Below are 60517 nucleotides of genomic sequence, written 5' to 3'. Positions count from 1 at the left end.
CTATGGGAACACTGTCTGCCACCAGACACCACGTTTGTCTTTCTACTTAGGGAGGAGTGGTAAAGTATAGAAGGAAAAAGCTTTCTAGGAATGGATAGACTCACACAGTATGCAGGGGCTAATCACATAAGTGAACATATTTTATATATATATGTATATATATGTATATATATACACCTTCTGAAATAGATATTATCTGCACAAAAGATAAAAGCTATGCTATATTACTTCAAATCCTTTAAGCCAACAATAGCTATTAAATATATATGTGCATGTGTGTCTGAGAATCAGTATGAAAACTCTCTAACATGCCACTTATGTTTCTGATGTATTCATAATCTATGTTGTATAAAGATAAGTTGTTTAAAAATCTGCATTACTTCATTATTAATGAATGGGAATAAGGCATCTTTTGATAAACAATCTACAGTTACAAGTCATTCACTGACTTCAGGGGTGGGGGAAGCAAGAGCAAGCATGTCCTTCCTTTGGTCAACATGGGCTGAGAATATGAATATAGTATTTGAAATCTGTCTTCAGTTGTCAATGTGCAGCAGCCAATACCTGGAACTGAGGAATTTTATTTCTGATATTTAGGAACTTAAACCACATAGCATGACACTATGAATTCCAAAATTAAAATTCAAGGCTACACTTGAGCTACTAAAGTTTTACCTGGAATTCATACCTAAAATTCACATAGGGTCACCTTCTCCCCGCTGAAGCTCAGAAAAGTCAGAGAAGCTGCAATCCAAATGGGAAAGAACAGAGGGGTGTGATTCAGGGGCAAATGGCTGTTTCACATGGATGGGCAGCTGCGTTTGCTCCCCAGGACTCCAATGCAAAAGAAAACCCATCGTGGAAATGAAAGGGTTTTCTTTTTTTGGACTTTTCCTACCGTAATACGTATAGTGTGTGAGGAATTCCAGACTAGATAATGGTTACACAGCTCAGAGTTTCCCTTAGAAGACAAGTCTGTGAGACACTCCCCACGTGGTTGCTATCCTACAACAGGTGTGGAACCGCCTTGTCCGTGAGACACTCCGCACATGGTTGCTATCTTACAACAGGTGTGGAACCGCCTTGTGTGCCGTCTTTGCTCTCCTTGCTCATCTGGGAGACCAGCACCGGCAGCATTACCTGGGAAATCCTTAGAAATGCTAACTCTTGAGTCCTGGCCTGAAGTTACACTGGAGGCTCTGACTTTAGGGGCCCTTGGCCCTCTGCTGTCCTTCATCTCAGTGCTCGCTTTTTCGTTCTCAGTGTCCCGTGATATCTCAGTGCTCGCTCTTTCGTTCTCAGCGTCCCATGATATCTCAGTGCTCGCTCTTTCGTTCTCAGTGTCCCGTGATCCCAGAGACATGGCCATTGCCCGACAGTCTGTCAGGGCAGGGGCGTCTCAGACCCCACCTCAGCATTATTGAATTAGAATCTGCATTTTAGGAAGAGCGCCAGATGTGCATGCACAGGAAACTTTGAGAAGCATCGCGTACATGATGAGGTAGAAGGAAAGACAAGAACCCACAAGCAAGAAAGCCAAGCCATTAGCTGATTAGAATAAACGGGGCAGGTAGTCAACATCAGCAGGCCCAAGACAGTTATCCTTGCGGAGTGGGTGAGGTACATTCAAAACCATCTCTCGTCACCTGTAAGGTATCGACCTCTCCCCTCTTTATGGACAACTGACTTTTTGAGGACTTTGTACCTCAGCAAGATCATATGCTGCAAGGGACGCAGAAACATGCAAAGTACTCACATTTTAATAAGGGGCATTTTCATTGCCACTTAATACATTGTTTTTTCCCACCCAAGATTAAGGAATCACACTTAACAAAATTCTGCAAGTTTTGATCAGGCCTATCAAAACAATTTATACAGTTTCATCTAATCACAAAGTCCAACAGCCCTGATGTTCGGCACGGCACTGCCAGGGGCGCTTTCATGAGCAGGTGCCTTGCTGCAGTCCCTTTAGTACACTTTGTCACTGTGCACGCTCTTAAAGTTTTATTTTGTTGGATGTGGCTGATTAAGAATATCAGAGGTGTGACTAAGACACTGTCAAAACCAGTCTTTTGTGTCAAGTAATCACATTTTGTCAAGGTAGCTCTTATTATTATTATTGTTGTTGTTGTTTGGAAAACCATGCAGAAACATACCAAGACGAACAAGGTCTAGGAAGATGACTCAGTCAGTAAAAGTACCTTCTGTGCAAGCCTGAAAACCTGAGTTCAAATCCCCAGGCCCCATCTAAAAGTGGGATGCCTACACTCCTACAACATAGGTGAAAGATAGAGAAAGGAGAACTCCCTCAAATCAATGTGAGACCTATCTCATGTAAGGTAGAAAGTGAGGGACGAAATCTGAGATTGTCTTCTGATCTCCACTTGTGAGTCCCTGCATTAATGCACAGTAATGTGTATGCACACATTTACACACACACACACACACACACACACACACACAAGCGCGCGCGCAGACATATATACTTGTACATACTCACACACATGTACTCACACACATATACACATATTCTCACACACTCACATAGTCTTGCACATCCACACACTACATATATTCACACAACTCATATCATATGGATATTCACTCATATACACACATACACTCACACATACATTCTCTCTCTCTCTCTCTCTCTCTCTCTCACACACACACACACACACACACACACACGCACACACGCTTACATACTCAAATACCACACACACACATATGTATACAGACAAGTCTTTAATAGTTAATCTAAACATTTAGGAGCAGTGAGAACTCAATGGATAAAGGAACCTGTGTTTAAGTCTCACAACTAAATGCAGTCCCTGGGGCCCGCATAGCAGAAGGAAAGAATGACTGACTCCTCCAAGCTGTCCTCTGACCTCCATCCATGATCCTTTGCTGTGCACACACATGTGACAAAGCATATGAAAAATTAGCAGTCTGATGCATTGTTAATAAATTTAATACTGTTTAAAATGTTGTATGCATGACATAACCATACTACTTAATATAAATGATAATTATTAAAATATAATGCAATTATTAATATTACATGTTAAGTTTACTTTTTGTGTTTTGGTGTAGTTATATCCAAAGTTGAACAATAAGAAGAGACTTGTCACTGGTCAGCACATGCCTGCTGCTATTCACCACAGTTGTGGCAGTGATTCCAGGGTATCAAGCATCTATCTCCTAATATCTGTTTCTGAGTCTAATTTTACTGAGTGGCTATGTGCCTAGCTGAGACACCATAATTCACCAACCTCCTAAACTAAATGTGATATTGTCTTAAATTCTGACCAATGAGAAGTGAAAATATTATGCATGAGGCTTGTGGATAGGAGTCTAAAGAGAATTAGTTCTCCTGAAAGGAACATTTTTTCTACCCCCTTTACTATAGTTAATATGTGATAAAATGCCTGGTACTCAGGAAGCCATTTGGTGTACATCAGATCAGAGACTATGTATCAAGAGTGGCAGAAGTAAGGACCAAGAAATACTGAAGCAAAGAACAGTAGCGTGTGCTTTTAATTCCATCAGTCAGGAGGCAGGAGGGTCTTCAGTCAGGGATGAACCATGCTACAAAAGGAGAACCTGTTTGTAAATAAATAAATAATGGAAGGAAGACAGACAAATGGAAGGATGGACAAATAGATGATAGAGATAAATAGATAGACGATAGGTAGGTGATAGACGATAGATAGGTGGATAGATGATAGGTAGATAGAGAGATAGATAGAGAGATAGATCCATGTTAGATAGATAGGTAGGTAGGTAGATAGATAGATAGATAGATAGTTAGATAGATTGATAGATAAACAGATAGAATGAATGAATAAAGGCTCCCTTGGTAGCTTGGTGGCACCTTGGCCATGCTGCTAAGTATGTTAATGAATTTCTGTATATTACAGACATAAAATCTTAGTTTTTTTGCTATGACCCAGCTGATCCAAAGCTGCTACAGATAACAAAGATGGGTTCCAATTTATTTTTTACCTAAATTATGATTCAACAAAGTTAAATTTATAGGCTCCCCTTTTCCTCTTCCTTTGCCTCCCTCAATTCTGTCTTTGTGCCAGGGTCTCATGCAGCCCAGGCTGGCCTGGAGCTTTCTGTGTAAACAGATGACCTTGACCTTGAGGTTCTCCTTCCTTGGTCTTTGTGGTGATAAGGTTGGAGAAGTGAGCATCATGTTGGCCAATAACTCATTTTCTTTTCATGTATAGTTCAAATCAAGGAGACCTGGTGATATTTTAGAGTTCTTCCAACCAATCCCAAATCAAAGTGCAGGGAAGAATTAGTCACTTACTGGGAATAAGACCAGGATCATAATACTCAGCTAGAAGGTACTGTCTTCCTGCCCTACTAAACCCAGAAGTATGAATTTAAAGGATTTAGGAGACCTGAAGTTTTGTAATAAGCTGCTGTGTGATTCTGTCAGATCATTGAACTTCATCACTTTGACCCTTGACTTTAAGAATTATCTTGCTCTCGAATTCAAGGACCTGTGTTTTCCTTGCTGTAAGGTTGTCCCTTACAACTGGGCTCAGCAAGGTTTTGCTTTTGTTTTTACCTTTTGCTGGGCACAGAATCGATCTCATGCATGCTAGCCACAGCTCTGCCCCAGAGCTCTATCCCAGGCCTGAGGTTTTTGTTTTTAAATTGTTGATCTACATGGTATTGAATATTTAATTGTTGTATTAAGTGAATCCTCTAAATGAGAACAACTTCTGTCAGTGTACACTGTTTAAAATGCAGCATATTATATTTGCAGTGGTTTATTTTCTGCTCTTGTGAACACTCCAGTTGAATGGTGTGGTATTGCTCTAGCTGCCTCCAGTCTTAACAGACTCAATACTCACTTGCAATTTCATAGCCCGAGGCAGGATTTCACTTTTCAGTTCATCAAAGTTCTGTCTCTTTCTTTCTATTACAATCCCAAACCATTTTTTGTGCTTCCTTGAATAGACTTCAGCCTTAGAGTCAGTAAAGGTGAGCTTGACAGGGATGATGGCAGTTTCAGTCTGTGACAAGACAATTTTATGGTTTTGCTGTATGACCGATGCCTATTACAGCTTCCAGTGAACCGCATTGGAATTCTGTTGTTCTGTGTTATAGACTATATAAAACATCTTATTTATTGAATGACATGGCTAGGCCTTGTATTAGTCTGTAATGACAGGTGGACAGTGGCTTAAACAAAGTAAAGTTAATTTTTCTCTAGTGCAAAGCAAGGCAAATGCTGGGCTCATACAGAGTCAACTTAATCAGTGTTCTTGAAATCATTCTTTTTGTTTACTTTTTTTTTTATACAAATTGCTTCAGAAACACAAGATGATCAATGTGACTTCAGCTATCACATCTGTCTCTAAAGTGATGGTCAGGACAGACTACCAATCTATAAGACTACAATTGTCTGACTATATAAAGACTGGGAGATTTGAGACAGGAAATAGATTTACAAATCCAATCATTACAGTTCTTTTGTTGGCTGTAATGAAAGAAGTAGAAAAACAAAACAAAACAAAACAACATAAAACGTCAGACAGAAGAGTCAGGGTCTTTTTCCTCTTTGGAAAAGTGAGGCATGGCTCAAACAAGGCAGGGGATAACATTTTGTTGATAAAGACCAGAGCCAAGAAAAAGCAGAAACAATAAAAAACAACTGTAGAAACAACCAACCAAGAAGCAAAAGGGCCTCAAAGAGCAGCTAGGAAAGCGATGTTAAGAGAATAAGTGGGAGATGGTGGTGAGCTGGGAGACCAGGTAAGATGGTCATACAAGCCATAAAGAGTCCAGCACCTGCATGATCCAGGAGCTTGGCAAGAGGCCCAGGAGAGATGAGAGGCTGAATTCCATGACTCCAGTTTCTTGACCAAGTGGGAAGATGACAAAGTCAACAGCTTCACCGAGGAAAACAGCAGAGCTAATCTTATTTTGGAGTGACAATGGCTTTTGATTAGATATTTTGAACATGAGATATTTATTGGGGTTTCAGGCAAATCTTTCCTGTCTCTAACTTAGTCATGAAAGATGTACTAAATGTGCCATTTTGCTACTATTCAGTATCTGTGTAATCTATTTACAAGGGTTAGAAATGCATTCAGGACTGGGGGCACTTTTTATACAGCTATAAAAGTGACTACAGTGGTGTGATATATTTCACTCTGTGTTTTTATTCTCAAGGGCATGCCAAGAATTTTGCTCCTTGTCTATTTCTTCCCACTCCTCTAAGTTTTTCTATCCTGATTCTAGGTGCTAGAATTCTGTTGGGAAAGTCAAGCTAATATGTTAATCATCATTATCATCATCATCAACATCATCATCTTTACATGTAGCTGGTCTTAGACTTTACATGTAGCTGAGGATAGCATTGAACTTCTGATCTTTCTGCCTCCACCTATCTGAGTGCTGGGATTATAGACATGCACCACAATGGATCTTTGAAGTGGGAGAGAGGAGGCAGAATTTTTCCAGCAATGACCTTGAGCAGGACCGAGTAGAATGATGGCACAAAAAGAGAGCCTGACTTTAGTCATGAGTGGGGTGGTGCTTACAAGGAATGGAAGAAGAGACCATACATCTGGCCCAGGTGCCCAGGGGTGATTAAGCAGAGAGAAGCTTCTAAAAGTTCTCTATAATTTCCAAGTGCTCTGTGAAACAGAAAGCAGGTCAGTAATGGGACAGGCAGGTGTTCTGAAGTTGGAATAGAGGAGAGGTATACAAAGATTTCTCACAAAAAGATGGTTCTCATGACTTCAAACTAGATAATAGTGGCAACACACAGAAGGAAGAGGGTCTGGAGACCGTGCCCATCAACAATTACTGTTTCCACTTTCATCTTTTCCATTATGCCACTGAATGTCCTCTAGGCACAGCGACAGCTGCTTCTTTCTTCTGTCTGTCATCTGCTCCATCACACACTCTGAAACCCCGTTGTTGAGGGCCTCTTCATCCACACATACTTGAAGATTAAAATCTTTACATTTTATTAACAAAATTTCAAAGAACAATTTTCCTTCAGCATGTGGAAACTGGTCATACAGATTACCAGTTAAGGTTATTTATATAATATAAGCTGTAGTTGAACTGATTATTCATCAAGAAAGTTAATATTTTAAATATTAGAAATACATAAATAAAATCATTTAAAAATACATTACTGGATTCTTCCAGCCTATCAATTCTATTAATCAGTTTTCTTCATTCTGTGTTGTTTTTATTGTTTTAGGATTATTTATCCATTCATCTGCTTAGAATTTCAGTAAGACTTTTTTGACTTATTATGGGGTTATAATATTCCTAAGAGGTCTTAACAAATTGTAGAGTCTCAGATAGGTAGTGATTATAGAATCTATCTACTGAACAATTTCTTGCTGGGCACAGAATTTAGTGGCTCCCTCTGCGTGGTTGGTTAGCCTTTCAGGCATGCATCATCAAGATTACTGCCTTCTATTACATTTTTCCAGTAAATAAAATGTTTTATGCCCAATCTTTTCATATGGATATTTACTATTTGTGATTTGAAATGTTCTTTGCATGCCTCACTTAAAACATTACAATTTCCTGGTTTGGTTGACCTACCTAATTTGAAGCTTGAATTCTTATTTGCTTCTGCTATAACTACAGGCCACCTAGTATTTTCATCTTTTGCTAGTAGATTATGACAAATTGAATCTGGTCCACCTTGAAGACATGTGGTCTCTTTATCATTTGGAATATTCTGTTGAACATCTGGACTATAGGATTATGTGTGACAAGACACATATATGTACTACCAGTGATGATGTCCTATGTATATATACCACCAAGACTTCTGCTCCTCTCACTGGATTGATGTTGACATCTTCTCTACTCACTTGGCTTATTAGTAGTTCATTTCATTATTATTTCTCATTACAGGATAGAAACAAGTCTATACTACTAACAAAAGGACATATAATAAAAAGTAATATACTATTCAATTTTCCTGTAAAACAATTTTCCTATGAAATACTCCTCTTAAAAACACAGTATAAAATATTCATTTCTGTTTCTCTTTGTTAGCTCTTCTCTTGCCCCTATCTTGCACACCTGTGTTTCTCAAACTCATGTTTTACTTCCACGAGGAGTTTGTTTAGAGTGTCTTTTTTCCCATAAAAACGTGTTATTGTTGTAAACTGTTTGTTTGCTTACATTTACATTTAATTCAGAAATATTCTATTTCAGCTGTTCAACTGGATTCTGTTTTTAAGAACCATTCATGATGCCATATGGAGCCTGGTGTTTCTAACTTGGGACAGGGATCAATGGGAGGTATCATAAACTGTGATTTATCTATTTGCTTTCTGAAGATGGTGGTGCAGATTGTTCCTAACTTCCTCATAACAAACGACCTTTTTATAGAAAGCAATGAGAATCTCTTGTAATTGTGCAATAAGAGAATGATTGCTCAATCAAAAGGATATGAGGGCATTGTCGATTACTCTGCTCAGCATTCTTTTAAATTTGTAATTCTATCAGGGTTCTCAAATTATTCATAACTTATCAGCTTTTACAATTACTTGGCCAAAGGATAACTTAATATTTTAGGAACTATTCTCTGATTTCTTGACACACACACCGGTAGCCTTTGAGATTCCTCTGTTTTAATATGCTTGGCCCTTTACTTGTTCGTCTGTCTTTTGAAGCTCTGTTACCTTCTTGCACATGTGTTGAAGTCCCCAGTCTATCTAGATGTTGTTTGTTTGTGTCACAAAACTTGTCATCGAAGAACTGCTATGGTGTCTTTTATTAAGCAGAAATCTTGAACTTAAATGGATTCAAAGTTCTTCAAGATTTCTTTTTCTAGAAAGGAGAGCAAAGAAATGGGTTGTGGTAGCCAGCAGAAGAAATGCAGTAGAGAGAGGTGGAGATTTCTTTTGACTTCCCACATGTGTTATTGAGAGGACTGAGATGGGTTTAGTGAATGATGTAGAAGAGAAGGGGCAGAATTGACCTTGAGCAGGTGGGGGCAGATGGGATGATAGCATAAGAGGAGAGGATGAGCTTAACTGTGAAAAAGGTGATGCTTCCATGGGCCAGATGTGGATTTATTTTGAAAATCTCTTTCTACCTCTTGAGACACAATTGTTTATTCTGTGCTGTCTTCCACTAACTGTGGATCTGCAGCCACTGCACAGATTGGCCACTCTAGAAGCTTTGCATGTGGGGTTGAGTAAGGGCCCAGTTTTATTTTTATCTAACCATGAGTCTGTTCTCTCAATCCCATCACTCATGATTTCTTCTTTTCTTCATGGCAACTGTATCAGGTAAGAACCTCCAGAACTAACAGAATGCATCTATATTACCAAAGAACCGAATTTATTGGATCATTTACATTCTTGGATAGTCCCACAATGGTTGTCTGCATGCCTGAGAAGTCAATGATCCTATCACCAGTCAGTCTATGGGGCTGGATACCTCAGTTGTCCTAATCTGACACTGAGGGATGGCAGCTCTTGGAGAGTTACTGGTCTTCAGTTCACATTGCAAGGTCAAAGAAGCTAGAATCTGAAATATAAGGGGTAGGGCGGCAGCACAGAGAGCAGATGCCCTCACCAGCAAGAGGCAAAGGAACCTGCACTGTCCCCTAAGGGTTCTTGTCACCTGGGGGAGGATCATCTCCTTTATTATGGAATTTCTGTCAGGTGACAATCGAGATTAGCCATTGTAAGGTCTCCTGTTTCCTTTATTTATTTTTAAGATACCAAATTCTTATTACACACTCATCGTTCTTAACTTATAAATTAAAATCAACCACTATACTTGTCTACTCTTTTACAGAAATGGCGGTCATTCTCTGTCGGCTCCTCTTTATCGATTAAACAGGTTCAGTATGTTTGATGTGTATTAGGAATTCCTGCCCTAGTAAATGTGACCCATGAAATCAATCTAATATATCAATATAGATGGAGAGTAGAAAAAGGAAAGAATTACTTGTCAAAAATCTGTCCAAATGTGCTGTGTGTTTGTCAACCTTCCATTTGCTCATTCGCCCATTCATTCCACAAATACTTGACTGCTAACTGTTTGGGAAGTGTGCTAGTGTGGGAGACATAAGGGCGAACCCAAACACAAAAAGGTCTTTAAATGTAATCTTTGGTGAGAAAGAAATATTAATTAAAAATTGGTTAATTTATTAACGAAGTTATCATGATAATTGTGACAAGTGTTCTGAACTAGTTTAGTGAAGAGGGTTTTACCTAGTTAGGGGATAAATGAAAGCCGACATTTGTAGAGTAGACAGGAGTTAACCCTCCCAGGGGCACAGGAGGAGTCTTCAAGCAGAAGAAACAACACACCATATCACTTATAGCAACAGAAACCTATGAGTGCAAAGTACTGAAAAACACAGGTGTGTGTGTGTGTGTGTGTGTGTGTGTGTGTGTGTGTATGTATGTGTGCGCGCGTATGTACTTGTGTGTGTGTGTGTGTGTGTGTGTGTGTGTGTGTGCGCGCGCGTGAGCATCAATACTTAGAGTGCAGCAATACTCCTAAGTCAGATAAGGCACAAGGGGCAGTCTCTATACAATCAGAAGAGAATACACAGGCACAGCCACTAAGAAAGGAGAAACCCAGGACAGACAATCTTGGCTTGTTTGATCTGGGATTTAAACTCAAACACACTCTTTGTAATGGCTCCCGTGTATACATTCCACGTCACAGACATTAATTTTGAAAAGCAAACTTGAAGTATGTGGAACAGTAGGAAGTAAACAGTTTATTTAACAGAAATTCAAAAATGCATTCCTTGTATTACAAAAGAATTCATTTTTTAAAATTGGTGCAATTTCAAGAAGTACACAAACCTCCTACAGTCTCAGTCTAGTTTCACATAGTTAAGCCGTAGACACCAGTGGAAGGAAGACTTTGTGTGCTGTTGAGAAGGGGCTGAAGGATCAGAAGTGATGGGTGAATCAGCACTAGAACTAAGTTCTAGACCAAATGGAGAGTCTCCTTCCAAAGTAGAAAAGCAGGCAACAGTCACAAGAATGAGATGGAATATGTTAAAAGGGGGGGCAGAGATGGGGTAGTACAGTGTGGAGAAGAGGGGTGCCCATAATAACAGACACTGGAGGACTTAAGGAACATTTTGAGCATTTATTCCAAGTGCATCCTATACCGTATCATTTAATCGGTAGGACAAGTCTGGGCAGTGAGGATTTGTGCCCTTGTTGCTATTGTTGGGTTGACTCTTTATTCCACCTCTGAGATCTGAGCAGTGCATTTCCATCTTGCTTTCTTTTCCACCTTTTATTTGTGTCAGACTTGCTCCCTTGTCAATGTTGTGTTAGGGACACACCTCAGATAGACAGAGTCCTCCCGAAAGCCACATTCATCCACGAGTTTCTCTTTCACGGGCTCTGGCAATTATGGGAGATGGAGGTGGGGATCTACCACGAATTAACCTGCTCAGTGACAGGTGTCTTTGTGGATACATCTGTGTAAGTGGGTATTTTGTTTGCTTGCTTGTTTACTTCAGCATATTTAGTTTCTGGCCTCTGCAAGTAGAATTCTGTGTAACTATTGGGTAGGGTTGGCCCCTGGAATCTGAGTTGTACATTGTTCCTCTCTTTAGGGGACCTTTGCTTCTGACTTTCTGTGATATCTATACAATCAACCTCTGTATATCTGTCTCTTGCTAAGACTCTCATGATCAGTTCAGCAGTTTAGTTTTAGGTAGAAGAGGTGCCATAGGATTATTTTTCTTATCAAATGTGAGTGCTGATGCCTGAGATGTTCTCAAAGCAGGGCAAGATGGGCAGGAAGCTGATCCTGACTTTTGATTCTGTTAGAGTAACAGAGAGCTGGCATATGTGTGCAGTTAGTGTTCACAGCCAAATGACATTCTTAAAAAGAGTCACATATTTCTATACTTCTCACACTTTCATGGTAGGATGTTTCAAAACTGGTTTAAGGAGGAATTTACAAGGTTCAGCTAGTCTAATCTACTGAAACATTTACTTAGAATATGTAAATTTTATCTAATTCCTTGAGTAAATTTTCACGAAGAAACACAAAAATTGCCATTTTATAAGCTTCAGTTACCTGATATCTCTGAGATGAATTGTCAAATTGCTCTCTCACCCCTTTCTGGAATGAGAAAGAGCATGAGCCATCCCAAAGGCATTGGAGGCTGAAGGTAGGCAAGAGTTTGGCAATGTCCTATTGTCAAGAGCTGTGATGCCGAAACCAGTTGGCTTCTGTGCTTTCTGGAAAGCTTGGAGCTGGACACTGTGATGTCATCACCAATGAGTTGATTGGCATTTGTGAAATCATCACTGGGCAAACATGAATGAGGGTTAAGAAGTAAGAAAACAAAAGCATGACACTCATGACCCAGGCTTATTTTACTAGCAATCGCTGATAATTTTATGGCTATGGAGACAACAGAACACCCACTTGTGTAGCATTCATTAATAGAAAACAACAGACATTTACCATTAGACATCAATGTTCAACTTAACATGTGACTGCTATTAGCACCATTCTGGGTCTGCTCATAACAGGAAAACATTTTCAGTAATTGAAATGGCATTGAGTGCTGTGGTCATCTCTTCAAACTTGTTTTCTGCAGCTACCCTTAAGCCAGGTGTCAGGGAAGGGACACGCTTGTCTTCCTGGTGAAACTTCCCTGGTGTCTTTGGAAAGAGGCGCAGAAGGGTGAGTCAGAAAGCCCATTCTGAGGAGTGCAAAGCACACAGCTCTCAAGCTTCATCTTCCTGGTTAAGTGCTGCTGTAATTCATAGGCTTAAGTACCTGTCAAGTCAGAAAGCAAATTCTCCTGTTCTTCTTCACTTTTCACCACGAACTCTAATCCTGATGACAGCACAGAGAAAAATAATTGGTACCAGGATGCCGGGGACTCCCATGAGGGAGATGCTCAGGAGAAAACCACAAGAAAACATGTTCATGTATGACCAGGTTCTTAGAGAAAATCAGTAGCACGCATTTAGCTGATGGCTGGGCCTCAGTTGATGTGTTTTCTGTAGTAACTTTGTTTTTGTTATTTCCCTTTTCCTTCCTTTCCTTCCTTTCCTTCCTTCCTTCCTTCCTTCCTTCCTTCCTTCCTTCCTTCCTTCCTTCCTTCCTTCCTTCCTTCCTTCCTTCCCTCCCTCCCTCCCTCCCTCCCTCCCTCCCTCCCTCCCTCCCTCCCTCTTTGTCTCCCTCCCTGCCTCCCTCCCTGCCTCCCTCCCTGCCTCCCTCCCTCCCTCCCTCCCTCCCCACTTTCCTTTCTTTTCTTTTCTCCCTAAATTATCGAACCCGTGTCACTGGCAAACTACGCAATTTCTGAATCTTGAGACCCTCTAGGAGGCAACTCCTGTTGGAACCATATATACACGTCTGTCTGTCCGATTTTGATTTACATAATAGGATCTCCCTTGAGTCCACCTCTTATCAGGCTGGCCTCAGGCAGCTGTGAGTAACTCAGCCAGTTGATTCAGGGCAGTTGTGGGCCTGGGAGTTACCCCCAGGGCAGGGACCTCCACCTGCAATGGGCAGTGCGCGGGGCGGAGCCAGGGCCAGAGCTCTGCGGTGAGTATTAGTACAGTCAGGGCTTCTGCTGGGCAGGGCCAGCTGCTAATCCTGCCAGACGGCCACCGGGGCGGGGTGGGTGGTGGGGGTGACAAGGGACATATAGGTGGCGTCTGCTGGTGAGAAGCACCTAGTCCAGGTGAAAGGGTGGCGGTGAGAGGGAGTTCCCACCGGTTGAGTTCTTAAAGCCATGAAGACACAAGAAAAATAAGAGTAGCCTATTGGAGTCTTTTGGACTTGCCTGGAGCTCCACCCTCGACCAGAGGAAAAGCCCCTTGGGATCAAGGCGGGAGCATCAGACAAGCGCAAGAAAAGCGCCTGTGCGCGCTCCACCTCTGCGCAGCGGTGCGGGGCGGCGACCTGTCCTTTGGGTTGGCCATGGCGGCTGCAGGACGTGCGCGCTCCGGGAGCCCAGCCCGTGGCCTTCCGCACCTACTGACCCTAGCGGTGAGCTCCGGGGACCATCCCGGGGACGGGGAGAGGGACATCGGGGCGGGGCGGCTGGCCCAGGTGGGGGTCACCGGGCCTCGCGACCTCTTAAACTGCAGTTGTTGGAGGTGAGGGAGGGCGGCAGGAAGCTGAGCGACCCGGGCGCCGAGGTCCCGCAGGGGAGGGAGTGTGGCTGCGAGCTGAAATAGGCACGCGCGGTTGGAGACGGGGGCGGATCGCGAACGCCCAGCCAAAACCCTGGCCTCGGGGTTCCCTGGGCAGAGCGGGGTGCGCCCGGGCTGTGCCAGGTTGGGAGCACGGTCCCTGGAGCCCTGGGTGCCGGCCATCCTGACTGAGGGTAGCTCCCCAGGGGACGACACCGAAAGCCAGCGTGGTGTCCTTGGGGTCAAAAAAAGGACTCGTTGCTCTTGAGAGTCCTGTGCTAGAGTTGGGATTCCAGAGAGAAACGAGAGTTGGAGTGAAGGAGAGAGTGAGAGAGTCTGGAGTTGCTCCCCAAATTGGGAGATGGGCGAACAGAGATGACCACTGATCCCATAAAACTCTGGGAAGTGAACTTCCTGGCCCTGAGATTTGTCCCGGGAGGAGTCTCAACTCTGCTCAGATTCATTCTCCTTTAAGAAGGAAAACAGCCAGGACCTTAAGCCCTCTCTGAGTGGGAGCCAAAAATGTGACTTTATTAGGGACCTGACTGGATCTCCCTAGGGAGCCAGAAGACTCCAGAATTCACCTCGGGGAGTAGGCCTTCTGGGAGTCAGGGATAAGAATGCCCTAACGTGTAGTTTTATGTGGACCCCTTGGACAAGGAAAAAGCTCATTGTGCTAGGTGACCAACTTTATATGGTGTCCTTTCGCCCTTAGCCTGCAGCAGTAAACTCAAGCTGTCCCTGAAGGAAGCCTGGAGGAACCCAGGAAACCAAGTGTGTGTAGTGTGTGTGTGTGTGTGTGTGTGTGTGTGTGTGTGTGGTCTGAAAGGTTAAGGTGTCTCCCATTTCTCCTGGACTCTCTTTTCACAAGGGATTCCTATGTTTTTAGTTATTGAAAATCTGGTTGGTTACTGGACTTGGAATGTCAGTTCCAAGGAATGAACGGACTTTAAACTTTTAATCACAATTCCCAGGGGCTATTCATAAGCACAGGTAGGGACAGGTATCTCGCAGTCAAGATTTTATGGCTGAAGAAACAGCCTAGGGCAAACAATGGTCACAAAATATGTTGCTGATGACAAAGAACGAACTTTGGTTGGTATCTAGTGAGGGAAGTTGCCACTTCCTTTTATACCGCAGGGCCTTATTCTTGGAAAGAAAAAGCATGCTTAGTCTTCGTGATATAGCATTGCCCAGTGCAAACCTGCACTCCTAAATACACATGCCTTAGATCACTTTAAGAGAAGTGAATGCTACGAGAGAATCAGCTGAAGTAGAACCCTCACTCCTAGGTCTCTCTTAGTTTCAGAGTCTAGGGACAGGCACTGGGAAGGGGGCGGGGCGTTCTGGTTGCTGGCATTTTGCTTTCAAGCAGCAAAGTGTAGTGCGAGTCCCCTCAGGTTGTTCTAAACGCCAATGTGGTGTATGTGAACAGAGCTTTGCCAGCCTCAGAAGGGCGTGAGAAGTGCGAGGTCTACTGAAGAAGAATAACTTTTTGGGGTGCGGCTCCCTTCGCATCTCCTATTTCTCATATACTCAGGTAATCCCTTGACATTCCACAAGTCAGCTTCTCTTCACTTCCTAGTACTGCCCCACCCCATAGTGTCTTAACCACTGGAGCTTGCTTTCTTCCTGAATGCCCCAATGGTGCTTTGTTCTCTGCAGCCTTCCAAGATCTTCTTTGACAAGCTCAAGTGATGTGCTCTATTCTTCACATAATTCTACCTTGTGACTGAGTCATTATTCTGGACATTAACACCTTAGAAAAAACTCTCTGACCCTCAGAATCTGACTCCTTACTCAGTTTCTTGGTCCCCCCATCCTCCCTTTTTCTGTGTATGATTTAAAGGCGTAACATGAGACCTTCCCTTTTGACAGGATTTAAGCATACAGTAACAGAAAATTAGCTACCAGCACAATGCTGTGCAACAGCTGTCTGGAAGCCTGTGTCTTACACAACATAAACTATGTAGCTGTTAGGCAGTGGACCCTCCTCTTCCTGTGCCGCATGACCTGGCCACCGCCTTCTGTTTATTACTTTTGTCTGGCCACTGTTTTCCCCACTTGCAAATGCTGATTTTCTGTGGAGCTTTGTTCTAAGTCTTGTTTCGTGGAGTGTGTGTGTGTGTGTGTGTGTGTGTGTGTGTGTGTGTGTATAATATGCATTTTTTTTCTGGAGGTAATTTCATCTACGTTATGTTTTAAAATATCACATTATCCTAAATTAATATTGCTGTTTCAGACATCACCTTTAAACAACAAGCCTTTATATTTCTACAGATATACTCTGTAGCATACCATTTTTCCATTTTTTTTATGTTCTCAAATAATGTTCTTTTTTTTTTGGTATCTGAGATTTCAATATATAGAATGTCTGTGTACCTTACTCTTCATGGGAAAGTCTAGAAGCTTCTTTTTCCTCATTACTCCTCTTAATCTTTTATTGTCAAAATAACTTCATCTTCAAAGATACTGCACGGGTCTGTTTACTGGTATCAGTTCTGCTGCTGGCTTTTGCTGTTGTTAATAATGTCTCAGTGGATAAATCTGGCTATCTGCCGGTCATATATGAGCAGGCATATTTATGGATAGGAGCGCCAGAGTTATAGGGGACGAACACAAAGCCAATGACTGTGATTTTGGGAGCTGTTGTCCTCTTTGAACAGGTTTTATACGGCTAGACAGAAAGCTATTTAATAGTTAAAGTCATGTTATATCAGTGGTTCTCAACCTGTGGGTCAAGACCCCTGAGACAATTGGGAAACACATATTTTACATTATGATTCACCACAGTAGCAAAATTACAGTTATGAAGTAGCAATGAAAATAATTTTATATTGGGGTGGGGTCACCACAACATGAACTGTATTAAAGGGTCGCAGCATTAGGAAGGTTGAGACCCACTGTGTCACATCTTTAAGGATAGCATCAATATAAGAATTATTGAGATTGACTTTGAGGCTACTTGAACTAGGCAGATGTTTTGCAAAAGTTAAAATTGAACCCATACTTTATGCAGAACACCACAGGAAACTCCAAGTAGATGAACTAAAATGCAGGATGACACCATACGGATTACAGGAGAAACATGATGAATCCTATACATTTTCAGTTAAGAAAGCCTGTCTGTGACTCAGACTTCAACTTTTTCAAGTTGAGAAAAGCAATGATATAAAAACAATCAGAATTCCCATTGTAAAAACACAAAAATAAAACCAAGCCAAACCAAGCAACAGCATAAGCTGTGTTAAAAGGTAAATATATTTGCTTTTTTTTTTTTTAACACAAATATGTTTTAAAGCCCAGTGTAATACATTAAAAAGTTCTGATACATAGTCTTGTTTTACTTAGTAGGACTTTGTATGCTTCTTTAACGGCTACATAACCCTTCGTCGCTCTTCTTTTTCATATTTTTTCCTATGACCTTTTGATCCAGCTTGTTTAGCTCCAGGAAATACTGTGTTGAGATTTTATGGGGATCATAAAGTTGTCGTTTAATTGAGGATTAATGTATGTATGTTGCTGATTTCTCTTAGGCAGACTGGATCCACTTTTCTTTTTGTGTAAATGCAGAAATGTGTTTAGGTTTGTTTGAAAGAGTCGAGTTTTTCATGGGGACATCATGGCAGAGGAGAGCAAGGCGTTTGGTACCCACAGTCAGGAAGCAGACAGCATAGTGCTGCTGCCACTCAGCCTTGTAGGCTTCTTCCTGAATTTCCTCCCTGGCATTTCCACACATTTGATCGATTTAGAAAACAACTTTTATACTGTGTGACTGGTTTCATTCATGGACAGGAAGAGTAGTGATAACTGTGTTTTAGCAGTTGCTTCCCTCAATGGGAATTAATTGGTTTGCTTGAGTTTTGTAGCTAATGTCAAAGCAGATGCAAATAGAGCTATTTCCTCCTCTTTGCAAGCCCTACCTAGCTCTTTTGTCTAAGATGTCTTCAATGTGACATGAAGCATCTACGGTGACCTTGGAAAACCTGTTATGGTTCTGGGTTTAGTGATGAGATCATCTACTTTTCTTGTTGCTGTGAACAAATACCTGACTAGAAGCAATTAAAAAGGGAAGCATTTATTTTGGCTCTCGGAGGTTACAGTCTCCTTTGGTGGGAAAGCTGTGGCAGAATAAGAGTGAGGCATCTGGTCCCACTGTATGGGGACCAGTCAGGAAGTAGCAAGCATGGGTGCTGGCACTCAGCGTGTTTCCTCCTTATTACTCAGTCCTGCACCCCTGCCCTTGGGATGGTGTCACCCACGTTCAGGATGGGTCTTCTCTCTTCATTTAAACCTCCCGGAAATATCTTCATAGGCATACAAGAGGTTTGTTCCCACTAAATCCACTAAGAGGAACCATCACAGTGGGGCTGCTTCCAAAGCTTTCCCTGTGGCACTGCGCTTATAATATACAAGAGCTTTTTGTTTTTTTAACTCAAAACATGGATCTGAATGAATCCCAAACCAATGCAAAGCCAGTTTAACTGTGGCAGTATCTCATATTGAAGGTGTAATGGAGCCTGGCTTCCTGTACATTGTAGATGTGTCCTGTGTTCCATTTCCCTCCATCTCTATTGAGGCTCATCTAAACCAGAGCCAATCTTGGCAGGTCAGAAGTTATGTCTGTAACTTAGTCAAGGTTTCAACTTTATCTGCAGACCATCGCCTTCAATTCTTTGCTATTTTTGTTCATTCTTTGATGCTGTAGGATGTTTCAAAATCATGTTATTCAGCATTGCTAGTTAATTTTTTCATACATTCTCCTAGTTTTCTTACATGTCTTCATTCAATGAAAGTTCATTCCCCTGATTTATTTCTCCACAATAGTCAGACTTACCATACTCCAATATAAACCTGCTTAGGTGATTCATTTACTGGAGAGAAATCTTTGCTTTTTTGTTGGTCAGTTTTTTTCAGTGCTCTGAGAAATACCTGAGAAAAAGGCGTTAAAGGAGAAAAGATACATTCCAGCTCAGAATTTTAAAAGTTTTAGTCCAGCTCAGAATTTTAAAAGTTTTAGTCCATGGTTAACTGATGCCATTGCTTTTAGGCTCAGGCATGGCAGATACATCATGGATGAAGGTCATGGTCGAGGAAAGCTACTTATCTCATGGTAAATATTAAGCAAAAAGGAGTACCAGGAAAGAGGCCGTGCAGGAGCCATCATTCACGGTCTCACCTTCAGTGACTTCCTTGCGTGAATCGGGAGCCAACACAAACTCCCACCACCTTCTAACAATGCCATCCAGTGAAACATTCCCTTACAGCCATTGAATGAGTCAAGCCCACACCATCCAGTTGCTTTCCAGTGATGGGATGTAGCACCCAGAATTCATGCCTTTGGGGTCCCAACTTATTTGTAAACCATAGCAGCTCCTTATAGTGTGTAGAAGAAAATGCACATAGGTTGTTGACACGATTCAGAAACTGCTCCAAACTTGTTCTTCAAAACCACTTTAATTTTTTTTCTCTTTGTGCTGTACACGTCAGTCACTGTAGCCGTGGTTCTCACACGTGCTGATGCTGTGACCCTTTATTACAGTTCCTCAGGTGGTGACCACCAACTGTAAAATTATTTTCAGTGCTACTTCCTAACTGTAATTTTGCTACTGTGGTGAATTGTAATGTAATTCATATCTGTGTTTTCTGATGATCTTAGGTGACCACTATGAAAGGGTTGTTCAACCCCTGAAGGGGTCACGACCCATGGTTTGAGAACCACTGTACGATAGCTGTCTATTTAGGTGTCTGTCATCTGTCTTTCGGTACCTTTATAGTGTAAACGTTCCCTTCTCCTATCATGACTGACTCATGGCCACGCCTCAGTTGACCTCATCTGGTTCCTAGGTGAGGCTGGCTCTCCCTCCTCTCCCTTACCAACCTGTACTTCCCTACCGCGGCATTTCCGTACCCTATTGAGCTTACAAATACGTCTTATCATCCTGGGGTTGAATGTTCATGCAGATCATGTCTGTCTACTATATAGTAGACATTCAATGAAATTTCTTGAATGTATGAATGAATGGATGTCAGGGACACTGTTTCCAAAAGCAGTTGTCTTAACTGGGCCATTCAACTCCTCTACCGCTGAGACCTCAGTGCAAGTACCATGGCCCTACCTTAGGACACTGCTCCGCCGTTGCAGTTCCTCTCCTGGCTCCTGTTCCCACATGTCTGAGGTCTTGTTGCCGTGAGGCCAGTTGATTGGCTGTTTGTGAACCCCAGATAAGGCCACTCTGCAGCTCCATGCATTGTTGCTCTCTGAACAAAACCTGCACTTCTCACCATGACATGACAGATCCTCAGCAACATGTTCCAGACTGTTCTTTAAGTATGGAACTGGTTTTCCCCTCAGTTCATCTGGACTCCAACCCTCTCTCCATTCTCCACTTTATTTCCCCCGTAACTGCTATCTGTCTTAGTGGGCTGTGGCATTTGTGCACTTGTCTGTTTGTTTACTGCTGCGTTGCACCGTGATCTGTAGAGGGCAAGGTCTTTGCTGTGCTGGCTGCTGGAGCCTGTGACTCAGCTTAGCACCTCCTTATCACCGAGTGTTGGTTGAATGGATAAGTGTTGGCTAAGTGAATGAGATATTCTTTGTCAGGCTCCTTGAGCCACAGTCCTTAAAACACCTGGCTGTGCCCCTTCTCCCTTGGCTAGGCAGCCTGTGAAAATTCCCTTCTTCCCCTGTAAGCACCATCCACAGGCCCCTGTCCCTTAAGAAGTCTTGAATTCTTGTTCTAGTCCTAAGGGTTTACTTACTGTCCATACATTAGATGGGGGGTGGGGGGGATAGCTAATGCAAATTCTAGCTACAGTGGGAACTCCAGGCTTCTTGGGGTTTGAGTGAGAATGCTTGAGAAGTGGTTCCGGGTGGTCAGTCTCAGCCAGAGTTAAACTTTTTAATTTATTTTTCCGTGTATATCTGAAGCATGGACATGCAGAGTTCAGATGAAGGCATCAGATCCCCTAGATGTGGGTGCTTGTAACTGAACCAGGGTCCTGTTACACTGAGCTACCTCCCCAACCCCAGCATCAACTTTTTATTCCAATGTTAAAAAGTCAATTTTTAAAATCCTAATTAATGGTTAGTTGGCAATTTGGGGTTGCCACATTAACTTTGTAAAGACCAATAAAGTCTTACTCTCTTGGCAAAAAGGAAAGAGAGAGAGAAGAAAGAGAGAGAGAGAGAGAGAGAGAGAGAGAGAGAGAGAGAGAGAGAGAGAGAGAGAGAGAATTCCTGTCTTTTACTTTCAATTTAAAAGTCTTGTTTGGGGAGAGGTATTTGAATTTTGCAATTAAAATGTAATCTCTGCCTTATTGGATCATTCCTGTATAGTTGAAATTGAATAATTATAGATGCTTTAAGATAGATTGGAAATGAAAATGTTCATCCAAATCCGGCTGATTTTAGTTTATGTTAAAGGACTTCATACATAGATGCTGGCTGGTTTTCTTGCTTTTGGCCTATCATTTTGGCGAACTGAAGAAAATGGAGCACACTTCTTTCAGAAGTATCCACAGAAAAAGTTCACAACATAATAAAATTTCTGTTTTCAAATGCACGATCAGTTGAAATTGGTTCACGGTAGATTACTAAATAGTTTAAAATATTTGAAGTCAAGTGTTTTCTAGCTGTCAGTGAGAAGATGTGTCTTCAGAATAAGGTCCCATGCTCACATAGACTCATACTCATATTGCCCACCCCTCCCATGGCAGCCACAATGCTTTTCAATGATGACACCCAGGTTTGGTTCAGAAGACTGTTGCTTTGGCTCTGTAGCTCCTGGAATATTGAACATTTATGGAAACAGTGTGATGGGATGGTGAATTTATTTTTTTCTCTTTCCTGTGTGTATTTGGTACAGTCTGACACGTGTTGCTGTTGGATCCTCACTCTGCTGTCCCAGTCAGTGAAGATACTAGCAAATTCATTTTACAAAATAAAATAGAAACATTCCTAAGAAAGAATGTGGTTCCCCCAGTATTAAGTCCACTGTAAAGAAGGGAGCCATGGGGACTTGTTACCATTTGGTCCATGTCCTTCATATATTTCAGGTTTCTTACTCTAGTATATATTTCTTTTTTTATTTTGTTAAATAAAATAATAAATAATTTTAAATTATAAAGTTAAAAAAATAATTTTAAATAAAATTTTGTGTAGCTATACATATACTTAAGTATTTACTGTTTCTTTTATGTGATTAAGAGGATATTACTATGTAATTGAGACGTAAGTAAACTCCATATTCATTAGAAAGATCTTGTGAGTGTATGACACTAATCTGTTTGTTCTAGATCCTTGCACTTGCCTGTGATGCTTGTAAAGAAGTGATCCTTCAGGTCCCCTCTGAACTACCTGCTGAGAAATTTGTTGGCAGAGGTAAAGAGCAGCTGTAGTCTGTAATAAGTCCTAATGTGGTGTGCTTTGTTAAAAGTTACTGTAATGTTTAGGACCATGAGCAATTCATGATTAATAGTTAAAAGTGAATAGTGCATTCATTTTTAACACAAGTTATAACATATTTTTAGTGAAAAATATGATTACCCAAAGAAGATAAAAAGATTTAAGTTCAAATAGTGACATAATTTTTGACATTTGTACTGCATGGATGATATTGTGTATGTTTCTAAGCATTTGAGAAATGATATTGGAATTATTTCTTGAGTTTGAAGGTGTTGTTCTTGGATTTTCATCATTAAATGTTTTGACTTCTTACTGCATTTTACTTCCACCATTTTTTAGGTGTGCTGGGCATCAAGCCCGTTTGTACGGCCTTGCACCGGCCACTGTACATGCTGAGCAAACCGTCTACCCTGAGCTGTAGCTTTAGCCCTGTGTACTTCTTTTCATCAGTCCTTTGTTTTTATTTAACTTACTAATAAGTGTGTGTGAGTCTGCATGTGTGTGTGCATGCACATGTGTGCACACACACAAGCACATACATACAGGACCAGAGCTTTACCCCTTGATACCTTACTGGCCTGTCAATTCTTTATGGGACTTAGTTGTATAAGGAAAAGTAAACCAACCCAATGTGTCCATAATATGTTCACTATTTTACATTTGGTGTAGACTTCAGTAGTATATCAATTTAATAACTTTAACTCAGATAGTATGTAGTCTTTAACAGCTAATTTTAGTTATGAAAAAAACCCTAATTTTTAATGTTGTGTCAAATATTCAAATACTGGAGTTCACATTCCTTTGTTTCAGGAGAAATATCTCTCCAAATGGGTGTAGAGCAAGCACTAGAAACAGTATGTGTGTTTAGAGAGGATCTTAACCATATAATTTCATATATGATTTAAAAACACTAGATATTCCAGTGTGAACATGATTTAAGTGTTTCACTCCCCTTGCACACACATACTGTATATACTTCTTTCTGAACTCTATGCTGCTAAAGTGACTGCTGTATGTATTTCCTCAGTGAACCTGAAGGACTGCCTTAAATCGGCAAATGTAATTCATCTGAGTGATCCTGATTTCCAAGTCTTAGAAGATGGCTCTGTGTACACAACTAATTCTGTTGTCCTGTCCTCGGGCCAAAGAAGCTTTACTATATGGCTTTTCAACGCGGAGAGCCAAGAAGAAAGAGAGCTGTCTGTCCATTTAGAAGTTCCAGCAGAAGTAAATGAGAAGGTATGCGGGAAGCGTAATGGCGTTGCCTCCTTAGGGTCAACTGACACCACCAAGGAGGATGTGGAACCAGAGAAGACTTGGGGTGGCAAATGAAAGCTGTGGGTCAACAGTGTTTAGTGAAGGAGGATTGGCTGTGCAACACGTCATTACAATTCGTCATCCCTCTCATTTGCGATAAGCTGCACCGAGAACTTGAGATAGGACCCCAAGTGACACTTTTTGATTTTTTGGAGTGGATTTCCAAAAACAAATTTGGAAACTACCCCCTCTTGATTAAAATTTTCTCTCCTCATGCGTACTAGTGTTAAAAGGGTTTCTGGTTCTTGTCTTCTTGAAGACAAGACTTCAGTCAAAAGACAGAGAGTTTGAGCAGATGTTTATTTAGCCAACCCACGGAAAGCAAACAAACACTACAGAGAGAGATTGGGTGGCGCAAGGCAGTCATCAGCCCTGCGAATCCTGTGTTGTGGCTCTTAAAGAAGTTTTATTAATATTCATGAGACGGGTGGCATATTCTGGGGGAGAGATGATCCTTTTGTGGTGTCAAGTTATGATGGACCACATGTATTTTTAGGGGTTTTCTTTCCTGTCATCCTCTAGAAAAGCCCACAAAAGGAGTATGTGTATGGGTGGGTCAGGCTACAATGCAAGAGAGAAAATGGTGACGCCAGGCCTTGGAGGATGCAGCCCCTTTGCTAGGGCGCACATGTGGGAGAATACCCTTGTGCTTTAGTTTCTAACATAGCAGAAACAATCCAACTGCGGCTTCAGGGTGTTGAACCTCAATGGGCTTTCGACTATCAGGAGGCTCAGCCTCGGGGACACAGCTACAGCTTTCATACTTTGCCTCACATCTTGCCTACCCTGTGTCATTAGCATAGTTTGTAGTCTTAGATGTCAGGTAACAAGGGAGAAGGTTGGGACCACGTCCGTGCCTATCGATTGTGACACCGAAGGTCAAAACAACCTTTCCCCGGTAGTCCCTGGCCATTCTTCACTGACGCAGTCGGAGCGCTGTCACGATATCTCTCTCTTCGTCTGACAGGTGACTGTTGGTCCCCTGGCTCTGGCTAGTTGCTGGTGAGTGGAATCTGCTTATGCTAACTGTGGGAGTCAAGCCATCCCAGTCATTCTCATCCCATCTCCTTCCTCTTGTGTCCTTGCATGGCAATGTGGCAGCAAGAATTTGCTTTTCAGTGTTGCATCTATTCTTCCAGCCCATCTCTCTTTCTTCCATATTTCCACCAAGGTATTTTCTCCAGAGAATGGTTGGCATAACAACAACCACAGTCTTATTCTTTGCCATTCTTGTTATTGTTTCTGCAGTATTGAAGATTAGTTTGGTTTTGAAGCACCGTCATAGGTTTACACTTCCCTAGCCAATCTTCGTAAGAGGAGACCAATGTATCAGCTCTAATGTCTGGGGATGGAGTCGTCATTGACTTTAGCAATGAAGGTTTATCTTTCTTGTCTTCTAAATCAAGGTACTAAATAAAAGACTGCACGCAGAGAAAGTTCTCAGCCGTACCAAGAGAAGATGGGCGCCGATCCCTTGTTCCATGCTAGAGAACTCCTTGGGTCCTTTCCCACTTTTCCTCCAACAGGTATAGTTTCCTTCCATTTTCAAAAAATAATTAATATTGATTTAAAAATAATTGCATGAGGGCTGGAAATGTATCTCAGAATGCTTGCCTGCCATGTTCAAGGCCTTGGTTGAATCTTCACTAATTAAAAATATGTAAAATAGTTGCATGTGAATATCTGAATGGAAGGTTTAAAGTATCATGTTTCAACATATATGTGTAAGTATTTCTTAACAGTTATGTACACATTTTTCAGCTTTAGTCATGAAAAAACAGTCTATAAGAACTGTAAAGCTCATCCAGCATTCTAAAGCATGTTTCTTTAATTTTTTTTCCCAGTCAACAAGGGTATCACAGAGGCTGGGCACAGCTTATAAAATCCAAAAATGCATGCCTCAATAAAGATTAGAATTGCAGAGCTGAAAGAGAAAGACACAGGCTTTCTAGTCATTATGCCCAAGTCTGTTTCTTCCCTTCCTCCTAGTGTTCTAAGTTAAGTTGTAAATTAGTGCACACAATAGTGGGTTCACTATTACATCTTCGCTTATTTCTATCATTACGCTTTGCTCATATTCATCCCTCTACTATCTTGCTGCTCCATTTCCATCTTCCCTACCAGTTTCCATCTACCAAGTCAATTTCTTTTTAAAAAAATGACTTGTTTTATGTGTCTGTGTGTGCATTCACATGAATTTATGTGCATCACATGCATATAGTCCTGTGGGGGCCAGAAAAAGGAAATCAGATCCCCTGAAACTCAAGTTATGGATGCTTGTAGGAGCTGGGAACCAAACTTAGGTCTTCTGCAGGAGCAGGGAGCTTCTCCCACCCCCAATCTGAGGCAAGATTTCATCATGTAGCTCAGTTGGTATTCATTTTGTTCACTGTTAAGCTTCACAAAGATAGATCCTTTCAAGCATATCATGTATTTTTACCATAGTCACTCCTAACCACTCACTTCTCTCTGTTGCCACACCCCCATCCCCTTCCTTCAGTCCCCCTTCTGCTTTCATGTCATATTTAAATTGTTACACACACACACACACACACACACACACACACACACACACACATATATATGTATATATGTATACATATATATGGGGGTTAGGGTGTATATATATATATACACACACATATATACATAAACACACATAAATATTTATATATATACACATATACACACACAAATATATATATATATGTATGTATATACAAACACAAGCGCACACACACACACACACACACACACACACACACACACACGTATAGTCCAGATTCATAAATGAGAGAAAACGTGATGTTTGTCTTTCAGAATTTGTCTTATCCACTTGGACAGGTCTTGTTCTGTAGACTCAGGCTGGCCTTATCTCCTAGTTCCCCTGTCTCTACTTTCTCCATGCTGGGACTACAGGCATATGCCACCATACCTGGTGAAAACCACTTTCTAAAATGCTTTGCCAAGTGCAGTTTCATCTCAGGACTTAAATAGACTGGTGAGAGATAATCATTCACTCTCGTATTGTTATAGTTTCTAACACAGAGAAGTCCCAAGTGTTTGGTTCATGTATATAATGTTCAGTCTTCGAAATATTCCTTGATTTGGAAATTAAGATTCTGCTGTGGGATTTTGCAAATATCTTGTTTTGAATCATAATTCTTTATTCTATTGCTGTATTTTTCTAATACTGAATAAGACAGGGGACTGTTGTTTATTCTAGTAACTGGCAGTGTAATAGCATAAACATACCCCTGAAAATTCTGCTGAAATAAAAATATGTCTCATGCTTATAATATCTACTCTCTAGATCCAATCTGATACGGCTCAAAACTACACCATATACTATTCCATCAGAGGTCCAGGAGTTGATAGAGATCCTTTGAACTTATTTTATGTGGAAAGAGATACTGGAAACCTGTATTGCACTGGTCCCGTAGATCGTGAGCAGTATGAATCCTTTCAGGTAAGGTCTAAAGATCATGTGTTATATTAGCAGTTGTCTTGGTTTTGGTTTCTATTGCTGTGATGAAACACAGTTTCCAAACAAGCTGGGGAGGAAAGGGTTCATTTGGCTTATGCTTCCACACTGTAGTCCATCACTGAAGGAAGTCAGTACAGGAACTCAAACAGGACAAAAATCTGGAGGCAAGAGCTGATGCAGAGGGTGTGGAGGAGTGATGCTTGCTCATCATGGCTTGCTCAGCTTGCTTTCTTATAGAACCCAGGACACCATCCCACCAGGATTGTTCCACCTACAATGGGCTGGGCCCTCCCCCATCAATCACTAATTAAGAAAATGTCCTACAGGCTTGCCCACAGCACAATCTTATGGAGGCGTTTTCTCAACTGGTGATCTCTCCTTTCAGAGGCCTCTAGCCTGTGTTAAGCTGACATAAAATTAGCCAGCACAGTAGTTATTAACCTCAGCCACTGTGTCTTTCAATCTCAATTTACCTACTTCTCTTTTTTCCCTGGGGTTTTCATTGGCGTTCTGGCTACAATCAATAGCAGAATTGGCTTGAAACAAACAAATTAAATGGAATAAATAAAAATTCATTTCTGTTAGGTTATTTCTGGTTTTATGGGGTTTCTTTTCCTGTTTTAATTTTCCAAGGGAGCAAACACTTTGGCAGCCCATTTGTTTGTTAGAGAAGCTTTCTATGGAGTGGGTCTGTCTGCCACAGGAGCTAAGGGAGGCTCAGCAGTTAGCTGAACCTCAGCCCTTTGCAGTGGGAGAGTTGATCACAGCGAGACCAAGAGGGTGGGCAGCCCTTAACAAAGCTCATTCAGTCTTTCAGATGTTTCATGGGATTTCCCCTATGGGAATATGCTGGCTTGATTTCCCAGCAGAACCTGCTTATCTCACTTATTTTTCATTATTTTACGCAGTTTTGGATGAGTTCATTCTTTATTCACGAGGAAACCAAACTAACCGTATAGACATGCAAGCTGTGAGTTCTGTGTTTAAGTTTAGGATTGTTGCAGTGTGGTTTTCTAAGTATCTGTATTGTTCTGCTGTTTCTATGATAGTTATTATAAAACTGGTTTGGTTTGGAATGTGCAGCATAAAATTAAAAGGAATAAAATTTAAGGGAGGGTGGCACTCCAGAGTCCATACAGGACACAGCCATACACCATATTCTCAGCACAAAGGAGATTTATTACCCCGAGGGGCAAGCATGGGGGGGTGGGAGTGGCTGCCTCTGGATGGGGCAGAAGCAGACAGTAAGCAGCAGCAGCAGCAGCAGCAGCAGCAGCAAACAGCAAGCGTGTCTTTTTTGTTGTTGTTTTTCAGGAGTGAGTTTTTAAGGAAAAGAAAGGGAGCCTGTGCTAGGGTGAGCTGTTAAATCCTGATTGGACATATTAGCCAAATCATGCAATATGATTGTTGGACCCTGGTGTTCTGTCTCAGGAATGAGTCAGTGATCAAATAAGGGAATGGACTTTGGGACTAGCTTTGGGGACGTAACCTAACGGTTTTTAGCAAAGGAGAGGGAAAGAACGAGACCTGTCGGTACCGTGTTCCCCATGTTCAGATCTGTGCTTGCTCTGCTCCGGCTTGCTAGAGCCCCGCATAAATTATATCCCCCACAAAATCTGTAGCCACTCATTTGTTTTCTTGTTTGTGTTGCTTTCTAACTCCTGCTTTTCAAATAAAGACATTCTTAGGAAATGTTATATGTTAATATAACCACGGTGGTACCTAAAATACTAACAGAAAATAAAATAATACCCGAGTTAATTGCGCCCAGAATTTGTAGTGTAAATTAAGAAATATCCAAAAGATGTACTTAAAATCTATGTGTCTAAAACTCTCAGAAAGAAAAAAATCAATATTTTTAGTAAATAATAATAATAATAAATATTTTACTTATGGATGACATACAGCAATAGTGAGGAAGTTAAAATTATGCACACTAGTATAGTAGATCACTATAAACATATTCTGCTTCCACAGGAAGTCTGGTGTCTCTTTCCACATCACAGTCATGTCTGCATCCTGAAGCAATAGCAGCGGAAGGCGAGCGCTTCAAGCCTGAGTAGTCTCCAAATGAGGGCCAAAGCGATCTGGAGCCATGCTTTATTTTCAAGTGTCACTTGAGGGGTTGCTGAGGGTGTAGCTCAATGGAGAGAGCATGCTGGACCTGTGCGAGGCCCTAAAACCCATTCCCAGCACCACAAAAGCAAAACTTGGTTATTTTCTGTAGATGGATTTTTCTTTGGGTTGACAGCTCACAAAAAAACGACATGGAGACTTACTATTAATTATGAAAGCTTGGCCTTAGCTTAGGTTTGTTTCTAACTAGCGCTTATAACTTAAATTATTCATCTAAATTCTGCCATAAGACTAGTGGCTTTTACCTCTCACCCTGCTTCCTCTGCATCCGGCTGACAACCACCCTTTTTTCTTCCCTAAGACCTCTCTGTCTCCAGAAGTCCCGCCTAACTTCTTCCAGCCTAGCTACTGGCCATTCAGCTCCTTATTAAACCAGTCAGAAGGCATCTTGGCAAAGATACTTCTTCACAGTGTACAATAAAGACTATTCTACAACAATTTTCACTTTTTCCTGATTTTACTCTATTCACAGCTGACCGCCTTTGCAACAACTCCAGATGGGTATACGCCAGAGTACCCACTGACTCTCCTCATTAAAATAGAGGATGAGAATGATAACCACCCAATTTTTACAAAGACAGTATACAGTTTCACAGTTTTGGAAAACAGTGCCGTTGGTAAGTAGCTACACCAATGATACAGGGCAGCTTGGATGGGCTTTGGTTCATAAACTGAACCTCTCTGTGGCCACAGGAAAGCAGCCCACTGTGGTCCCAAGAAAATGGGTCCTGGGAGGCATTTTCTTCTGTCCTTTCCTCGTGTGAAAAGCTGCAATTTCTTATCCAGTAAATGGGTTATCTGTAGATTATCAAACAGACTACATGCATCCTGGTGCCTCAAGAAAGAAATTACTTTACATTTCTATGAGAGGCAAATGACATACTTCTAAAGGGAAGAGTCTATCTATAAGTGAAGTCATTCAGCACTTGGAGACTTGTCTGCTGAACTCCTAATGACTAAATGGGTGGTAGTATTCTGGGCATGATCAAAAGTCACTGAGAACAATACACAGATTTTCTCAGTCTTGTTATCTTCAGACTCAAATTGGTTGGATGTCAGACTGCAATTTTGAGGGCTTCCCTTGGGAAGACCTGGCTGAACCAATAGAAATTTTAGAGAGAACTGCCTCAAATGGTTAAGCACAGGCCTGCAAATAGAAAAAGAGCTTAAAAATAACTAGGAAATCTCGGTAGAAGTTCAGAGTTCACAGAGGGACAGCATAATCGTTTATAGGAGCCCACACGAAAATACAGTAAAAATAGGTGCTGGGGTCAGAAGAGCCCCAAAATATTAGAATGTGAGCATGTTTAAAAGGAAGTGTTATTTTATGTCGGTATCAATTAACTTATAAAAACCATGATCCTGATCTGTGATAAAGTGCTCCGGCAGGCTTCTGAAGTAGGCAGAAAAGAGCGAAATACGAGACATAGAGCGCATGTTTGGAAGTTCAACGGCAGCTTTTCCTCCGCAGGCTCTGTCGTGGGGGAGGTCTGTGCCACCGACAACGATGAGCCAGGAACGTTGCACACTGAGCTGAGGTACTCCATCCTGGAGCAGTCGCCCTCCCCACCCACTCTGTTTACTATGCATCCCACTACTGGCGTGATCACGACCACATCGTCTCAGCTGGACAGAGAGGTAACAAATGTCAGCCGAAACAGCTAGATCAGAGCGTGGCTTTTAAGAGCACTCGGTCTCAGTTGGACAGAGTGGTGACAAGTGTTAGCGGATAAATGTGGCGATTTAAGAATACAGATACACTGTCTCTAATCCGAAGTATCTCAAGGCAGAAAAGCTCTGAAATATGAACGTTTTTGATCACTGATTTGATGTCACAGATAGACAATTCAACACCTAACATCATGGACAGGTTGCAGCCAAAACATAGACCTGCTAAAAACATGGTATAAGATTACCTTTGAGCTTTGTGTGTCAGGCATGAGTGGAACACACAACAATTTTGTGTCTAAATGTGGACCTGACACTGAGATATCCTGTGATGTTGATTCAAGTATTCTAAAATCTATAAACATCTGAAACGCTTCTGGTCTCCAGACCCCTTAGATGAGGGATGCTTATGCCTGCCTATCTGAGCATCACCTGTGTGAGCATTTTGGGAAAGTAAGATTAGTTTCCAACTTTAGGAAATGTATTGTTTTAATGATGCAGATGAAGGTCACTAAGTAGTTACTTAATGGCATGCTAATTTAGAATATCGAGGTTATTCTCTCCTGACTTTTATCTTTTGTGAAATCAAATTTTTCATGGAAGTATACTTGTAGTATTAAACAAGGAAGTGTCAAATAAAAAGAGTGAACCTTCTCAAGATGGGCAGAAATGTGTCATCTATTGAGAAAGAACTATTTTAACGTGTGTCTCTGCAGATGTCTTGTTTCTATTCTTCGCCTTACATGGAGAGAAATACCTTCCCACATGTAGTCCTCACTTCCCATCTCAGCTAGCTGCTCAAATCCTTACCTGCCTGGACTTCTGAAAAGCACCTCAGATGCAGTGTTTATAAAATTTTACTTGTCAACAAGCTCTCTTTCCCATCCCTCTATTGATGATTTTTCTAGTATCACCTTGGAGTCATGATCTCAAACCATGTTAGATGTCTCCTCTCATCTTTTACTTAAAACTTTTGTAAGCATGTTGACATTCCCTGTGGGAATATTTTACATATATTCTGTACTTGTGACTACCCTATTAGCCATTTACTTAGTTCCTTATCCAATTATTACATTCCCCCAGCAAGTACTATTCACCTGAATTCTTACAGCATTTTGCCAGGCTGATTTATTGTCTATCAGATATCTTTAATCTTGTAGTAGTACTTGACTATTGGGCGTTACTTTGAATCTCAAAATTTCCAACAGGGGCTGGAGAGATGGCTCATTAGTTAGATCTTGCAGCACTTTTAGGAACCTGGATTCAGTTCCCAGCACCACACTGGGCAGCTCACAACTGCTTATAACTCCAGTTCCAGGGCACCTGACACCTCCTGACGGCATGACCTCTGTGACATGTGCAACACATACATGTACTCAGGCACATGGCGTATATGCATACCTATTTATTAAAATAAATAAGACAAAAATCTTTTTTAAAAAACCTTCCTATTAGCTACATTTTCTGACTTTTTGTTTTGTTTTGTTTTGTTTTTGAGACAGGGTTTCTCTGTGTAGCTTTGCGCCTTTCCTGGAACTCGCTCTGTAGACCAGGCTGGCCTCAAACTCACAGAGATCCGCCTGGCTCTGCCTCCCCAGTGCTGGGATTAAAGGCGTGCTCCACCACCGCCCAGCTACATTTCCTGACTTAATGCAAATTTCCAGATATTGACGAATGATTAAAAAATATCAAGGCATCATGCTTTCACTTCCCTTTATACCTTAATGGTTGATACAAGTTATACAAAGGTATCGTTGACAACAAATAAATAGTTGCTTTTATTGATGTGATTAAACAAAATGTTTTCTAAATGCTTTCCTCTGGACAACTACAGGCTTTTTTTCATATATAAATACTGTCCTTCGGAATAGAAACAACAAACAAACAATGAAAAAGTCTAAATGGCTTCTTAAGTTTCCAAACCAAAGCCTGTAAATGAACTTTTACAGGACTGCAAGATGGTTCTGCTGTTAAGGGTACATACTTGTACCTGTTGTGCGGGGAACCTTAACCTTATCAATTGCTTGTCCCACTAGCCCCAGGGGATCGATACTCTCTTTGGGACTCTCTGATCACGCGCCCCCCACAACACACACATATACACACAGTGACAAATAATGAAAATAAGTCCCAAAAGTAAATGAATGCTGATGACAGAAACGGTTACACACCTTGGACGCATGAAGTTTACTAAATAGTGCTTAGCAGGAATTTTTTGATCTCAGGATTCTAGTTTTTGCCTGTTCAGCCTTTTTGAATATTGGAGTTTCTCTTTCATCTGCAGCTAATACAAACTGGCATCTTAGGGTAATAAAAACCTTTCTTTGGTTTCTCATTAACTGACTGTTTTTGATAAATCTCAATGCTCCTTGATGCAAAGGAAACGTGCCTACCTCCTGACAGACATCAGCATGAGGTTTGTAAAGATAATCAGGTGGTCAGGCATCATTCAAGCTGCGTAGGTAAGAGGTTGTGGGAGAGAGGTGGACTGGGAAAGGTGCATGTAGTATCATAAACATCAACACTCTGGTTTTCCTTTAGTTAGTGGGTGAAGACAGGAAAGGTTAACGGGGACTGAAATTATGGAATGAAGGTGTTTGAAAAGGAGAAGAGCAGTCATTATAGTTATAATACTTTTGATTATAAAAATATACTTTGGATGGGACATAAAACATTTTCCGCATTGCTATGCAATATTAAATGTACTCATGACCACAGAGTTTCTCTTCCTTTTGAAAGTCGGTAAAGCTAACTGATTATATATTCCTTGAGTAGATAGCATGTTCCATTTGAGAAACGACTCAGTTTTTATATACTGATTGCACATTACTAGAGCAAGGCATTCTTTCTAGATGTAAATGCTGTTAAACATAACAATGGTCCCCTAAATTATCGGTGCAAGAAGAACTACCAAGTGGAAGTCAAGATTCTACTTGTAAAGATGCTGTGTTTGCCTAACAGCTACGTTTTCTTTGTTTTCAGCTAATTGAGAAATACCAGTTGAAAATAAAAGTACAGGATATGCGTGGCCAGTATTTTGGCTTACAGACAACAGCAACCTGCATCATTACTGTCGGGGACGTGAATGACAACATGCCAACATTCACTCGCTCAGTTGTAAGTGTGTGCTGTTTATTAGAGAGAAACGCGTGACTCGGTGTGGGTTCGAAAGTGTGGGCATCTTTTTGTGCTCCATGGTTTGGCATGAAATGCTCTCAATGACATGGAAGAAGCTGGGGCCTAGAGTTTTAAACATGAGAACATGGTGCTTTGGAATTTGTAAGAAGGAGGCTTGCTTCACAAGATGATCTTGTTTTGCGAAGGATAATTAATGAAGCTTTATTCTTTTTTCTTTTTCTTTTTTTAGTATGTGACCTCAGTGGAGGAAAATACAGTTGATGTGGAAATCTTACGTCTTACTATTCAGGATAAAGATTTAGTTAACTCTCCTAATTGGAGAGCTAATTACACCATATTAAAGGGCAATGAAAATGGAAATTTTAAAATTGTGACAGATCCCAAAACCAATGAAGGCATTCTGTGTGTGGTTAAGGTAAGAATTAATTAGTAAATTAGATGTTTGTAATTTATAATACAGAATAGCAGGCAAAGATTTAATGGGAAGAAAGATATTCTGATAAATGGAGGCATCTAGTATATAACATGGGTAATTATAAATACTATTTTATTCATAAGCATTAAATGGAATGAACAGGTCACTTTGAGTAACAAGGTTTTTTGATTTTTTGCTTGCACTTCCATGTTATACATAGTCCATCACCAGAGGAAGTCAGGACAGGAACTCAAGGCAGGAACCTGGAGGCAGGAACTGGAACAGAGACCATGAAAGGACACTGCTTACTCATTTGCTCTCTCTGCTTGATTAGTTTGTTTTCTGAGATACATCAAGAATACCTTGTCAGGGTGGCACCACCCACAATGTCCTGGGCCCTCCCACATCAATCATCAATCAAAAAAATGCCCCACAGGCTTGCCTACAGACAACCGAGGTTCTTTCTTCTCAGCTGATTCTAGCTTGTAGGAAGTTGAAAAAAACTAACCAACAATGTCACCATTGACAAAGACATGGTTTTAAAACATGTTTATTTGTGTTTTATTCATGTGGCATAGTCTCCATTTTCTAACATAGATTTTAGCAGCTTAATAAGCTAGCATAGCTTTGATACCAGTGGACAGAGCCAATCTTTTACAGACTAGTCTTTCTGTTTCTGGGTCAAGGAGTTACCACTTACTGAATTTCTTAAATGAGTCATACCTGGTCAGACCCACAGGGCGACTATCAGTGGGTCTATTTGTCTGTATCTTGTATATGGTGCAGTCTTATCATCCAGGGTCATAGCATGCAACTCAAGCAGTCAGTGACATCCCCACTTCCAAGACCTCTTTCTGATACTATTTTGCACATAAGAATTAGACCTGGTACATGAAACAATCCAAGCTGCTTCGATCTTAGATGCTTATATGACATCATAGGTTCATTTGTATGACATCGTTAAATAGAACATGATTCCATCCTGGGTCTAGAGCAATGGTTCTCAAGTTGTGGGTCATGACCTCCTTGGTGGGTCACAGTGGTGGCATATCAGATATCCTGCATATCAGATATTTACATTACAATTCATAACAGTAGCAAAATGACAGTTATGAAGTAGCATTGAAATGATTTTATGGTTGTGGGTCACCACAACATGAGGAACTGTATTAAAGGGTCACAGCATTAGGAAGGTTGAGAACCACTGGTCTAGAGAGTTTTCCTTTTACACATTCTCAAAGACAGTGGATCAAAGATAATAAATCCATTTTCCTCACAATAATACTAATTAACTTCAGTTTCTGGGTTAATTTCTGTTTAAAAACAACAAAGGAAAGCCCTTTAAATCCCGTCTTTTACTTGACCTGACTGCTGCCCCAACCCTAATACCAGACTTTATCTCTGGATCATTTCCATCAGCTGTTCCCATCACCTCACTAACCAGGCAGAATAAAGCATGCTTTCCATTGACCTCGGTGGAAGAGATCTCAAAAAGGAGCAAATAATGTCTCTAAGCTTTCTATACTCTTGTCCCTCCACTGTTGTGGTGTTCAAGTCTATTGGGAAGACCAGAGAGTTAGACTCAATTCAGACTTGTGTTCAGTGAATTTCTTGTTACTGCTATCAGAAGGATGGCAACCTTAGAGTCAAACAGCATGCCATGCCAAAGGGGCTAAAGGAAGGGTTTATGAAGGTGGATACCAAAGGTGTGCATTACAATTATCTGTGGAATCCACAGCTGGGCAAGAGAATTGTTTCACTCCTCTCGGTTGTTTCTCTTTCCATTACATAGTAATAAAAGGACCACTTCATCCCAGTCCTACAATGATAAGCAAGTTTACAGAGGCAAAAAAAAAAAGTGATTAATATTCACACCTGGAACACCATTGTCTTATTATTATCCCACCTTAATATGGTACCATATTGAACTTCTTCAGCCACCACAGGGGAGTTCTGTGTAAATTATGACACAGGTCTAAGCACTCTGGGAGAAGTGTCACTAATGACGAGGATTGAGCAATTTATTTCTGAGCAGGCAATAACACAGTACTATCAAGTTAGGGCTGGCTGTCACCTCCCCACACCACTCATAAACATTTTATAGGGCTGGGGCTATAGTAGCATGCTGGTCTAGCATACACAAGGTTCTGGATTCAAATCCTAGACCAACATAAAGTGGGCATGGCGGCACACATGTATAAGCCTACCATCTGGGAGGGGGAAGAAGCTGAGAAGTTTCGTCATTCTTGGCCCCATGAGTGATTTCAAGGCCAGTCTTGGATACAGAAGATAAACAACAAAACAACAACATAAACCTCTTTAAAAATTTGACCTAGTTTCTCACTCCCAAATCCAATGCAAGTCGCTGTCCTTCTGAAGACTCTAAGTTATTCTACGTAACTAGTGTAAAATGACTGTTACAATCCGTACCCCAAACTGGAACTTATGCTAAGCATCTAAGTGGTTGTCTTATCCAGCTCCATGATACCTTTCACTTTAAATTTAAATTTAGAATTTTCAACTCTTTCAACTCTCAAGGGAAAGTTGTTTGTTTGTTGCCAGCTCCATTCAAATTCTGATTTATTTGAAAGCCCCCCCCCTCCCCACCCCCCACCCCCACCCCCCCACCCCCCCACCCCCCGCCGTCCCCAATCCACCCATGCACATGATTTGGGCCTGTGTTTAATATTCTCATGATTGTTCCCAGTCTGGTACTTACCTGTTTCCAACTCAGCAAGTCCTATGTGGAGAACTTTACCAGCTCTTCAAGGGTTTGATCTGATTTCCCCCACATTTCCTGCAGCCTCTGGATTATGAAGTCCAGCAACAGGTGACTCTGCAAATCGGTGTAGTTAATGAAGCCCCGTACACTAGAGAGGCTAGTTCGAGATCCCCCACAAGCACAGCCACAGTGACTGTCACCGTGAAAAATCTGGATGAGGGCCCCGAGTGTATCCCTCCAGCACAAACCGTGCGGATTCGAGAAAACGTACCAGCTGGTACTAGAAACGATGGGTATAAGGCGTACGACCCCGAAACCAAAAGCAGCAGTGGCATAAGGTATTTGTGTGTTCTTGTTCTTTTCACATTTACAACACAAGAGAAGCCCGTGACTTGTTATTGGCATTACGGTTTGGCTCATGATATTTCTTGCTGTTTTACTTCACCATGCTTCATAGGTACAGGAAGTTAAGTGACCCAAGAGGGTGGGTCAATGTTAATGAAGACTCAGGATCAATCACCATTTCCCGAACCCTGGATCGAGAGGCTGAGACCATCAGAAATGGAATCTATAATATTACAGTCCTTGCATTAGATGCAGGTAAGAAATCTGTTTTTAAGACAGCTACTGCATCTTCAATTGTATACTTCCTCAGTTTTAAAGTCAATGACTTACTGTTTTAATCTCATGGTGCAAAGGATCAAACCCAGGTCTTCCAGATGCCAGGCAAAGCACTCTATTACCAAGCCCTACCCCAAGCCCAACAGCATTCCTAATCTTTAAGACCCTGTCTCACTGTGTAGCCTTGGCAAGCCTGGACCCCTCTATGGAGACTTTACTGGCTTTGAACTTATAGAGATACATCTGCCCCTCCTTCCAAGCGCTGAGATTAAAGGTGTTTGTGATCATGCCTGGCCTACCAAACAAAGTTTTAAAACTGGCTCTATAGATTCTCAGTTTATTTTCCCCCAGTATAACACGCAGAGTGATTAGTTAATAAATTAAGTTTGCTGTCATTTACTAAATCTTGTCAGCTAATAGTATCTTTATAAGATAATGTGGTTTAAGATGGGGCCAGTGAGATGTCTCTGCTGTTTTAAGGTCCTTGCTACTGATGACCTGAGTTTGATCCCCAGGTGAAAGGAGAGAATGGACTTCTGAAAGTTGTCTTTTGACCTACAGTGACTCTTAATAATTAAACAAATGCAATAAAAATTAAAAGAAAAATTAATTTGATCTAAGAAGCATCAAAACCTGAGAAAACTATTTCAGAAAAATGTATTCATTTATCTTGAAACATTCAGGAGAGTCCATAAGAGGGAGAAGGTATTTAGTCACATAGTATACTTCTGGAAAACAGAACATTTTACAGAACGCTAACAGTACACTTAGGGGTTAGAATCCCAACCAAGCACATTATACAAAATTAAATCAGTCACAATTAATAGTGTGTTAGTGAATGAGAGGGTCAAAGTATTCCGCTTTTGTTTCTGTTGCTAAGATGAAATGACCAGATAAAAAGCATCTTGGAGGAGAAGGGATTCATTTTAACTCACGATTCCAGGTTACAGTCCATCATTTCAGGCAGGTCAAGGCAAGAAGCAGGTAGTCATAGCCACGGTCAAGAGCAGAGAGAATGAAAGCATGTATGCTTAGTGCTCAGTAGCTCTCTCCACCCCTGTACAGCCCAGGGCTCAAAACCGAGGGTTGGTGCCACCACTTGATTGCTGGGTCTACCCACCTCCACTAAGGTAGTCAAGACAGCCCCCCCCCCATAGACATGCCCACAGGTCAGTGTGATTCTACATCATGACAAGCTGACAATTAGAACTAACCCCACACCATATAAGAACATAAAATATAATACTATGCTTTGTGCATCCTGGAAAAAAATCAGAGAAAAATGAGTATAGTGATTGTGTATATAAGACCCACTCAGTGTGTGAAACGTAATTTTGTTATGATATCTTTGTTTGGGCATGGTATATATTGACAATCCCAGTACTTGGGTATGGAGGCAATGGAATCAATTCAAGGCCAGCCTCAATTACATAGTAAGTTTGAGGCCAGCTTGAGCCAAGGACACTGTCTCCAATTGAACTTGGTGCATTTGTAAAATAAATATACAATTAAATAAGCATAACTCATCAGGCTCTAACTTGCAAAATTAAGTTGTATTGTGATTTTAGAAGATGATTTAGGTATTACAGCTCTCTCTGAATTAACTCAAATATTCTTAGCAGTGACTCTCTTTAAATATTGTTTCTTTGTTGTTCCTTCCTCTTCTCAAATATGTATTAGATGAATTTTGCTGTTTGATTTCTACAGGGATTTGAACTGTGATTTCATTTCTGTTTAATAAATTCCCTTCTTCTTGTCCTTGAAGATCTTAAGCGTCCTTGTTTCAAAGCTCTCATGGAGAGTGACTTCATCTTCCTACTGGTGATTTTGTTGTTTACCTTAATGTTCCTCATGTGGGGCCTGTCCTGGCACTGATGGGGGCATGTGCTCTGCTCTGCCTTTGGCTTCCCCCCTCCGGCTTCACTCCATCCTAACTGGCAGGCAGTTTTGTAGTGACATGAACATCCGTCTCTGCGTCTGCTGTTCAGAACTGGTTCTTAACCTGGTGGCATGGCACGCCTAGCCTGTGAGCCTGTGATGGCTCTAGAGCTGTTGAGATCCAGCCATCGTGCCACAGGGCCTTGGCTAAGGCTCTGCTTGCCAGGCAACCTTGGTTTCCACTTCCTTAGGTTGGCAGCTGTGTGAGAGACGTGACCCCAGGCACTGGGTGGTTCAGTTTTTCCTCTTCCTCCATCTCTAGTATCAAAATCTTCCTTAGTGAGTAGAAAGAACAGAAGGTTTAGAGATAGGAATCCTAGTTTCATCTTTGGCTTTAGACTTCATAAACTCCCTGGGCCCTTGATTGCTTCATCTTTGTGTGTCCCAGACTTCCCAATGCCTTGTATAGAGTTATCAGGAAGATTTCTCTATATATGAATGACAGGTTAATTACAGAAGTTACACCCTTAGTCCTAAGTTCCGTTTATTTAATAAATAGATGACATGCTACTTATGAAACTACACCCATAGCGATAATTTCTACATTTGGAAATGTCCCTCCACCCTTCAAACACCTCCGTGAACCATTTTCTGTTTAAATTTTCTAAATACATATCTTCTACTATTCAGCATGCCTGCTCTAAAACCTTAAGCATTCTCTTTGTGTATGCCCACCTCCAAGTTCTCTACGCTAGCTTTCAAAGGTCCTTAGCTCTTGTCTGTGTCAACTCCCATCTGCCTTCCATTTTCTTCACATCACAGGTATAGGTGACATGCTGTCCACACCCTTGATTTACCTGCACTTTAAGCATACTATGTACCCCTACCCTACTCTCTTTTTGTCTCTTCAAATCAACTGAAATTTCTCTGTCTAGAACTTTCCATGCCTAATGTAATGACGTAGTGAATGGATGAAAATGTCCAGGTACCAGTGATTATATGTATGGTCCACTTGGAAGCAGTAAGATTTCCCTGTGTCATTGCTCATGGCTGTACTTGTTGCTGTAACTTATGCATTGTAAGTGATTATTAATATATTATAATATAATTAATATAGAGATTAATTTCCATTGTGTGATTTTCTAGCAAAAAATAAAGGCATTAAAAATGTGTTCTTATTGTTCTATGTCTAGATGGGAAAAGCTGTACTGGAACTCTGGGAATTATTCTGGAAGATGTGAATGACAATGGCCCATTCATACCCAAGCAGACGGTGGTAATATGTAAGCCCACCATGTCCTCTGCTGAAATTGTGGCAGTTGATCCCGATGAGCCAGTGAATGGCCCGCCCTTTGATTTTAGTTTGGAGAGTTCTGATTCAGAAGTACGGCGGATGTGGAGGCTGACGAGAATCAATGGTGTGTGATTTCAAATACTGCCTTTTCCTTTTCGACATCAGGCCGCTCTCTCTCTCTCTCTCTCTCTCTCTCTCTCTCTCTCTCTCTGTCTCTTTCCTCCCTCTCCCCCTCTCTCTCCCTCTTCCCCCTCCTCTGGAAATAAGAGAAAAATTCATTGACTGAGAACCACTCAGGAAGAAGACGTGAGTCCCGGCATAATAGGCAGTGACCCTCTCCAGTGTTAGTTGTTGATGATATCAGGTATTCCGTAGACTCCCATTCACATCCAAGCACTCACCTGCATGGATGTTTTGCAACTGCTGGCCTGGCAGCAGCTGGGACAGTGAGCCCCTCCTTGTAGAGGTATCTGTTCTCTGACAGTGTCCACCCCGCACTGCTTCTCTCTGAGGCCATGCTGACATCTCACTGTTTTGTGTCTAGTGTGTTCTTTTTGGAAATCTTCCTCGCTTTGGTTCTCAGTGGACCGTAGCCCAGAAGGGACCTATGGTGCAAAAATGGCTGAGGTTAAAGCGACTTTTCTCCACTGCCACACTGCATCCCACCTACACCAGAACTTAATTCTTGTCTCCTAGACGTGCTGCCATGGACTGTGAGGTCATGGCCTCATAGCTTTCTTAACTCAAGAACCTCAGTCACCTTTTGGGTGACCTGAAACTTGGAAACTCCAAATTATTTCAACCCCAGCTCTCAGTGGTCATGTCTCAGATTTCTGATAGGACAGAGTAAAAGAAAAGTTAAAAAACAAAACCAAGAAAACAATGCAGGCAGAACCAAGGATGGGGAAAGAAAACCATGGGCATAGCCAAGCAAGCCGAGGCACCCTGTCTTGAACCATGATGATCTGTAGACTGACAAGACATGCACATTTTAAAACAATGTTATCTTGTATGTCTTGGGAAGAGGAGAGAGATTTTTATTTGTTCTTTTTTATTTGTTTGGTTTTGGTTTTGGTTTTTTGAAACAGGGTTTCTCTGTCTAGTTTTGGTGCCTGTCCTGGATCTCGCTCTGTAGACCAGGCTGGCCTCAAACTCACAGAGATCCACTTGGATCTGCCTCCCAAGTGCTGGGATTAAAGGTGTGTGCCACCACCGCCCGGCTATTTGTTCTTTCTTAAGAAAGAATAACTTTGTTCTTGGATTTTGTCCATCCTACTTAATTGAGGCCAGAGTGTTTTAGTTTAAATGGCATTAAGAGAAAATGAGGGATTTTAAAATTTTCTGCTCAGCCAGTTAACATTTTTGGCAACAATGTTCTAGTCAGAACCCTTGTATCACTTTGCCTCTGTGGCAGCAGAACTGAGCCCAGGGTCCTCGGGTGTCATTTTGTCTCTGTGGCACCAGAACTGAGCCCAGGGTCTTGCACATACTGATCATGTGTTCTTCCACTGAGCTGTAACCCAGCTCCAGAGCTTTGTTATTTTAAAAATACCAGTTCTTGAACATGCATGAAAGCTTGGGAAATTCCAGGGTGAGGAGAATGTACCCAACAGAGGTCACATGGGCTTCATGTCAAACCCTGGATCCACAAGTTGTTACATAAATCTGACCACGGTATTTATTCTCTGGGAGCATCAGTGTACTCATGTGTAAAATTGGATTATTTCTAAAAGTCAACAAGATAATGAACGGAATAGAGCATGACTCACTCTCTGTTCTGTGTGTTGGCTTGTGATTATGTCTTACACAATGCACTGAATCGATAACTGTGGTTTCTGTTGAAATCCTAGTTCTGTGATTTCTTGTCCTAGGAAGCCAAATTCATATTAGGAACTTCAAACACTATAGAGAAAACGAGCAGGCCACACTGGGAAGTCAAGTAACACTGATTGTTCTGTGGCTTGTGGCAATCTACAGTGAGAATCATATTACATCTTTGGCTCTGAGCCTGAGATCCTACCGGCATTTGATCTGGATATTTACTGCTTTTGTTCTAAAATAAAATAAAATCCATCAAAAACAAAACAGCAACAAAAAAATTCAGTTGGTCCCAGTGTCCTATCAGCATAAGTGTGTTTGTGTTCCTGTGGTGCGCTCATGTGCTGCCCATGAAGTAAATGTGTTCCAAGCTGTCAGAACCAGTTCCGGTTGATAAACCACAAGTATTCATGTCCATTTGGCACAGTTTATGAAAACAAATGTGAGACACCAAAATTTCAGATCTCTAACTCCCCGATGAGTCACACATGAATGGAAATCTAATATAATGGGTTTAATTGAATATATTGAAAATAGGACAGAAACTAACCTCTACCACGTCTGTTAGTTATGGTAGGAAGGATTTGTTTATGAACAGATAAAGCACTTTGTTCCAAGAGCAGAAGGACTGCAACAGAGGTGGTGTATTAGTTTCTTCCCTCAGTGCTGCGACACAGTAACAAGGAAGGAAGCTTGCAGAAGGAAAGGTTTCCTCTGCCTCGTGGTTTGAGGGCGCAGCCCACCATGGTGGGAAGGCATGGCTGCAGGAGCTTGAGGCCGCTGGTCACATTCCATCCACAGTCAGGAAGCAGAGAGGGATGAATGCTGGTCTACTGCTCTTTTCCTCCTTTTTTTTTTTCAAGTCCAGCCCACAGGATAGCTCCATGTGCGTTCAGTGTGGTTATTCCCTCATCACTTAAACCTCTCTGGAAAGGCCCTCAGAGGCGTGCCTAGAAGTGTGTCTCCTAGGTGACTTTAAAATCCTGCCACATTGGCAGTGGAAATTAGCTATTGCAGGCAGCATTAGACTAACTGAAATTACAGTGTGCTTGCAGTGGCCATGGGTCAGAGGCAGTGTGCTTGCCGTGACTGTGGGTCAGAGGCAGTGTGTTTGCAGTGGCCGTGGGTCAGAGGCAGTGTGCTTGCCGTGACTGTGGGTCAGAGGCAGTGTGCTTGCAGTGGCCGTGGGTCAGAGGCAGTGTGTTTGCAGTGGATGAGAGTCAGAAGCAGTGTGTTTGCAGTGGCTGTGGGTCACAGGCAGTGTGCTTGCAGTGGCCGTGGGTCAGAGGCAGTGTGCTTGCAGTGGCTGTGGGTCACAGGCAGTGTGCTTGCAGTGGCCGTGGGTCAGAGGCAGTGTGCTTGCAGTGGCTGTGGGTCAGAGGCAGTGTGTTTGCAGTGGCCGTGGGTCAGAGGCAGTGTGCTTGCAGTGGATGAGAGAGGCAGTGTGTTTGCAGTGGCTGTGTGTCAGGGGCAGTGTGCTTACAGTGGCCATGGGTCAGGGACAGTGTGCTTGCAGTGGCCGTGGGTCAGAGGCAGTGTGTTTGCAGTGGCCATGGATCAGAGGCAGTGTGTTTGCAGTGGCTAGGGTCAGAGGTAGTGTGCTTGCAGTGGCCGTGGGTCAGAGGCAGTGTGCTTGCAGTGGCCGTGGGTCAGAGGCAGTGTGTTTGCAGTGGCCATGGGTCAGGGACAAGGCAGTGTGCTTGCAGTGGCCATGGGTCAGGGACAGTGTGCTTGCAGTGACTGTGGGTCAGGGGCAGTGTGCTTGCAGTGGCCATGGGTCAGAGGCAGTGTGATTGCAGTGGCCGTGGGTCAGAGGCAGTGTGATTGCAGTGGCTGTGGGTCAGAAGCAGTGTGTTTGCAGTGGCCGTGGGTCAGGGGCAGTGTGTTTGCAGTAGCTGAGGGTCAGAGGCAGTGTGTTTGCAGTGGCCGTGGGTCAGAGGCAGTGTGCTTGCAGTGGCTGTGGGTCAGAGGCAGTGTGTTTGCAGTGGCTGTGGTCAGAGGCAGTGTGTTGCAGTGGCTGTGGGTCAGAGGCAGTGTGCTTGCAGTGGCTGTGGGTCAGAGGCAGTGTGCTTGCAGTGGCTGTGGGTCAGAGGCAGTGTGTTTGCAGTGGCTGTGGGTCAGAGGCAGTGTGCTTGCAGTGGCCTTGGATCAGAGGCAGTGTGCTTACAGTGGCTGTGGGTCAGAGGCAGTGTGCTTGCAGTGACTGTGGGTCAGAGGCAGTGTGCTTGCAGTGGCTGTGGGTCAGAGCAGTGTGCTTGCAGTGGCTGTGGGTCAGAGGCAGTGTGCTTGCAGTGGCCGTGGGTCAGAGGCAGTGTGCTTGCAGTGGCCGTGGGTCAGAGGCAGTGTGCTTGCAGTGGCCGTGGGTCAGAGGCAGTGTGTTTGCAGTGGCCGTGGGTCAGGGGCAGTGTGCTTGCAGTGGCCGTGGGTCAGGGGCAGTATGCTTGCAGTGGCCGTAGGTCAGGGGCAGTGTGTTTGCAGTGGCCGTGGGTCAGGGGCAGTGTGCTTGCAGTGGCCATAGGTCAGGGGCAGTGTGCTTGCAGTGGCCGTGGGTCAGGGGCAGTGTGCTTGCAGTGGCCGTGGGTCAGGGGCAGTGTGCTTGCAGTGGCCGTAGGTCAGGGACATTCAGTTCAACCACAGCTTCAGGGTCATAGCATTTATGATAATCCACAAGTGTCCATTTGTAGGAAAATGGATATCTGTTTGATAACTGGCCATTTTTCCTGAAAAGATGTTGGTGGCTTTGTAACACCTGGTTTTATTTGTTTATTCAGATACAGCAGCTCGTCTGTCCTATCAGAATGACCCTTCATTTGGATCCTACATAGTTCCTGTCCGAGTTACAGACAGGCTCGGTCTGTCCTCAGTCACTTCACTGAACGTCATTGTTTGTGACTGCATTACTGAAAGTGACTGTACAACCCGCTCAGGAGAAAGGGCTGGCTATGCTGACGTGAGACTCGGACCCTGGGCTATTCTGGCTATACTGTTGGGCATAGCCTTGCTGTTTTGTAAGTCCTTTAAAACAATTTTAAGACGTATTCTCAGAATGAATGTTAATGCTTATAGGTTGTAGTTTGGACATAGATATATTTCTATTAACAATATATTTAACGTATGTATTTCAGATTTTTTACATATATCGATCTTATTTTGGTGAGAATATGCCCTGTGTGACAGTCAGAGAACAATTTTCAGGAGTCTGTGGGACTCTGGGAGGGAACATAGGTCATCCATTTTGGTGGCATGCACTTTTTCCTACTGAGCCACCTCATCAGTTCATGTATTTAATACATATGTTTAAATGTGCTTGTGTGTATTCTCAGCAGAAGACACAGTTCACTGTAGAAATATATCATGTGGTCTGTGTTTGTAGCATATCTGTTAGGACACTCGTGCATTCACTCATGCGATCATACGTTCTTGAAGGTGTTCCGCAGACACCTTTTGATGCCTGATTTGTTCATGTCAGATGCTGTAAACACAGTTGGACATTATGGATGAGAGACCTAAGGGAGCCCCTTCCTTCCTTTCCTTCGCCAGGTATCCTGTTTACATTAGTCTGCAGTGTTTCCCAGGCAGCAAAACAGCAAAAAATTCTTCCAGATGACATAGCGCAGCAGAACCTAATCGTGTCAAACACCGAGGCTCCTGGCGATGACAAAATTGTAAGTCGCTCACCCGTCTTTAAACAGAGGACCATTAGCCTACAGGACGCGCTTCTTCTAAAAACCAGTTTTGTTGTTTGGTTTTCTCAACAAACTTCTTTTGGTGTCTGGTAATTTAGCAGCAAATGCCATCCATGCAAGGCAATCAGTAAAATGCATATAGTTCCCACAGATGTGAGGTATTTCAATTTGGCCATGCAGTGCTACTTAATATTGAAAAAATCCTTTAGTATGAATTTTTTTTTCTGTTCCATGTGTCTCCTGGCTTCAATGTTAGGCCTGTGTTTTTGTTTTTTAAATCTATCTAAATTGCTGTTTATACTTTAAAACATTGTTCTTAATTACTCACAGATCACCAGTATAATTGTTTTTTTTTTTTTTTTTTAAACCTGGCTCCAGCAATAAAACCACTACTGACTTTGATCACGGTGGGAAAAGGTTTATTGGATTCTTCCTGACTATCATGTGGGTTAGAAGTGAGCCGGAGGCGGGCGGTCTAAAGCAGTACAGAAGCTGGAGGCTGCTGAGGGGCTGGCTCTGTGTTCCTAGCCCAGTGTGTGAAGGAAGACGGAGCCACTGTCTTCCAAAGCCCAACTGATGGCCGGGCAGGAAAGGTCTAGAAGCGCGAACACACAAACAACAGAAACAACACAAAAAACGTAACCATAGCTGAGAAAAAGACCGAGGGGAAAAAACTTAAATTATATTGCAGGGTGAAAACCCACTACCTGGAAGAGGAAGGGCCAGTGTGTTGGCATTTCTGGCATTGTCCTGCCTGGTTTATTGTTTGATTTATGAGACTGCAAGGATTATACACTCGTAGTAAATTTTTCTTTGTATTTGAGTTGGGAGGAACTAAGTTCGTTGTTGACTGAGAAAGCTTCTCATTATTCCTGTTTCTTCTCCTACCTGATAAAGGGGAACGGGTTTAACTGAGAAAGTAAATCCCTGTGACACAGCAGTGCGGCTTTCAAGGCACTGGAAGGCTGTAACGGACCGTGTCCTGTATGCTAAGGAGTGTTTAAAATGGAATCTCCTGCCTAGTTGCCTCCCAAACTGATCAAGCCAATCAACTGTCTCAGCTATTCAGAGGGCCTGATCCAGCTGGGGGCCCCTCAGCCTTTGGTTCATAGTTCATGTGTTTCCGTTCATTTGGCTATTTTTTTCAATAATTGAGTAAAACCGAAATTTATTATAAGTGGGACCAAGTCCTGTGCTCATTGCATGAGTTGGCTGTCTGAAACCTGGAGCTTATGCAGGGACACTTGGCTCAGTCTGGGAGGAAGGGACTGGACCTGCCTGGACTGAGTCTACCAGGTTGATCGCAGTCCTCGGGGGAGGACTTGTCCTGGAGGAGGTGGGAATGGGGGGTAGGCTGGGGTAAGGGGAGGGGGTGGGAGGGGGGAGAATAGGGGAACCTGTGGCTGATATGTAGAACTGAATGGTATTGTAAAATAAAATTTAAAAAAAACAGTGGAATCTCCATCAAGCATTTTGATGTGCACCTGCAGCTTGTTTCTTGTGTTAGACGTGGTATCTAGTACAGGGCCCGTGCTAGAGGTACCGAGGATGGAAAGGGCAGATGGAAAGAACAGATCCAGTCCTTCTGTGTCTTTGGGAAGATTCTCTTCTAATGCCGACCTAAGGCCGAGGCCTCATCTGCTCCTGCTCGTCCTTCTTACTGCCCTTTGCTCCTCTGTACAGTTAACTGATGTCCGCCATTATCGTTTCAGTATTCCGCAAATGGCTTCACAACTCAAGCTGTGGGGGCTTCTGGGCAGGCTGCTTTTGGCCCCACGGGAGCAGGAGTCAAAAGCGGAGGCCAAGAGACCATTGAGATGGTGAAAGGCGGCCACCACACCCTGGAGTCCTGCGGGGGGGCTGGGTACCATCACCACACCCTGGATCCCTGCAGAGGAGGACTCGTGGAGGTGGACAGCTACAGACACACGTACTCCGAGTGGCACAACTTCACTCAGCCCCGACTTGGTGAAGTGAGTTCCTGAGCTGTCCCCCAAACTTATATTGATATCATTTAATTTTACAAAAGATTCCAGCTTAGTGTTTGTGTAGACTGCTACTTTTAGTTAATGATGGATCGACTTATTGGAAAGTTACTATTTTTAATTAATTTGGGTTTTAATTATGTTCAGATTAATGTGGTCATTCACTTTCCTGAATATTTTATTACTTTTTTTTGTTGTTGTTGTTGCTTTTTGGTATTTTGAGATACGGTTTCTCTGTGTTGCCCTGGTTTTCCTGGAACTTGCTCTGTAGATCAGGCTGGCATCAAACTCAGATCTGCCTCCCTCTGCCTCCTGAGTGCTGGGATTAAAGGCACACACCATCACCACCCCATGGCTTTTATGACTAGTTAAGGAAATAATTTCGTGCTATGACTTTGCATCTTACAAATTTTGTTTTAGCAACCCAACCTCTAGCACAAGGCAATACCAATATGTGCCGTCACTTTTCTATTCAGAAAGAATGGAGCTCATATCAATTTGGGCTCAGTTTACTGAGTGTGTTTTCACTTTTATCATTATTTAGAAAGAGGGAAGCAATGGCCACTTAAGATGAACACTTGGGGACTTACTGCCACTCAGGACTTTTAGAAGCATGCTAATACTGACTTTATGGTGTGATTTTATGATACAGACCAATCATGTGCATTTTCTACACATAGGAAACCATTAGAGGACACACTCTGATTAAATATTAAACAATGAAAGGTAAATCGAAGCAATTCTTTTTCTGTAAGTATGTTTTGGTGCTTAAAATAATAAAAATAAACTATGTTGTGCTTTCTCCCCGACAGAAGGTGCAGTTGTGCCACGAGGATGACAACCAACAGCTCGCTCAAGACTACGTCCTCACGTACAACTATGAAGGCAGAGGTTCCGCTGCTGGCTCTGTGGGTTGCTGTAGTGACCAACAGGAAGAAGATGGGCTTGAGTTTTTGGACCATTTGGAGCCCAAATTTAGGACATTAGCAGAAGTATGTGCAAAGAGGTGAAGAACTTTGAACAGGGTATCCAAACTAATGAACCTAGTACTTTTTCATCACTGCTTTTAAATATAAACCAGGATTTTAAAAAAAGATGTTATATTTGGGGCTTCCCCCGCAACCTGCCTTGGTCTGCAGAATGTCCATGGAAATGCACATTTACAGAGAAACTTTGTACATTAGTACACTTGAACTTGAAAACTATTTTGCATGGGTTTTAATTACTTCTTTTTTACCCAGGTGTCATCTATAGATAGAAACTTTAAGGGAGTTTGCATTATTGTTTACATTGGGCATAATGACATCAGCCAATTTATAGTGCAATAAAATTTAATGGATCTGAGTCTATTTATGGACTACTTCACCTATAACCCAATTGGAGACTGTAGAAATGGTTATCTCCAATCAATGAATTAATTGATGGTTCGTATGGTGCTTGGAAACTGTTGTTTCCCCAAACATTCTACTCTGTATATACTGTGTCTTACATTTGTGATATTCTTGTAACATGGCCTGGCTTCATAGTGCCAAGGTAGATTGTCAAGCAGCCATTGAGTGTGTGTGCAGTTCCATTCCAGTGGGGGTTGCTTTTAGGTTCTATCCTGGGTAAAATCCTACACGGAATCTGCATCTCCTTTGTACCGACTTTGTCAGTTAAATTTAGATTTCAAAACTTCTTTAAATTGTATTTTTTGTTACTCCTAAAAGTTTTTTTTTATATGAAATCCCAAATGGTCTATACCCCCATCCCCTCTCCACTTTTTTTTCTCTTTCTCTCCTATCTGATTTTGAAACTTGTACTTGGGTTGAAAAATCCAAAATATTCTTAAAAGTTGTCTCTTCTCATAAAATAGTCTTTCTGTGGTATGTAAGATATGCATTGTCAGTTCTCTTCAGGTCAATGTAATAGCAACTTTGTTTTGAAATTTTTGGTAATTGCTTCATTTCTGTCCTTAGTGAAGAACTTTCAATTTTTCCATGGAAACTTTAGGACTCTTTCATGATCTATTAGAAGCAACATTCTATATAACAGAAACAATAATGTGGTTAGAAGTAGGATATGGCTACCTAGTGTGGACTAGCATATTTACGATCTCTGTCTTTAATTCAAGGACACTGGAAGTGGGAAATAGTGATGTGTGTGTGAAGTAAGTGTCGCAGCATAAGAATCTCAACTGATCTCTGGGATAACGACTTCATACCTTTTTAGATGATATAGCTGGTCACAATTACATGATTGTAAAGTTTATTTTAAAAAATAGTTTGTAATTACAGCTTTTACCAAACAGAAATGGGCCAAATGCTTTAAAAAATTTTGAGAATTTATATGTGAGTAAACTTCATAGCCAACCAAATTCTAGATCAGAGGCCACACTTCCTGCAGTCAGTGAGCTCAGTGCTTTACATGGGTATTCTAGGTACAACTCGGATGCATTTGATTGTTCACAGTGTGTCTGTCTTGAATTCACCAGGCTGGCTCATAACAATTATTTTTCAGAACAAACATTTGGAAAAATTGGGAATACAACTGGGTTTGCTTGTAGAGTCATTATTATTCAGTCAAAAATATTTCTCAGTTATTTTTAATAAATTATGTACAAAATGGTTGTGTGCTAGTGGTGATGATAAAGGAAACTAAGCAACTTTAAGCAGCGAGGTGGGTTTGTTACTCTTGGGTCTCATATGGTATGAATGGTTATAACACAGGGAACCAGCTTCCATTTTCCAGCTTCTGTTATTGAGATCATAGAATTAGCTGGATTCACAGAGATACTTGGTGCACTGTAACCAACACACTCGAATTATTCCTGTGATACTGGCTAATTTGTATACTCTATTTTTATCATCTTGAAATAGAAGATAATTTTAGAATTCTTACCTAGTATATTTAAGAGGCACTTGAATTAAAAGAAAAATGTGTGTGGTTGTGTCTTATTTGGGGTTACTCTTGCTATGTTAAAGCACCGTGATCAACAGCAACTTGGGGAGGAAAGGGTTTATTTGACTAACATAGATGAATTTTTAAAAAGGGGAACAGGGTTAAGAATAAATGTCATATAAAATGGTCTACCTCAACTTACCCCTAATAATAATAAATGATTTTAAATATATCATATATATAGCCCCTTTTATACCAATAATAATCAATTAAGAAAATGGGACAATGGGGGCTGCTTTGAGTTGACATTTGCCATTTGAGAATGTGTATTTTCATAATGATCAATTATGACTGAATCTCGTATGTGCAGTTGTTTAGAACACATCTGTAAACATTGAAGCATCTGCACAGGACTGCCTAGTTGGTCATGCTGTTGACATACCATGTTCAGGCAGATGGACAGAAGAATATCCACTTCTTATATGGCTGAAAATTCTGAAGCCCTCTGAATTACAACTTTACCTGGAAGGCCTTTCCTCACCTGCTCTCCCACCTGTCCTGCCAGACATTAGCAATGGATTGTTGCAAGTCTGTGGTTCTTTCTAGTCAGCACAGCAATCCACAATACACAGGCTCTGGAGTGGTTTCCCTGTTGCAAATCCCATTGTTATCCTTACTGGGCACAGGCTTTGAGGTGCCATCTAAACTCTCTAGGCCTACTTTCCTACCTTGTGTTGAGAGGGGAGAAGAGAGCTCAGAAGGACTGCGGGCAAGGATGAGTTCATTCATGAAGACTTGTTGCAGAATTGCACTGAGTGCATCTGGACAGCTGTTGCTGATGCTGCGGATACTTGGGGGAGTCATCACAGCTGCAGCCTCCGTTCTGTTGCTGTCTGCCACCTGCCCCTGTCCATCTATCCCAGAAGCATGACGAGCATCTTACCTGGGATGGACTTTGGGACTTCATGGCTCAGAATTGTTTCTACATCTCACTCCTGAAGTCACAGAAGCTCTGTTTTACTCATTTATAGCCCAGGAATCAGAGTGATAAGTCTTGAGACTACTGAAAAGGAAGGGAAGCTTCTTAATTAGCCATCATTGTATCCGGAGGCAAACTTTTAGGGACTTTTCCCAGAGAAATGGATGTGACACATCTTCACAAGGAGAAAACCAATGACACTCTATTGTCAGTGAGTTTAATTATTTCTTTTTTTTTTTTTCTTTTTAAGACAGGATCTCATTATATAGCCCAGGCTAGCCTCAAACTCATGATCCTCCTGCCTCAGCCTTCCAGGGAGGTTCAGTGAAGTTTTATTTGGGGTTTCTCTCCAACCATTTTCTACTGCTGTAGTTTTCTTGTTTAAATTTCTCATCTTGGTGTGAGCTTTTTAAGAATATTTTTTGATTTATACCATAAATTATATCATTTCCCCCTTCCCTTTCCTCCCACCAAGTTCTTCCATGTAGCCCTTCTTGCTCTCTTTCAAATTCATGGCCTCTTTTTTCATTGTTATTGGATGCATATATGTATTTGTATGTACATATTTATTGCTAAATATAACCTACTCAATCTGTATAATGTATAATGTTATTTGTATGTGTATTTGCAGGGCTGACCACTTGGTATGCTCTCCCATGGGGAAATCTTTCTCTCACTCTCAGCATTCCTTAGTTGCCTATAGTTTTTTGTGTGGGTTTGAAGCCTTGCTGTCCCCCATCCACTTTACTATGTCTATTGTCCTTGTTCAGCTCATGTCTAGACAGTCATGCTGGTGAGACTTTATGGGCGTGGCTTCTGACAGTACCGGGAAACACAGCCTCACAGTTAACTCACCGACCTTCTGACTTATAATCTGTCTATCCCCTCTTTTGTAATGTTCCCTGAGCCTTAGGTGAGGGAGTTGTTTTGGGGCTGGGCTCCACAACTCTGTTTTTTTTTATTTGATTGTGGTTTTCTGTTGCAAAGAGAAGTTTTGTTGATAAGGGGTGAAGATTATACTTATCTGTGGGTATAAGGACAAGGGTTTAGATTGTTGATAGGTATTATGCTGGTTTAGTAAAGTGGTGATTTTACATTCTCCTCCAAGATCCGTACCTTCCATGGCTCTTGATAGTTGTCTAGCTTTTCAGTACCAGGCATATTGTCCTTGTTTGGTGGATCTTAAGTTCAATGAGAGAGCTGTTGGTTACCACTCAGGCACGTGTGCCACTACGGCATCCTTAGGGTTATTATGCCATGCTGGTTGCTGATTTATGGGTAATCATGGGTAGGTAGGACTGTTGGTTGCTTTCCTCCTTTGTAGGCCTGCATGGTCCCTTCCAGGGGACCAAGAAAGCTAGTCTTCAAGGAGTCAGGTCAGTGACCTCCAGGCTCTATTTCTGAAGTGCATGGTGCCTTCAGCAATAGGGACTTACTGTCTTCCTCTGGAGGACAACCAAGGACAAGAGCAATAGCCTCTAATGTTTTGGGAGTCTCTTGGACAGCCCTCAACCAATAACACAAACAGGCTTCTCGTGCCTGGGTGTTGGGTTTTTGCTGTACGGTCTTTGGCTCTTGGAGGAAGCATTGTTAACCCAGCTGAGAAAATTCACTTAAACTATGTATGTATACTTATACTCAGACTTTGATGTAATATCTTTTTTTAGGAAGGTAGTTAATGTATGATTTCTTATGACTTTTTCAGATGTCTTTACTGTTATTTTACCCTCCTCCCTCTGTATATCTCCCACCCTGCTCTAATTAGAGCCCCCTTCTTTCTCCATTTCCCTGATCAGATCACTTTTACCCTGCTATTCCTTATCCTCTGTTGCTTCCCCACTCCCCTACCCCAGTAGTGGTCCCCTTTTAACTTTCCTGGTTTTGACAGTTACTCCAAGATTTGAGTTTTTAATCTTCGTTCTGATCCTCTCATTTAAAGTCTGACTCTGACTGTAGCCTTCTTTATTAGTCTCCGTTTCTACCCCTTTTTCTTGGCCCCAAATAAAAACTCCTTTTGGTGTTGTTTTCCATTGTGGGGGCTTGACCTTGGGGCCTTTTACATGTAAGGCAAGTGCATACCACCTACCTACAGTTTTAGCCCCAGGCCGATGTCTGGTCCAGCCATTGTTGTGACTTCTGGAGTAAAATGTTCTTTCCTCCTGTGCCCTTCGAGCTTCTTTAAGCAGTAGAGCCCTAAGAGAAGACTGGGTGTCCAGGAGCTTATAGGTTGTGCTCTGTTCTGAGTTATCCCGATAACACTCTAACACCCTTCACTGTAAAAAAGAGAAATACATTTTGCTACCCTATCAGATGAGGTCCTCCCAAGCTTCTTACGTCCACTATTTCCAGTTACATGGGCTTGAAAGTAGGAACCTTTGATTCCTCAGTTTCCTGCCCAACACATCTTATTTGTTGCTTGCATTGTCATACTTTCTGAGAATCTTTAAAACAATCTCATCCATGAAAGCATTTGATGACTTCCTTGTGCAGTCATCCATGGCCTTTTATAATGTGCACACAAGGACTGCACCCCATGAAAGAGGACATGATGAATCAGCTCCTCAACCCTCCCACATCTCCTCCTGCAGGTCAGGGCATGCAGGGTGTAGAAAGGGTATGGGCTAAAGCCTGTAAAATCCCATATGATGCCTAGTATATGGTAAACACTCAATACATGTGAAACAACTCTAAACAGTACAAGCAAGCAGGTATTGTAGTCAGAGAAGGTATACTTCTCTCTCCAATTCTTAAAGAAATACATTCATACATACATACACACATAGACATATATATGTATTATTTTTAATTATGTGGAGTGTATGTGGGAGGGTGAAGTATGTGTGAGTGCAGGTGTCTTTGAAGATCACGGGAGGGCTTCAGATTCCAGGGTACTGTAGTTACAGACAGAGGTGTACTTCACTATTTGGGTCCTAGAAACTGAACAGCTGCTGAGCTGTCTCTCCAGCACCCCTGGCCTCAGCTACAGTCTTTTCACTAATACCTACTCATTCAAGCCCTCACAGCATGTCAATAACTAGAGTGTGAGTGTATGGCTCTCACCTTCTCTAACCCTTCTTCCAATTGTCATTGAAGAGCAGACAAGGTCATAGCATTTCTTCCATGTGTCTCCAGCTTACTGTGGGTCTGAGACATGGAATCACACTGAGCGACTGATCTCTGTACTTTCCATGATCTCCACTGTGTAAGTGTGTTTGTGCAGTTATCCCAGGTGGGAAGTGTTGAGCTGACCTAGATCATCATGTGTGGACTGCGCTGCCACAAACCCATCTTGCTCATGGAAGGCTCAAACTTGCCTCACTCACTGTCCATTTCTTCCTTTGTAAAAACAGGACTCTGGGGCCGGAGAGATGGCTCAGGGGTTCAGAGCACTGGCTGCTCTTCCAGAGGTCCTGAGTTCAATTCCCAGCACCCACATGATGGCTCACAACCATCTGTAATGAGATCTGGTGCCTTCTGGTGTACAGGCATATTATATATGTGGTAAATAAATAAACCTTTAAAAAAAAAAAACAGGACTCTGTTTGATGATATGTGGTTCAAATATTATCTCCAAAAGGGAAGACATCTGCATGTCTAGAGCACAGTACTATAGCTTTCACTTGTAGATTTGTACATGTGTGTATATATGTGTTTCTTACCATGGGAGAAATTCATGAAGAACAGAATGACATTCACATTTTCATGTCCTTAGAATTTTGCTGTCAGCACAATTTGAATGAGATCAAGTTGTATTGCTAAGTCACAAAGGGCCAACACATTAAAAATTACACATTAGAGGCTTGGTTTGCTCATTGCTTTCTCTTGGTATAGACTGTTTTTGGACAGACATAATGCATGCACTATTCTTCCCTTATATAAGGACATTCAATAAATAGAACACAAAACATTTGTATTTGCCATTCAGCACAGGAAAGAGACACACTGGGGTTTGAGATTCCCATCCTGTTTCTGTGCTATGTGGTGTGGGTGGGTGGCAGAGAGCAGGACTTCTAAGCAGTGTGACTCTGAGTATGGTGGCTTCCAGTCACCTCCACTCCCATCACCATTAATCACGTAAATCACATCAGCAAGCTGTGACACACAGGGCTCTTGTCTGTCTTCTAAGCAGCTGGAAAGTGTTGATGGGCAAAAGGATAAATGGAGGAGTTCATAATGGTTAGGTACCCTGACCAAGACTGGCTGTGATGACTTAAAATTCTTTGTCCCCTTTAGTTTGAAACCCATTTATCAACATGAGAATTACATCTGAGACGATCTCTACTGTCACACATTTCAACATGCTAGTGATTTTTTTTTTTAAACTGAAACATCACCTCCTAGAGAAATACAACTAAGAAGCCGTTGTGTTGAAAAATTCATGAACCAGGACCAGAGCCACCTATTCCCCCTTCGACTGCCCCTCTCCAGGAGGGAACTTTCCTACAGCCACCTCACTTAGCGTCTAGACAAAACATGTGTCTCTTAATAAGGGACCCAAAAAGAAAGTAACTCAGAAGACAATTCTAAAAAATTTGATGAGGAAAAATCAACCTCTGAGGAGCAAGATGGCTTGGGAGGGGAAGCAATAGACCACCCTACCCCCGAAAGCCTTCCCCTGCAGCGCCTGGGTATGCACTCCACACAGCCCCCTGAAAACCGTAAAAAGAAGTGACGAGAACCTGTGGTTTTTGCTGCAACTGTTGTCAAGCCCAGCTACAAGGTGAATTGCTAGGATGCTTCCCCATAATTAAGGCTAATGCAGAAAAGGATGAAGACCCCCTATGGGAACTCCTTCCCTTTAAACAGCTTAAAGAAATAAAACAGGCTACACCTGCCTGTGGGCTGACTTCTCCATACACACTTACTCTTGTGGAAAGTTTAGCTTCCCAATGGATGACACCATATGATTGGTTTCAGGTGGCTAAAGCTTGTTTAGCAGGAGGTACCTACTTATTATGGAAGGCTGAATATGAGGAATTGGTTCATGAGGTATTCTCTAAAATACCTAACAGAAAGAATGGGGGGAAAAAGGAATCCACATATGATATGATTATGGGTGCTGGAGAATGGCTCTAGAAAAAAATTATCAAAGGCAGCGTTGGAAGCAGCTTCAGCAGCAGTTAGAGGCATTTGCCCACAGCTGATGCTAATATCAAGGGACTTGCTAATGTAAAACAGAGACCAAAGGAGCCATTTGTAGAATTTATTGCTAGACTAACACAGGCTGTGGAGAGAGTGGTTCCTAGCCCTGAAGCAAGAGATATAATCCTGAAACAACTGGCTTTTGAAAATGTTTCTCCTACTTGTCAATCTCTACTGAGGACAATGAAGAAATCTGGAAGCACTTCTGATTACACTAAAGCATGTGCTGAGGTTTCTCCTTCTTATCTTCAAGGTGTAGCCATAGCAGATGCATCACAAGGACAGACAACTACTCAATTTTTAGTTAAACAAGAAAAAGAAATGCCTAATCAAGGAGTTATGGCACTGAAATGTTATTTATGTGGAAAACGGACATATCAGAAATCTTGTCCCCTTTAAAAAAAAAAGGAACAATATAAGCTCAAATGCCTCAGCTTTAAGTCAAAACACAAACCAAAAAATGCCTTCTACATCATGTCCCCATTGCCAAAAAGGTTATCATTGGAAAAGGGACTGTTGGTCCTGCTTCCATAAGAACATCAGTCCTCTGACTGATGCTAATGCCCCTCTGTCAGCACAGGACACCTGGTTAACCAGGGAAACTTCAGAGGGGCTTGACTCTAGGCCCCCTGAATAATAGGGGCAACTCAACAACCCCAGACAAACAACCCCTTCCTCAATGAAGGATTAGCTAACAATTATAAAGAGCAGCTCCCAGAAACATGGGGCTGGACATGTGCTCCTCCACCACTGTAGTATTAACTTCTGACTTGCCTCTCCAGTGGTTTGCCTCAACATGGGGGTCTATGACCACCCCCGCCCCAAGGAAATGATGGTTTGAATACCACAGGTTATTCATGTGGTTCCAGGAGAAATTGGTCCTGATTTTACTGGAGAAACCAATATTATTGTGTAGTCCCCACAAAACCAGTTCAGATTCATTCAGGTCAGCATATAGCAAGCAGAGCTGCTGCAGCTCCTATCAGGTCACAGGCAGTCCGAGTCTGAAGCTCCGAGGGGTCCTGCTGGGTTTGGATCCAGTGACCTGGCTTTCTGGGTTCAGGAAGTCAAGGACTCAAGAACAACCAAAACTCTTAAAGTTCAAGGAAGAAAGGAAAACTGGTTTGTTAGACACTGGAGTGGATGCATTTCTGGGAAGGACTGGCCGACAAACTGGCAAGTCTATATAACTCCCTCCACAGTTATGGGGTTAGGTCAGGCATCTAATGTTGCCTGGAATTCAGAAATACTATGTTGGTCTGATGATGAAAATCGTGGAACTTTTTGCCCACATGTCATCTCCACCCTACACCTCACCCTAAGGGGGAGAGATGTGCTACAAAAGATGGGTGTGCTGCTGATGTCATCTAATGAACTGGTATCAGCACAAATGTTATAGATGGGATTTAACCCTGGCAAGGGCTTGGGTAAACAAGCCCAGGGCAGAATTGAGCCCATTATTCCAAAGATTAAAAATGACAGATCTGGCTTAGGATATCAAAATTTATCAAAGGGGCCACTGTGTCTTTAGCTGCCAATCCCATTACTTGGAAGTCTGATTGCTCCTATCTGGGTGGAACAGTGGCCTTTAACCCACGAAGAGATTCAAGCCGCTACTTGCCTGGTAGAAGAGGAACTTCAAAAGGGTCATACTGAGCCTTCCACCAGCCCTTGGAACACTCCAATATTTTTGTTTGTTTGTTTGTTTTTTAGGTCTCATGAACAATTTACTTTTATTTGCTGCTAACTGTCGTCAAATATACTTCAAACACAGCAGAAGCTAGAGTCTGTGTGTAGGGTGGTATCACTGCTTGCCAATATACAGATGGTCCATGAGGAGTAACTTCAAACTCATCCTCAGGCTGAGGCCCAGCTCCAGGCAAACAGCTGATGGGTGGAACTGTTTCTTCTGGCTGTCAGGAATTACTCCTTGTTCTCACACTTGTGCTTTATGTGTTTCCACAGCTTCCCCTTGTTGAGGTTCTTGTAGATCGCATCTGTGCCCTGGTCGAAGGCGCGCTCGAAGAAAAGGGCGCCCACTACTATGGTGAGGGCGAAGGTTGAATTCTTGCCTTGCAGAACAGCGGGGAGTACAAACTCGAAGTGATTGACGGCGCCATGTCACCTTGCTACTGCCAGTATTTGTTATTAAAAAAAAAATGGGCAAATGGAGATGGTCACAAGATCTTAGAAAATTAAATGAAATTCATGAAGTACAACCCAGGCGGCCACCGCCATCTGCCATCCCTAAAGGCCATAATGTAATTGTTCTAGACATACAAGACTGTTTCTTTACTATACCATTGCATCCCCAAGATGGTCAGCGCTTTGCCTTTAGCCTGCCTTCACCTAATTTTCAGAGACCTTATCAGGGATATCAATGGAAAATTTTACCTCAAGGGAGCAGGACAAGTCCGACTTCATGTCATAAGTTTGTAGATACAGCCCTCTTGCAAGTTTGTAAACAGTACTCTGATGTTTACCTTGTTCATTATGTGGATGGCATATTGATTTCTCATACTGAGAGAGCTTATGTATAGAAGGTATTACAATTCCTGGTTCAACAGTTAACTTTGTATGGGCTTCAGTTGGCCCCTGAAAAAAATTCAAATTCAGCCTCCCTTTTCCCATTTGGGATGTGTTATTCACATAGATTTTGTTCCTCCACAACCTTTCTAATTATGGATGGACCATTTAAAACCTTAAATGGTTTTCAGAAACTTCTTAGAGATATTAATTGGATTTGCTCCTATTTAGATATTCTCTGAGGTGACCCTAACCC

General features: G+C 42.0%; 1 protein-coding gene across 3 annotated transcripts; it reads left to right on the top strand.

Annotated features, from left to right (window-relative positions):
* Positions 1-13636: 13636 nt before the first annotated feature.
* Positions 13637-51342, top strand: LOC114704984 (desmocollin-2). Of its 3 annotated transcripts, XM_028886543.2 has the most exons (17): positions 13638-14016; positions 22461-22545; positions 23597-23808; positions 25293-25412; positions 27200-27355; positions 29982-30126; positions 30981-31147; positions 34160-34294; positions 34545-34730; positions 37534-37790; positions 37910-38052; positions 41145-41369; positions 45835-46071; positions 46604-46728; positions 48462-48722; positions 49415-49460; positions 49547-49638. In XM_028886543.2, exons 1-16 carry the CDS (start codon positions 13948-13950, stop codon positions 49448-49450), a joined length of 2559 nt encoding a protein of 852 aa, XP_028742376.1. In that variant the 5' UTR covers positions 13638-13947; the 3' UTR covers positions 49451-49460; positions 49547-49638. The 3 variants fall into 3 exon arrangements, with proteins under 3 accessions (XP_028742374.1, XP_028742376.1, XP_028742373.1); XM_028886541.2 differs by lacking the exon at positions 49547-49638 and having other exon boundaries at positions 13637-14016; positions 49387-49460; XM_028886540.2 differs by lacking the exon at positions 49415-49460 and having other exon boundaries at positions 13640-14016; positions 49547-51342.
* Positions 51343-60517: the final 9175 nt, after the last annotated feature.

This window comes from Peromyscus leucopus, chromosome 19 (assembly GCF_004664715.2).
Source record: "Peromyscus leucopus breed LL Stock chromosome 19, UCI_PerLeu_2.1, whole genome shotgun sequence".
NCBI lineage: Eukaryota > Metazoa > Chordata > Mammalia > Rodentia > Cricetidae > Peromyscus > Peromyscus leucopus.
This window is presented reverse-complemented; position numbering and strand designations above follow the sequence as displayed.

Coding starts and splice junctions, on each gene's coding strand:
- LOC114704984 (XM_028886540.2), top strand. CDS start 13,948: ATGGCGGCTGCAGGACGTGCGCGCTCCGGGAGCCCAGCCCGTGGCCTT. Junction 25,413..27,199: donor TCCCACTTTTCCTCCAACAG/GTATAGTTTCCT, acceptor TCTACTCTCTAG/ATCCAATCTGATACGGCTCA. Junction 38,053..41,144: donor AGTCCTTGCATTAGATGCAG/GTAAGAAATCTG, acceptor TTCTATGTCTAG/ATGGGAAAAGCTGTACTGGA.